Below are 72,089 nucleotides of genomic sequence, written 5' to 3' on the forward strand. Positions count from 1 at the left end.
ACCAGAAATGGTGGCAGATCCCTGTTCTGACGATAACTAGCTGTGTGACACTAACAAGTTAGTTTAGCTCACTGAGTCTGTTTTCCACAGGTAGAGAGGTAAAAAAAGGCCTACCTAACATGATTGTTGATAGGATTGGAAATGGCAGAATGGCATTTTGGCAGAACAATGCCATTGTTGTACATCAAGCCTGGACTCGATGTCAGGCTCCCAATAAAGGAGGGTCAATGAGCAAAAGTACTATCCCCATTTCCAAATGGAAAATCTCAGCCTCAGAGGAGCCAAGGCACAGGACCGGGGCTACACGTCCATTTGCTATCAAAGACAGATCTCGACACTGGGTTTTTATCCCAAATGCCACACGTCTGGCTCATTTGAGGATCCGGGTGGGAGTGTGGAGAGGACCAAGTCCAAGGGGACTCTGTAAGGAATTCCATTTCGTTGCCTTCATTGAGGACCAGACTGTGTGCAGCTACTCTGCGTAAAGACATGTGGCAGGTACCAAAGAACAGGACAAAGGCGACCCAGCTCTGTCCTCAAGGGCAGTGGTGTGGCCAGTGAAATGGAGCGGGTAGGAAGTCTGTGAAGGGAGTCCTTTCCTTTCTCCTTCCATCCGGGAAATGGGTTTAGCTAAGCCAGTGACGCTTAGCCGTGGCTCTACATTGTCATCACCTGGGAAGCTTTAAAATGCTGCCACCTGATCCCCGAGCTTCTGAGTAAAGTGCTTAGGGGTGCAGCCTGGGCATTAGTGAATGGGCAGCCAGGGTGAGAACCCTCAAGTTAGGCAACGACGAAGTTCTTGGGCCAACTGGGACATGCGGGAGGAAAGAGGAGGAGGGAGGAGGGAGATTGAGGGGGTGCGTTTTGTGTCAGGGAAATCAATGGAGCAACAAGGAGAATGCCCAGAACTGTGATCTCTACAGCCCCAGACACAAGACACAGGCACTCATGACAGGAGCAGGATGGAGCCCCTCCCTCCCAGTGGGCCGCCGCAGATGAGACAGGCCAAGAGCTCAGACCTCATCAGGATGAAAATGCTTCCATCAGCCTGAGACTCCACCTTCATCACAGGAACTGTTCACTGGGATACATGGAAAAGAAAGGTGTGACTACAGGTACAGACTGGCCTTCCTGACCGTGGGAGACAAGAAGCATGGCCGCCTGGAAACGGTCTGTTGCATCTCCAAACACAAAGTCAGATAAATAATATGCATTACTATTTTATTAGCAACTCTTAAAAGCCCCTGCAGTGGTGTGAGTTACAGCAGATACAACTAGTTTTATATGTTTATTTTATGTGTTTAGCACTTAATTCATACTAGCTTGCATTACAAGACACTCAGCTGTAACACATTTTTACTATGTTATGTTCTTCCACATTAATCAGGCTTTATCGATTACTCACAACTGGGACTTCTAGAGAGCAGTCGTCTTGTGTCCAATAATTCCCCCCATTTTTCAGTGTTATCTGTCCATCTTTGTTATCGTAGGGTTTGGTTTCCATGTTGCATTCTCTTTCCACTGTTTCTTCTATGGTTTCTCATATTGTTCTACCATTTTGCACTTAAAATATTAAGATTTAAGATTATTTGAGTGGGGAAAATAGAAAACAATTTTTATAACTACATACTTTTATGCACTGTATTAAGTACAAAATTGGTGGTATGTTGAACATTACTTGGAGAAATTCTGAACCTAGCTTTTCAAAGACTGAACAAAAACTCAGAAACATGCACAGAGGTTCTCATCAAGTTACCACCTAGGTCTGACCTGGGTGCTCCAGGAAGCAGATGGTGGAACTGGGAGTTAGCAGATGCAGAGCTGGAGTTAGGAGTGAGAGGTTTACTGGGGGACACTAACTATGAAAGATAAAGAGGGAGGAGGCAGGACTGGACAGGGAAAGCCTTCAGAGTGCCATGCAGATCTGATCCTGCGAAAAGAGAGAGAGGAGAAAGAAAAATAGGGCAGGGAACGTCTCAGACCACAGTGCACATTATTCAAGATCTTGGGCAACCTGGGGAGTGGAGCAAAGTTGCCTGTTTGAGGACTTGCGCACTGGGCAGAAATGGTGGGCGTCACTGCCTCCACCGCACTCAGTCATTGGCTCAGGAGCTGCCTGGGAAAAGCACGAAGCTGGCTCAAATGCTGCAGCTGGAGGCGATCTGCTCATGGCATTCTCCCAGCAGAAAGCACTTCACAAGTTCTTGCTTGCTTCTCTGCAGCTGCTATGCCGCTGACATCTCCTGACAATGTAAACCTTTATAAATGAAAAGGCACAGCTTCATTAAGGTTACTAAATGCTTGTCTCTTCTTGGCCTGGAGTGATCAAATGAACGCCATGCCCAGCTGAACCGTGGAGGAAATGCAATTAAACATTTTATATGAGGATACAATTGACTGACAGTCAGGGGTAGAACCATGGGTTAACTTTTTTTCTTTCTGCTTTTCTCTATATTCCAAGTTTTAGACAATGATAACTTATTTTCTTTTTGATTGGAAAAAATGTATAATGAATATCCTGCAATCAGTCTCCATAAGCGTACCTTTTTGATCCAAGATGGTAATACACAAGGTGATGGTCCGACAATAGGTTCAAAGTTAAGAGAACATGGTAATAGACCAAGCTGGGGGCTCAGACAGATCTGAGCTTGAATCCCGGTCCTGTGACTACTACTCTGTACACTGGGCAGGCTCTTACCCTCCCTTCGCCTCAGTTCCCTCACCTGGAAAGGAAGACACGTCTCGACTTCTCAGCATTGCTTTATTAGAAGATGCAGAGTGTGTAAGCCCTCAAGCCACAGACCAACCCTTAGTGTTACTGGTTCAAGTTTCCTGTGTCCAATGTTTCAAAGTCCAATATCCAAAACATCCGAGTTTGGAATAACGAAACATTTATTGAGAGGGAAGGCTCTTGCTCAAGAAGACGGGGAGCCTTAAAGCTTCTGCAAATCCATCTTAAGAGCCTCCCAAATTCAGGCATCTTTTATGTCAAGGGAAGGAAGGAAGGGCAGGGTAAGAGGGGGTTGAGAACTACAGACAACTAGGCACTGACAGGCATTATGGGGACAGAGCCCCAGAGAGCAGTTTCCAGGCTCTCGGCCTCACGTGGAGGGGTGCTGGCTCAGGTAGCAGATGGCCTTCAGCTGTGGCTAGTTGACGTCAGCTGTAACCAGTGAGCCATTGGCCACTAATATAACTGCCATGGCTTTGCTGGCAGAAAATGGGGGCTAGCAAGAAGATGGTGGCTGAGCCTGCAAGCGTGGATTGCAGAGAAGCGGATTGCTAGCAAGTGTGATTGTTTGGCAGACACAAGTGGATGGCGGGTTGCGGATAATGTGGCTCCTGCCTCCTGTGTCTCCAACCCAGCCGCCAGCGAGACTATAGTGGTATGACTCCCCTACCTATGACTCCGTGGGTGTTCCTTTTTGGCCTCACCATGTCCTACGTTCTTATGTGGGGAGCGGGACTAGAGACCCCGCAGGCCGCCCTGCACGACAGGCATCCAAAGAAGAGCAAGAAATCTCTAAATCTCTTTGCTCCTGGTCTGTTGACCCCTGCTGATCTGAGTCAGCTCTTGAAGCTCCTGTAAATCTTTGATAAACAGTCATTATTTTGTGCATATTTCTCAACCTCTTCAGAAGAGGCATCTTCTGACAAGGGGCTGTTTTTGCAAAATACCGAAGCCTCAAGCAAAATTTCTCTAGTTAATTAGCGTTATCTATAGCTGGAGCTATTAGCCTGAAGGCCATGGGAGAAATGCAGGCTGGGATTAAGCTAGAGTCAGAGGACATTTCACTGGTTACCAATCTATTTTGATACTCCTACAAAACTGCTGGAAGTTCCTAAAACTCAAACCCACATTCAAAGGACAAAGAGTGGCCTTGCTAAGGACTTTCAAAATAATGTCCTAGAAAAGTCCCAAAAATGCATTCTAAAAAGCTCCTTAGTAGCAATTCCACTTCTATGTATACACCCAAAAATATTGAAAGCAGGGACTTGAAGAGATGCGTGTACACCCACATCCATTGCAGCATTATCACAATAGACAAAAAGTGGAAACATCCATGGACAAACAACACGTGGTGTGTACATACTGTGGAATATTCTTCAGCGTTGAAAAGAAAATTCGCATATATGCTACAACATGGAAGAACCCTGAAGACACACTAAGCGAGTAAGTCACACAAAAGGACGAATATTGTATGATTCCACTATATGAGGTGCTTAGACTAGTCAAATTCATAGATATAGAAAGTAGAAGTTACCAGGGGCTGGGGGGGGGGGGTGGCGAAGGATGGGGAGTTACCGTTTAATGGATGATAAAAAAGTGCTGGAGGTGATGGTGATGGTTGCACAACAATGTGAATGTACTTAATGTCACTGAACTGGACATTTAAAAAAATTAAAATGGTAAATTTCATGTTATGTATATTTTACCAAAATAATTAAAATATTTTTTTAAAAACTCCTTGGCGATGCAGTATTACCACTTTGTAGGCAGCAAAGCTGAGCTACCTACAGGTGTTCCCTACATAAAGAAGCAACATAGAGCTTGTACAATTCATTGCATTTTTCATAACTTTTCATTATAAAAATAACCACATTATGTAAAATTTTGAAAATAAAGAAAAAACTCATAACTCCATTTTGTTTTTTTCTTTACAGGATTTTTTTGTTTTTTAAACCTAGTTATAATCATAGTGTTGGGACATTGTGGGGTCTGAAGACAAATCCCAAAAATGACTTCTGGAAACCCCTTTGGCAATGCACAGAGTTAAGATGGAAACTATGATTTCTCTTGGGACACTCAGCCATACTTCCCCCAGGGTGGGAAGCGTCATACCTCTGGTACATGCAAAGGTAGAGCTGGTAGGGGACGGGGAGGCAGCCCCAGGCCCTGTAGCTGAGAGCAATCTGGTTTATGATTGAGACACTCTGCAGGAAGCCCAGGACCTAGTGCTCTGGGAAAAAATGAGGTGAAACTGTATTCCCCTATTCAGTTTGACTCCCAAGGACAGCATACTGAAAGTTTGGGGCTGAAGACACCCAGTGTTGAGTCTTAGTGCAACCTTAAGCAAGTGACTTCCTTTCTCTGAGTCTCAATTTCCTTAGCTTTAAAATGGGAATAATATTACCTACCTCTTTATGGTGTTATGACGCCTGAGAGAAAATCCATGTAAAGTGCTTGGCACAGATACACAGCCCTCCTAAAGCCCCAGAAGCAACTTGATTGGTCCAACCAACAAATACTGAACACCAAGCAACCAACAAATACTGAACACCTTTCCACTGTGGACTTGGAGTTACTCATGTGAGTAACTCACCGAAATTATTTTAACATTACAAATACTTGACTTTAAAAAAGGTTTACATATGTATTTCCCCAAACCAGAGTATCAGTCATTCCTCAACAAATAAACTGACCTGGTTAGAAGAACAGATTCTGAAAATAGCTTCAGTGGCCTCTTGACACAAAAATTTGTTGAACAGAATCACATGTACCATTTTGATTAGAAATTTATTTTTAGTCTCCAATTCTATCAAAGAAAATGGGTATATTGTGGGAACACTACTTGCTGTAACATATGAATCCCAGAATGTCAGTGACTGAACACAATAGAAATTTATTTCTCATTATAGTTAATTTCAGGGTTGCTGGTGGACAGGTAGCTTTTCTCCATGTGGTGATTCAGGGACTCAAGTTCCTTCCATCTTGCTGCTCTCCCATCCCATCTCCTGGGGCCTCTTTACAGTGAGCAGAAAGATAACAAAACTGCGGAGAAGCTTCATTGCTTCTTAAAAGTTGACCCAGGAGCAGCACACAGCACTTTCACTCTCCTGTCACTGATGAGAATGCATCACATGACCACAGTGGAGGCAAGACTGGGAGAAAATATTTGCGAAAAAATATATTTGACCAAGTTCTACAAAGTTCTTGTGTCTAGAATATATAAAATATATGTGTGTATATATATTTAATAAGAATATATTATATGTACTATCCAGGATATATAGCTAGAATTTAAACCCAGAATATATAAACACTATATAAAGAAGTCTTATAACTCAATAAGACAAACAATTGAGTTAGAAATTGGGCAAAAGATTTGAACAGACACCTCATCAAAGAAGATATACAGATGGCAAATAAGTACATAAAAAGATGCTCGACATCACTGGTCAGTAGGGAAATTCAAATTAAAACTACAATTACTAGGTCCGTTGCACACCACTAGAATAGCTAAAATTTGAAAGACTGAGTGTCCCAAATGTTGGCAAGGATATGGAGCAATTGGAACTCACATACACTTCTGGTGAAGACATAAAAAGATTTCCTTTCTGGAAAGCAGTTTGCAAGTTTTCTTATATATAAGATGTTAAATTTTTTTAGTTATATATACTACTGGTCTCAACTATTTTAGAATATATATTTTTTGGAAATACATGGAACATTTAAGAAATTTAATTACATTCATGTCTCAACAAATATCGAAAGATTGGTATCCTATAGACTACTTTTTCTTACCACAATACAATAAAATTTGAAGTCAATTACAAACAGAAAACTAGAAAAAAAAATCCCAAGTGTCTGGAAATTAAGAAGCACATTTTAAAAAGTCATGGGTTAAATAATAAATCAGGAGAAATTTAGAAATATTTAGAATTCTACAATAACAACAGTACTATACGTTAAAATGTAGAGTTTACCTAAAGCATTATTATGCTAATGAGAAATTTATACTTTTATATGTTTCTATTATATAAGTTAAAAAATAGATAGAAAAGCTAATAGTAGGACAAGCCCAAAGAAAGTTGTAAGGAAGGAAATGATAAAAATAAAAGCACAGAATAATGAAATAGAAAATAAATATACATAAAAGGATCAACAAAACCAAAATTTGGTTCTTTAAAAGATTAATACTACTAACAAAACTATGGCAAGATTGATCTAGAAAAAATAACAAAAGGCATAAAATTAGGAATGAAAAATCATATTAACCTGAAGATGCCACATAGACTGAATAGAAAATATTATAAACAACTTTATGCTAATGAATTTGGAAACTTAGAAAAACATGGACAAATTCCTAGAAAAATATGCTGACTCAAGAAGAAATTTAAAATCTGAACAGTCCTACCACCATTAAAGAAATTGAATCAGTGGTTTAAAATCTTGCTACAAACACCAGGTCCAGGTGCTTTTACTACCCTGTTTCCCCAAAAATAAGACCTAGCCAGACCATCATCTCTAATGCGTCTTTTGAAGCAAAAATTAATATAAGACCCGATATTATATTATATTATATTACATATTATATTATATTATATCGGGTCTTCTAGCAAAATAAGACCGGGTCTTCTATTAATTTTTGCTCCAAAAGACGCATTAGAGCTGATGGTCCGGCTAGGTCTTATTTTCAGGGAAACACGGTAGTAAGTTCTACCAATCATTCAAGAAACAAATAACTCCAATATTACATAAACTCAAACGCTCCCCAATTCATTATATGAGGCAAGCATAAAATTAATAGCAAAAATGACAAAGGCATTTATGAGACAATTTCACTAACGAACATAAGTGCAAAACTCTTTTTAAAAATTAGCAAACTAGGGGCGGCTGATTAGCTCAGTTGGTTAGAACACGATGCTCATAACACCAGGGTTGCAGTTTGATCCCCGCATGGGCCACTGTGAGCTGCACCCTCCACAACCAGATTGAAACAACTACTTGACTTGGAGCTGATGGGTCCTGGAAAAACACACTTAAAATAAATAAAAGTTAAAAAAAAAATTAGCAAACTAATTCTAGCAATGTATAAAAGAATCATGACCAAATTGAGTTTATCACAGGAACACAAGATTGTTTTAATGTTAGAAAACCAGTTAATGTAACTCACACTGATTAAAAGAGAAATATCACATGCTCATCTCAGTAAATGAAAAAATTTTTGATAAACTTAAATATCCATTCACGATAAAAATAAATATAAAAAGAAATCCTTAGAAAGCTAGATGTAGAATTTCTGTAACCTCCTAAAGTGTATCTACAAAAACTTAACAGCAGAAGTTTAATGGTGAAACCTTGAATGTTTTTCCTTTGAGATAAAAAAGAGCACCCACTTATAACATTTACATTCAATACTGTATTGAAGAAAGAGAAGAGAAATAAACGTATAAGGATTGGAAACAAGAAATAAAACTTTCATTTTGCATATATATTATCAACTACATGGAAAACAAAAATCTATAGAGAAATTATTAGTTTTAATAAGAGAGTTTAGCAAGGTTGCTGAATTTAAAAATCAATATACAAGTCAATGAATTTCTACAATCAGCAACAAATTAAAAAGTAATTTTTAAAAAGAAATCACGCCAAAAATTGTAAAGTGAAATGAATAAATCTATAAAACAAAAGCTATGTAAGTGCTTTATGGAGAAAATTTTAAAACGCTTGAAAAACATTAAAGAAGATCTAAATAAATGGGGAGGATCATGGATACCTTTTAATTTTAATACACTACATTTCTTCTAAAATATTCAAAATTAACTCTTTGAAAAGACATATAAAAACAATTTTAATTTTTAGTGTTTTTACTATATCCGTTCAACTATTGCTGGCCCATCTACAGAGTAACCAGACAGAAACAATTATGACTAAATTCAGTCATGTTTACTATCTTGCCAATTTCGGTAGTAGGAATTACATATCTGTGCACATATTTTTACAGATATTTATTTACACATTTTTTTGTTGTCATTGCAAGGGTACATTAGTCAAGGCAGAGGGATGGGGCGTATTTAACACTTTGTTAGGTTGATTCATAACTTTCAAAAAATTTGTACAGATGGTAATATGGGCATCCTTTTGTATTTCCGTCATGGGCTCCTTCTGCGTCGGGGCCAGCCTGATGAGAGGTATTTCATATGTTGAAGCCCTCACTCCCAATATAACTGTATTTGGAGATAGAACCTTTAAGGAGAGAATTAAAATTAAATGAGGTCCTAAGGGTAGGGCCCTAATCCAATAGGACTGGTGACTTTATAAAAAGCGGAAGAGACGTCAGAGTGCTCTCTCTGTCCACACTCACACAAAGAAAAGGCCATGTGAGCATACAGCAAGAGGGCGCCCTTTCCAGGCTGAGGAGAGGATCCTCACCAGGAACCACCTTGAGCTTGGACTGTCAGCCTCCAGAACTGTGAGAAATTACGTTTCCAAACCACCCAGTCTGTGGTAGTTTGCTGATGGCAGCCCGAGCAGACTAATACAGTCAGCCAGACAGTCACCAAGTCCTGTTGATACTTCCTTTACAATTCTCCTTGCAACCATTGCTTCTTTCCTTACCCTTCCCACTACCGATATGGCTCAAGATACTGTTCCCAGATGAATGCAGAGGACTCCCTTACCTCCTCTGGCTTTGTACTTTCTGATTTGCTTCTCATATTCCCAGCCACTGGTTTTTACCTTACCCCATCCTGACTATCATCTCAAACATCTGCGACACTTGAATCTCACAACTGACATTCTCCTCTCGTACCAGCCCTCAGCTCCCTTTCTAGAACTCTCTGCTCTGAACCTCTCAGACGCAAGTTCTCTGACCTCTCCAGGTGAACTACGGTTTCTCTGATATAACTGCAGAAAGAAATCCAGTTCGGAGAGGCACTCAAATGGTGGATGTGAAGACAGCCTCTTTCTACCTCTCCTGCCTCTCATCGCTGTCTTTCCTTAGCTCTATATTCCCAGGCTTTTACTGCAGGCAGCATCTTCCGCATGGAGGAAGAGAGCACTGCCGGCAGCCTGAAGCCTAAATCATCCCAGTTTATCAGACTTCATGGGAAAACAAAGTTTCTTCCTCCCGGCATCCATATGTCAGATTCCAGGAAGGACTGTAACTGGTCTTTCTTGGGTCAAGTGCCTGCTCACGAGTCAGTCACTCTGGCCAAGGCGAAAGGGGATTCTATTAGGCCAGGGCTAAGGCACAATATGGTAGTTTGCAAGAGAAGCCCCTATTACCAGAAAAGGAAAGACATGTTGAACATATCAAAGCAAATGCCTCCTCTCCCAGGTGCCACCTGCTCTGCTGCAGCCCAGCACACAGGGCACCTTCCCCAGGGTCACCCTCCCTGATTTTGCGGCATCCCAGCAAGAGTGAATGGAACAGCACCTCCCCAGATAGAGCCCAGCATCCATCCCAAGCTGCCCCACACCTCCAGGGCCACAGGTAATCTATCCCAATAGATACTCCAGCAGAGAAGCATCTGAGCACTTCTTGGAACAATGGTGGTATTTTTTTTTTTCTACAATGATTCACACCAACCTGGCTGTGGGGTTTTACAAAGAAAGGAAAAAAGTCATTGATACCTCTGATGCAGAACTCTAAGTCCTTCCAGAACAAGCTGAGCCTCCAGTTGACAGGAAGGATTTGGTTTGCCACACAAACGGGGAAAGTCTCCTGGCTTTACAAGGTAGGCTCATGCTGGATTAGAGCACAAAAACCTACAGAAGCTGTAACCAGGGAGATTCCTTGGGTATGGTAAGCCAATGCTGGCAATGGGGAAGTGACCTGGGCACACAGGGACATTGTCGGTGGGTTGTAAACTAGTACAAGCCTTTCCAAGAGCAACTTGGCATTCGTGTCTTTAAAATGCCAATACCCTTTGACACATAAACTTCATTTCCAAGAATCTATTCCAAGAACACAATACAAAATGCTGAAGACACTTTACGCAAAAAAGATGCTCACTGCGGTTTTATTTGTTACAGTGACAGTTCAGAAAGAACAAAGAAATGGTGAGATACATTAAGCCCTCCCCATGGGATATTTTTCAGCAATTAAAAATGATGTCTAGTCAGTTCACAGAAGACAAAATAGAAGTGGCTTTGAAAGGTTATTCAGCCTTTCCAACGAGAAAAATTTGTATTAAAACAAAATTGGAATACTATTTTTACCTTTCTGTTTGTCAAAAATCAAAGACATTGTTAACACTGTATTAGCGATGGTATAGGGAAACAGGTAATTTTATATATTATTGGGTAGGGTTTAAACGGGTACAACTCCTGCAGACGGCAGTCTGATGGTATCTATCAAAATGTAAAGTGTACATTTTAAAGTGCATCTGCCAACCTAGCAACATTATCATGGCCAGTAAATTATCCTACAGTTATTACTGACACATGTGCGTGAACACGTTTTTGTTTTGTTTTTTCTTAATTATCAGGTGTACAAAACAACGTAATAGACATTTATACCCCTCGCAAAGTGATACTCCCCCTCCGCCAATCTACTACCCCTCTGACATCGTATACAGCTGTTCCAGTTCCACTGACTCTAAGGAAACCTGTTTCTTGAAAGACTGTCTATAGGAATAAATGAAAGGAACAGTCTTCCAGAGGAAACTGGAAAATACATTATGGTATATCCATGCAATATATACTGTTAGCTGTTAAAAAGAAGGAGCATGTCAAAACCAGATGTGTGCTTGTGGGATGATTGCCAAGATATAGTAAGTGGAAAAGACAAGAAAGCAAGGTGAGAAATAATATGGCTGGTTTTCTACTATTTGCATAGAAAAGCTTATTTATGTTAAATAGGCACTTCTCTGAATACCTAAGAAAATGGTGACAACCGTTCCTCTGGGGAGGGTGACTAGGGTTCAAGGGTGGGAATACCACCCTTTACTGTACACACTGCACTATTCGAATTTTTTAAAATCATGAGTATGTATTTCCTTTTCAAAAAAACATCTAAATGAAATACATGGGCTATAAAAAGGATATCTATATATGTTTATAGTCATATAAATACCTATATTATACTGTTAAGTGAAAAAAGATAATTTAAAAATTATTCATAATTGTATATTCACAATTATGTGAAAGGAGAGAAAAAAATGTTTAGAGAAAAAAAAATTGGGAAACAAATGAAGAAATGTACCAAAATGTTAACCGTGGGACTAAGAGTGATTTATCTTTTGACTTTTTCTGTAGTTTCCAAGATGTCTTTAATAATCACATTTTACTCTTATGATAGAAAAAATAAACTTAAAAAATTTATGTTAAATTAAAATATAGTATCCATCTATCTTTATAGTCCAAATGCAGAAGGAGACAAGAAGTTAACACACCACTGAAGTTCTTTTCAGCTCCATGATTCTGCATTAATGAAGTTTGTTATGGTTTCTTGACTCCTTTTTACTTTTTCCGGCTTGGCAACTGCTGCCAATAAAGACAAGACACAGTTCATAAATCAGCCAAAAGAAAAATATATTTATAATACCCAATACCAATGAATATGCAGTTGGATGAGCTTTATCAGACATTACTGCATTGCAAATTGATACCACCTTTTTGGAAAGCCATTTGGCAATATAAATCTGAAGCTATAAAAAGTGTTTATGCCCTATGACCTAGTTATTTGACTTCTGGAATCCTAAGGGAAAAACCTGAAATACTGGAGAACTTTATGTACAAAAGTCTTAATTAAGAGTGGTATGCAACCATAAAAATTTACAATTATGAATAGCATGTAGCAACTTGGGAAAATGTTTACGACACAGTGTAAAGTAAAAGAAAAAGAATACAGAATGGTGTGTATCCCACAGTTACAACCACTTAATAAAATGTTGTGAAAAAATCCTGGAAGGAAGTACACCAACATGTTCACAGCACTTGTGTTCAGGTGGTAGGATCTTAGGGGAGTTTTTTGGTTTTTCTTATTCTTTTCTTATTTCCAAAATATTTATAATGTATTCTTTAAAAAAATAATAATATGTTTATAAATATTTGAAAATTTGAAGTCTGGGCTGTTCCAAAGGAAATAATTACTGTCTGTATCACTATGTCTCTATTTCCCTTTAGTGAAAATAAAGCCCCATCCCATGTAATAACAACAGTCACGGATATTTATTGAGCAATCATTTTCTGCCAAGCTCTTATTTTAGTTCGATGAATCCAATGAAGTAAAAATTCTTATTAACATTTTGCAGATGGGGAAAACGTAGGCTCGGACAGTCTCAATGACACAACTAAGAGGTGATGTTACCAGTTCCTCGTCCACGTGCCGACACTTCAAAAGCCAATATGCAAAATATCAGAGTTTGGAGCAGGGCAAGGTTTATTGACAGAGATGGTGCAAGCTAGACAAGCATGGGGGCGGCTTAGGGCTTCCACAAATCCTTGTTAAGAAAACCCAGAATTCAGGCTCCTTTTAGGTCAAGGGAAGGGGGAATGAGCAGGGTGGAAGGTAACTGACAACCATAGGCATCTTGGCGCCAACAGGGATCCGAGGAAGAATCCAAAATCTCTAAATCTCTTTGTTCCTGGTCTGTTGACCCCTGCGGATCTGGTCTCGAGGCTACTGCAAATCTTTGATAAACAATCATTATTTTTGTACATATTTCCCCATCTCTTCAGGAGAGGTACCTTCCGCAAGGAGCTGCTCTTCCAAAGCCTAAAGCAGAATTCCTCTACCGATTAGCATTATCTATAGCAAGAGCTATTTGCCCGAAGGCATCTGAAAAATGCAGGCTAGCATTAAGGTACAGTGATAGCATCAGGAGTCAAACCCAGGTCCTTCTCGCTTCAAACCCAGTTCTTTCCACTATTATCACAAAACTTCCCATGACAAGGAAAACCCACACACTCTGAGCCTAAGACACCTGGCACCATTCCTGGCACTGCCACTGTCAAAAAAAAAAGAAGCATCTGGCCAGCAGGTGAATGCGATAGGAAGTGGGCACCCAGGGCTGTCCTGGCTGGGTGGGGTCAGCTCTGTGTACACTCACACCTGAGGCCCTGGGCTGGACGAGCTGGCACTGTGCACAGAGACGGCCATGTGGCCTGGCCTATGGCCAGTACAGATGTCACATCCTCCTGCCAGCACTGACAGAGCTGGTGTTACCCTGCCAAAAGGCCTTAAGAAAAGCTGTTCAAGCTCTCTTTAAGGAATCCTGGTTCTGGCGATGTGGGGAGATGACACTTCCTCCTCTATGGGAGAAAATTCCAATGCCACCGGGCTTGGCAAGAGAAAGTGACGGAGCCCCAGAACCATAGGGCCCCAAACCCAGAGCTAAGGCTGAAGCTCTGTGCTGAGAGCTCCCAGAAGCTGAGCCAACAGTACAAGCAAGGACGCAGACTCTCGGAAAAGCAGGAAGTCCAGGTAAGCCTGGAGGTGACCAAGCCAGAGATACTCAGGTCACAGGCCAAGTGAGACCTGAGCACAGACCTGAGACGTGGACACAGCTGAGTAGAAGACAAACCAGCTCAGAAGAGAGTTGTAGGATCTAAAGCGTTGGGGACCCTCATGCACGCTAGTAGGAGTATGGATGGACTCAAGCCTTTAGAAAAGAGTTTGGCATTATCTAGTGTGCTATGTATTATACACGTGTGCTATGACCCAGGAAGTACTTCTACTTGTCATAACTTTACCTAGAGAAAATCTCCCAACATGCGGTCCCCAGAATATTCATGGAAGCGTTGTTCATAAAAATTGCAAATAGCCCAAACGCCCAGGGACATGAGAATGCATTAAAAATATATGTACACTATGAAAATGAATAAGCTACAACTTCACGAATGAATCCCATAAACACAATGTTGAATGAATAAAGCAAATCACAATATAATATATACAGAGTGATTTCATTTAATAGAAATCCCAAAAACTCTCCAGACTAAACAATGTATTGATTAGGGACCAGAGCCTATCTGGTGAAACTATACAAGTGAGAGAATGACAAACACGAAACTTAGGATGATAATCTGCAAGGGGTGAGGGAGAAAAGGGCGGAATTTGAAGGGAGTACACGGAGGGGTTAGAAAGTATTGGAAACACTGCCCTAAATTATGTGCTGAGTACAAGGGTATTATTAATCTGTAAACTGACCCCATGCGTTATATACACTCATGAGTGTATATATAAAATATTTTAAATTAAAAAAAAAAACCTTAATTAAAATCTGAGTGGGGAGCCGCTGCTTGCTCAGTGGAGGCAGCCCAGCACTTGGCAGCCTGCCCAGCTCTGACCAGGCCCCACTGATTGTGAATGCCCCAAGAAGAGGGGTGGGGTACAGGCTCTGGTCAGCCTCCAGAAAGGGAGTGTAGAGGAGGAAATGCAGGACTGAAGTCAGAAGGATGAGTTCAAATCCCACCTTTGCCATTGACTGACCGAATGACCCTGGGCAAGTAATTTAAATTCTCTGAAATGAAACGCCATCTGTAAAATGAGCATAAACTAAGCCTCTAGGCTTTTATCTCTGAATCCTTAGCACCTGGCACAGAGGAATAAATATACAAAGCTGAGGCCCAGAGGGTCCATGTGATTTGTCTAAAATCACATCTAGTTGCAAGTAGGGCTGGGATTGGGACCAAGGATTCCTGAAACCTTGTCTTTTCTTCTATACCATGCTGCCTTCGTAGAGCTGGTATTTAATGGACTTCTGTTTCTGGCAACAGGGCAGACAAGACACTCTGAACTACTTCCTGATGAAACATTAAAAACGCTGGAGAAAAATGTTTTCCATCCTGTAAAGACACCAAGTAAGCTGGCAAAAAGGGTTAAAAAGGCCAAAAAAGAAGGGAAAGCAGGAAGCCGGAGAGGATGTGGAAGTTGGCTTTCTCCCTGAGGAAATATGCCAAAGCCAAGTGGTCATGAGCTTTAGTTTAGTGCATGAGAAAGGAGACAAGCCCAAGCCCAGTCGAGGCGGAGATGCTAATGGAGGACTTCCTGTAAAGCTGGGCCACATCTCCAGGACAAGAGAGGGCTAGAAATAAACTCAGGCTCCCCACAGAGGAGCAAAGAAAATTGCCCATGGTAAACATTGGAAGTGGGTGGAAAGAAAAAACACTTTTACCCTGAGAATTCTTTAACCACAAGCCAGCTCTTATATTTAAATTCATAGGTAGCGGGCAAAAAAAAAAAAAGGCTTTTAGGGGGCAAGAAAGCTAGCCATAAGAGTAAGTGGAGGCAGAACACTCCAGGTAGGCAGAGGCAATAGCCAACTTAAAGGCCCTATGGCACAGTCATGCCTGGCATGTTCCAGGAACACGAGAAGGCCTAAGGGGCTAGAGTGGAGAGAGCCGAGGAGAAGGATGAAGCTGAGGGGATGAAGTCACAGAAATAACAGAAGACCAGGTTGGGCAAGGCCTGGTGTGCTCTGGTAAAACCTTGCACTCTTCCTCTGAAATGCAGAGCCATGGGAGGAGTTTGACTAGAGAAGATGACCTAACTGGCAAAAAGGGTTAAAAAGGATCCCTAGTAAAGAGATCCCCCTGTAGTGATGGTTGCACAACAACGTGAAAGCCACTGAACTGTACGCATTAAAATGATAAGTTTTATGTTACATATAGTTTACCACAATTTTTAAAAGAATGATCACCCTGGCTGCTGTGCTAAGAATACGTGGAATGGAAGCTGGAAAAACAAACAGGAAGGCATTCCAGTAATCTTGGTGGAAAATGATGGTGGATCCAGCAAGGATGGTAGCAGGATAAGGGATGAGGTTATATTTTAGATGTGTTGGAAAGAAGAGCCAAATAGTTTCCTGTCATTTGATGTAAGGGATCAAAAAAGGGAAGATCGTGATGACTCTGAGATTTCTGGCCTGAGCGACTGGAGGGACAAAATTGCCATTGACTATATAGGGAACAGATTTAGAGGAGAACAAAAGAAGTTTGGGAATTGCTGACTTAGAGACGTCAGTTACACATTCAAGTGGAAATGTCAAGTATTGGTGAAGATATGGAGCAACTGGAACTTGCACACACTCCTAGGGGGGTGAAAACTGGAATGACCTTGGAAAACCCTTTGGCAGTATCTGTAAAGCTAAATATATACATTATCTATGACCCTGCAATTCCATTCTAGGTATATGTCTAATAGCAATCTGTATTGCTATTAGAAAGAGAGTTGAAAGCAGAATTCTTCATAATAACCCCAAAATGGACATAACCCATCAACAACAGATTAGATAAATGGTGATATGGTCACATGACATATTGTCCAACAATGCAAATGTGCAAGCTACTGCTGCTATACAGTAATATGGATGGATCTCACGTTATAGAACATAATCTTCACAGAGAGTAAGTCGGACAGAAAAAGGATATATAAGTCATGGGGCCAATTTAAAGTTCGAAAACAGATAAAACTGGTGTTCAAGCAAAAACTTGTACATGAATGTTCGTGGCAGCACTATTCTTGGCAGCCAAAAGGCGGCAACAACCCAAATGTCCATCAACTGGTGGATGGGTAAAGAAATGTGGTACAGCCACTGGACTTTTTCTCAGCCATAAAAAGAATGAAGTTTAAATATATGGTGATGGAAGGAGAGCTGACTCTGGGTAGTAAGCACAAAATGTGATATACAGATGATGTATTATAGCATTGTACACTTGAAACCTATGCAATTTACTAACCATTGTCACTCCAATAAAATTTAAAAAAAAATAGAATAAAGTACTGACACATGTTCATATGGACGAACCTTGGAAACGTTATGCTAAGTGAAATAAGCCAGTCACAAAAGGCAACACATTGTATTATGCCATTTACATGAAATGTCCAAAATAGGCAAGTCCACAGAAACAAAAGGCAGAGTAATGGCTGCCAGGGACGGATGAAAATGTGGAATGAGAAAGTCAGTGCGAATGAGTACAGGGTTGCCTTCTGAAGTGATGAAAAAGTTCTGGAACTAAGTAATGGTGATGGTTGCACAACACTGCATGTACTAAACGCCACTGAATTGTATGCTTTCAGTGGTCAAAACAGGAAATTTTATTGTATATGTATTTTACTACAATAAAGCTAAAAATATAAAACTAATCTATGGTGTTATAAATCAGGATAGTGGTTACCTTGGAGTGTAGAGAGAGATCAGTGACTGAGAGGTGGGCAGAGCTTCTGGGGTGCTGGTAATATTCCTTTTTTTTAACCTGGATGGTAGTTACATGAGGGTGTTTGTTTTGTAAAGATTCGTTGAGCTAGAAGAGACAACAATAGACAATTCTTTCATGGAATTTTGTTGCAAAATGGAGCTGAGAAAGTGGGCAGGAGCTAGAGGTGGAAGTGAAATGCAGGGAGGGTTCTTTTCAGATGGGAGAAATGATAGTGGCTTTTTTGCAAGGGAGAATGATCTAGTAGAGAGTGGAAAACAGATGGTGTCAGAAAAGTAGGAGAGAATTTCTTCAGTGGTCCTCGAGTAAGGGAGAGATTGAATGCATGGTTAGGGGATCTGTAGTTAGCCCATCTGATAAGGAGTGGGAAGCTGATCACATGGGTGCTGGTGGGTGGGTAGCTAATGGATAGTCTGTGGAAGTTCACTCCTGGTTGGTTTACTACCAGGTTTTTTTGCCCCCAATTTACCGATGAATAATCTGAGACTTGAAGAAAAGAGGATTGCTCACACTCACACAGCTGGAGCCAGGAGTGGAACCTAGGTGTCCTGGACTCCAGGGCCACAATGCCAAGCTGCCCAAGTGCCTCAAGGTCACCTCTGCACTGAGTAAAGGAGCACTTTCTATCGTTTGCCCTGAAACTATTTCTCAAACTTTTAGGCATAGCCCTCTAGGCTTCTCAAGATTCTGAGATTTGAGGAACAAGTCTGTTCTCATTTTACCGCCTTATCACATGAAGGATACACCTTATCACATGAAGGACTGTAATTACATTCCTCCACAGACTCCATCTTTCCAGGCTGAAGAATCCTAATGGGGGAGCTTGCCCTGATGGTAAAAGCCCTTCATCTCTCCATTGTCTGGCCCTTTTCCAGTTCTATTACGTCTTTCTTGGAATGCAGAGGCCACAGTAACACAAACCACAGTGGCTTCCATTTTGAAAAGTCTTTTGCAGGGACAAGGGCCTCATTTATATATTCACACTGATGGTCAGCAAGGCTGCAGCTTGCCCAAGGTCACACAGAGTGAAAACAATAGAGCCCAGCAGAGGAGAATTCCAGTCGCTGTGATCTCTGCCCCACACCCAACTGACTGCCTGCATGCAGGGCTCCAGATGGGCACATGTATTCGTCAGGGTGCATTCAGCAGCAAGCAACAGGGAAGAAGTCATGTCAAACTGTCTTAAACCAATGAGGAGGACCCATCGAAGGACATAACTGGAAGTCCTGAAGCAGGCAGGCTTCCAGATTGGAGATAAGGGTTCAATGGTGTCCTCATGGTCCCAATTTCATTCTGTCTTGCCATTCACAATGGCTGTAGTGGGTTGAATGTTGAATGGCAGTCCTCCCGCCACGGTCCCCCTAAAAAAGATCCGTCTCCTTCCTAACCCCTGGAAACTGTGAATGTGACCTTATTTGGAAAAAGGGTCTTTGCAGATGTAATTAAGGATCTTGCGATCTTGAGATCATCCTAAATTGTCCGTGTGGACCCTAAATCCAATGACAAGTATTCCTATAAAAGACAGAAGAGGAGACAGCCACGGAGAGACAAGTCTTGTGAAGACGAGGCAGTGATTAGGGGAAGCAGCTATAATCCAAGCCAAGGACTGCCAGCAGTCACCAGAAGTTCAGAGTCAAGGAACAGAATCTCCCGTAGAGCCTTGGGAGGGAGAATCTCCCATAGAGCCCTGCTGATAACTTGGTTTGGAACTTCTGCACTCCAGAACTGTGAGAAAACTAATTTCTGTTGTCTTAAGCCACCAAGTTCATAGTAATTTGTTAGGCAGACCTAGGAGACTAATACAGAGGACAAGAAATACAATTATTAGGTCAACTTAGGCCTGAACCCCATCCCCTGTCCCTATGTCCAGGGTGGGGCTAGCTTTTCGCAAGGTCCACAAGCTGTACAAGAAAGGGGTGGTCATTAAGAGGAGGGAAATGGATGTCGGAGAGGCAATCAGAGCGTCCACCGCAGACACCCTGTTCTAGAAAGGTACCGTATCCTGAGCATCTGCTCTCTGAGAGAGGAGAGCAAAGGGAAGACAGAGGCTACCTGAAAGGTGGGACCCTCACATGTCCAAGGTGCAGAGCTACACGGCCCTGGTGCGCCCTCCAAACCCTGAGAACAAAGTTGAATATCTGGAACATGGAACACCTTGAAACAGTAGATGTGAAAGTTCTTATGAACTCGAAAGATTCACACTTAAACGACCATTCCATCCACCTGGTTGCCCAAGCCACGATGGACCTCCAGTTCATCCCAGACTCCTTCCTCTCCTTCACCCTTCCCTATAGGCATGCTGTCCCCACTCTTGCCAGCTCTACCTTCTATACATAGTTCCAGCCTGTCTGTCTCCCTCCATCTCCTGTGCTATTACCCTAGTTTAGCTCACCATCCTCTCTGACTAGATTACAATCCCCACACCAGCCTTCCTGGCTTCAGGCTCAGCTTCTTCCCACCACTCTCCACCAGGAAATAGAAGGATCTTCTGAAAATGAAAATCTGTCCGTGTCACGTTCCTGCTAAAAACTCTTCAAGCCCCTTCATAGCTTTTGAGGTCCCTTGCTTACCTGACCTCCTCCCTCACCTGGTCCCGCACCAGTTCCCCAAATGTGCAAGTCCTCTCACACCTGGAGGCCTTTGCACCCACAGCGCCCTCGGCCTGGATGATCCTCCACCACCCCTTTCCTAGCCAAGTCCTGCAGGACTCAGCTACAAGGCAGTGTCCTCTGAGGGGTTTCCTTGACTTCTCACCCCTCCTTCGCGGTTCCCACTGCACCCTGGGCTTATGGAGTTCTCCTGTGGGGCTCCTCTTGTCTGCCATCACCTTCCCCCTAGACTCGGAGCTCCCTGAAAGCAGGAACCAGGTTCTCCACCTCTCCATGCTGAGTACACAGTTTATAGAAGATATTCAGAAACAAATTGATAAAGAAAGATCAAACCTACACTGGATTCCCCTGCTTTTTCTAAAACAAAATTCATCCTCTACTTTTGTTAAATCTAGAGGTCCTGCCCCAGTAGAGAGAGCATACTAGCCCAAAAGCTTGGCATCAAATGACTTGGGTCACATCTTATCTTTGTGAACTTTGGCCAGTTATCTTACCTCCCTGGGCCTCCATGTCTTTCTATACAATTAGAATTATAAGCCTTACTTCATAAGAAAAACCACTTAACATATCACCTGGCAGAGACGTGCAACACAACGTATTTTACTTTCCTTTGCTCATATGCACACTTTGGTTGAAGTCAGCAAGCATCTATTAAACACTTACTGCGCCAGACTCTGGGGTAGGTATTGACTGGTAACAATGATGACCCTTATCCTAGATTTCACAGTAACCTTTTCTGAGAAAATTCATCTGTAAAATCAAAAGTAAATCCTACTCACGAATTCACAGGCGAATTTGCCAACCAGCAGGAAGCCCATTAACAGGAAGGCCACCCTGAGCCAGCTCAGCTTCTCCTCCAGGGGCCCTCACTCTTTCCTGGGCTCACACAGGAGACAGCAGTCAATAGGTCTTTACTGCCACCTGCTGGAGGAACAGAATAAGGCCACAGGCAGCAGCCAGAAATTCAGGCGCCTGCTGAGTTGCCAAACACATGGCCCTAACTTATATCTGCCACATTTGTTCAACAGCTAATGAGAAGTTGTCAGAGGAAATTGCTTTTGAAATCAAAATCACCTCATCAGAAAAAAGAAAAAGAAAAAAGAAAAAGGAAAACTAACTGTACCTTGCAATGGTCAGAAAGTGGAAGCGGGCCTCCTGGGAATGACCGGAGAACCCTGTAAGGTGGATAGAAATACCACCTTCTGAAACCACGGCTGTGTTTTAGTTCCCAGGCCATCATCAAATAAAATTCTGGTAGAATTCTCCAAATCTTGGTACCCTGGAACCGAACTGAACATAAACACCTGTAGGATCTCACTCAGTCCCGGAACAGCTCAGTAGAAACTGCCGGAAGCAGGGAGGCCTTTCTTTCCAAAGGCCTTGGCTTTGCAGCCAGACTCGCTAAATCAACAAAGCGGGAGCCAGCCTTGCCGCATGCCTTCCTGCTAAACCCTCCAACGTCTCCCTGGCCTGCCACACTCACACACATGTGCGTACACACACACACACACAGTCCTCTAGCTTCAGCATTCTGTTACTTGGGAGGGAATCTGCTCTGGGAGAACTGGGAGGCAGAATCCATATGGGCTACAGCCAGGATTTGGGGTGCTTTTTTTATTTTTTCTCTGTTCTCCAGATTCCAACCATCCTGTGAAAGTTGGGCCCAAGAAAGCAAACTCCGGAACACCAAGGGCAGTGCAGTTGCCAAGACATTTATTAGCCAATGAGTGTGCTTCCGTCTCCCTGGAATACAGGCTCAGATTTCCTCAGGGCAGCAGAGCTTTGCTGAGTCCAGCCAGTTGCTTCTGGGCATAAAGAGTGGTTTTTCCAGCCTCTACAGTGAACCCACCAGCCACTCAGGCACCTGAGAGCAAAACTTGGGGAAGCATCACCTACCATATCCTCCTAGGGTCTCAGGATGACCAAACCAGTCCCCACTGTAAACACAGCATCAAACTCATTTAGGGGTGGGGTAAAAGGGCTCATTTCTCCCAGAATTTCCCAAAGGGAAGAAAGGTATAACAGACAGAAACACTCTGGAACCATCGAAAATACACAAAATTACCTAGACAAATTGTGAATGGCACGATTCTGCTTGTTCAGCCACAGTACAAAAATTGCAAGTGTTTCATCCAGATAGAAAATAAAAACAAAGAAAACATAGTCAGCACTCTGATATTAATCAACCCATGATAATACTTTAAGTACATCACCTTTACCTAGCTGATGATGTCTGGCCCCCAGCCTCCAGCAGTAACTTGTTCTCATCCAGGATTCTGTTAACTTCCCATCTCTTGTATCTTGGGGGTTCAAGAAACAAGTGTCATTTTCCCTGACCATCCCAATTTCTGACCCTGAGCTTCCTTCCGGGACTTCTGGGGTTCTCCTCACTTCCTCATGCAGCACCAAAACAAGTGGGGGGTGGGCATCAGGTCATCCAATGTCCGTCTTCCAAAAGTCCGCCCTGTGCCATGATCCCTCTGAGTCCATCAGGTTTTCTGCAGGCTCAGGCAAGGGCATCTTTCACAAGATGGTCTTGACTACCTAGAAGCACCAACATCTATCACTCTCTGAGGACTTGACTTCCCAGGGATAAACCAGGAAGCAGGGCTCACATTCCATCTGCTCTTAGCACACCCCGATCTCTCACGTCTCCGAATTTATCTTCTCACAAAACAAAGATTTCAATTTTTTTTTTTGAGGGGGCCTGGGGAAAATTCTTGCCCTATTTCTTCAAGAAACATAATCTGTTGGTTCAAAATCCCCTTGCCTCCTTATCCCCACTCCCCCAAAAAAATCTCTTTTTGTGAAACAAAAGCTAGAAATATTTCTTGGCTGTTTTTAACCTTTCCTTTGACCCTTAGGCATCCCACTAAGACAAAGAGCAGAGGACCAACTGCCTGTTCTCTCGGAGAGAGGGCATGAGAGAAACCAGTGCGTATCTCAAATGTCATCCAGCCACCCTTGATAAACACATTTTTACTCTCCTTTCGGTCACACAAGATTTTTGCGGTGGTCAGTTGTGATTTCTTTCTTGGTAAATGATATTAGTCGAAAGTAATGTCAGAGTAAGTTTCTCTTTTGTTCCTTCCTTAGTACCTGTATTTCTCCAGCAGCCTCTGTCCACATCTTTTCCTCCATTCCCTCCTTTTTTCTCCCATCACTGCTACTTCCAAGCCTGGCTCACACAGTCGGGGAAGCTGGCCAGAAGCCACCACTGCCCACCCCGTCAAGAGAAACAAGTAGCGCCAAAGGCAGCAGCTCAGGAGGCCACGCACATCCCTAACACGGTGTTCGCCTGCAATGCCCATGTCCCTTATCCCTGCACCTGGCCCATGTGATCCCTTTCTCACTCCCACATCCAAAAATACCTTTCTTAGCTACCATTTGACTTGGCTTCTATCAATGATGGCCACTCCTTCTTCCTTAAAACTCTCTTCTTAGATCCCTCTCCTGGTTGTCGTCCTCCACTGCCACAGCCTGCCCTTGGGATCTGACCCTTCCATCTATCCTTTGATTGCTAATGCTCCCCAAGTTTCTGTCCTCGGTCCTCTTCTCACTTTACATGCCCTCAGTGAACAATCTCAACCTCTCTCAATTTTGCAAGTCCTACCAAAATCTCAAAAATTCCCGAAACCGTCCTTTTCCCTCCTCCCTCCTCTTCCTCCTCCTCTCCCTTTCTGATTCCAGACACATATATGTCTGGTGACTGTTGAGTCTAGAAAACAATAAGCCAGGAGAGGATAGATGGCTAATGTCCTACATTTGAAAAGAATGTCAGGATCACAGAGCGGACCAGGACCAGATGGATAGATTTCAATTTAATACAAGGGAGAATGTTCTAACCAATAGCACTAGCCAGCTATGGATGGGTCCTTTTTGAGGCTGTGAGCTCCCTGTGACTGGAAGTGGGCTGAGAGGATTCCTGCACATAGTACAAAGCCCAAACAAGCAATATCCGTGTTCTCTCCCTATTCTGACATTAATACTTCCCAGCTAGGCATTCAGAGATTTGGATATACAGAAGGATTTTGCTTTTGTTACTTCATTCTGTTGAGTACCTAAAATTGAATTCTTCATTATAGGACACTGGTTAGGAATCACTGTGATAGTTCCTTTTCATTCAATTTTTTTAAAAAAATAACCATGATGTATTGTTTATCAAATAAATTATCTGTATGACAAATTCATTTGTCATACACACACTCTAGTTTTTAGAGAACAAAATGTACTTGGTCATTGGTTGAAGACTTTAGATTAAAGCACGGTTGCAAAGTTCACTGTTTCTATGCATTTCTCTCTGTTCTGTTCCTATACATTGTTTTTAAAAAACAGTTAATAGAAAAGCAATCCTAACTAAATACTAACCTGGTTCAGCACAAAGACTTTTTAAAGGTTCTTCAAATGCCTTATTCTTTCATCACCAGCCTGGGATGTTATCAGTCAACCCCAAATACAGCCAAGGCAAATACTACACCATTACCGAATTGAATTTGCGCCAATATTTACTGTACAATTTCATGCTGGGCTCCATCCACGCTGTGCAACAGGGCTGCTGAGGAGTGAGATGGGGCCCTGCGCTGCTCAGAGTTCTCACCCTCAGGAGGGAGGCAGACCAGGAAGTCCGTGATTGCAGCAGAGTGATGCAAATGTTGTGACCTTGTCACTTATCTTGTCGGAGAGCAGGGAAGACTCGGCAGAGGAGGCAACTCTGTCTCTGAATAACATCGTGTCTTTATTTTAAATACCTAATTGCAAAATCTATTATTAAAATAACAAAAATATATAGAAGCAAAATGGCCTACACCTCCACCATTTCATCAATTTGTTTCCATTTGTTTATATTACTCCTTATCACTTGCATCTGTAATTCTTTCATATTTGCAATATGATCAGAGTCTATTTTCCAGTCTATTTTCTCACTTATTATACCATGAGTATTTTTCCACTGCATTACCTTTTTCCTTACTCCCAGCTCACCCCTTTGAGATAACCAATGTTCACGGGGCGGGGAGTTCTCCTTCTACATCTTTCTCTGTGCTTGATCCATCCTATGAGGGGCACCAGAATAATACCTAAATCAGAACAATTGGCTAAACCCCCCCCTTTTCTTGTTATCCTGACATACCCAATGTTCTAATGTCTTTATTTTTAACTCTAAGAAAATAGTTTTCTATGTCCTTGCTCCAGCAGACCCTATTTCCCTCCCACCTACTTGGCTGGAAATAACCAGGCAAAACCGGAACGATGAACTTCTAAAAAGCAGAGTCCCAGATTCACAAAGGCTCCGAGGGTCACAGTAGCAACATCTTGTGAACATCCTGTCCTGCTACGTAAGCTCAGGACACATACAGACTCTCCCCACCTTGTGACTCTTGCTTTTCCTCAGTTTCAGCTTACACACATGAGCCATCCTCCTCAAGCCCCCAACATTTCTTGGCTCAGTTTCTCAAGTTCACCTTATCACACCAGACATACTCATTTTCATGCCAGTCTTGTCAGCTATGGCGGTAGGAGGAGGAGAGAAAGAGCAGGGTGGTGATAGATGGTCTACAGCTGTCCCTTCAGCAAGGACAGTGAAAGGAACGTTCCCTTTCCCCAGGACAGCCTGGCCATGAGGTCCCGCACAACCAAAGCCACTGCCTTCCTTGTTCACACACTTTGTAGGGCGTCTGGAAAAACAGTTTCAAGGATTAAATGTTCACTTGACTGCTATGGAATTGACTCAGATTTCGGATCTGAAACTTCTTCTTGATTCCAGCTTCCAGAAGGAGGCAGGAAGGTAAGAAGCAATCCCTCGGCCTACCGAAAAGGTCAGGGTGACTTAGTTTGATGCGTCACAAACCTGCCCAGGCAGAGCCCCTAGAACCCACCTCTGGGCTATCACACAGGTGGGGCCAACCAAGAGAGAATTCAGAGGCACGTGTGGGTTTAGGATCCAGTTCTGCCATTTCCTGGCTCTGTGATCTTGGAGAGGTCAACATTTGGAGTCTTATTTTCCTCATCTCTATAATGAGGTAAATTAAAAAAAAAAAAAAACACAAAAAACGGTGACTTCATATAAGTAATTGTAACGATTAAAACATTAAATGGAAAATAGTTTTAAAATCCTTTCACGCCAATTGAGGGTTAGACAATTGCTGGTTTAATTAATCTGCCCTTTAGTTTTCCGGCCTACAGAAAGTACGTACGTTCACTACGTACATCGTCAATTGTCCATCAACAGGAAGAGACATCAGCCACAAAGTCACCAATGGCTCTTGGATTTCAATCCATGGCTACTAGTGCCAGATCTACAGAAGCAGAACTGCAAAAGTGTTTCCTTTCGCAGGGTAGTTTAAATCTCTAGTACTCCAGTCCTTAAAAATGTTAAGTCAGGGACTCTGAATGAAGGAGTCAGGCTTTGCTCAGAAGTATCTAATTAAATGGGGGGCGGGGAAGTAGACCAAAGCACATTGATTTTTTTCTACCTTTATTTATAAAGAGCATTCAAGTCCTCCTCCTGACACAGACCCAAACATTCACATGTCCAAGAAGGAGCTCATTAAAAACAACAACACAATTAGGGGACAGCGGGACCTTATTTAACATCAGTCTGTGTGCCCGACCCGGGGATCACTGGGAATGTTTCCTCAGATATGACATCTCACCTCACAGAAAGGAACAGCGACCTTGATCTGGAGGCCCACCCACCTGCCAGGCAAAAAAAAGCTGCACTCAGTCTTCAGCATCATCAAACTGTCCCGTTTCAAAGACCATCTTGGAATAGTGGGGTATCAGTGGAGGTGGATGGTGCCAACTGGGGTCATAGATCATATCTCCTTGTGGGGTGCAGTACACCCGAGGTTTCACCTCTTGAGAAATGCAGCCCTGGATGTCGTCAGCATCTGCAGGCAGTTTCAAAAGACAGATTAATGGAAGGAGGGAAGGTGAAAACAAATAGCCAACAAATGTCTCGGGGACAGACACTGCACTTTGTTTAAAAACACACACACACACAGGACACTGAGTCCTCCTTTCCTGAAGAATTGCAAGCATGTTTTCCGAGGCAACCCATATCTGTGCTGCTCAGCCAAACGTTCTCAGTGCAAAGGAAGCAGCTGGATAACAGAGCACTTCTGTCTGCAGCTTCTCAATTTACACAGAGATATTTGGAGAGAGTAACACTATGCCAGTGTTAAAACTGATACATTACGGAGTCAAATGCAAAATTTCCATGTTTTTTTTTTCTTTTTTCTTTTTTCTCAATCTGAAAGAGAAGCTGTCACAGACATCACAGATCTCTAACAGGTATCAGGCGAGACTCACAGCTGTGGGTCCCTCTTCCAAAGTGTCTGCCTTTAGGGGTAATCTGGGAGGAGAGTCTCGAACCTTGGCCTGGGACCCAGAAATTCCATACCTACCATACGGATTCCCTTGATCTGTTTTCAATTCCAAGTCCCAATCCTCATGAAAGAGATCATCAGCCTGTTCCTTGGGCGGACAGCCGGACACCCCTTCTGACAGCTCCCAGGCATTGGGTTCCCCCTCAGAATCGCCATCCACAGCAAAGCCGCCTTCTTCAGGACGGGTGCCCTCACCATCAGCAGGACTATCATTAGGGACGCTCCGCGCTTCACTGGCTAAGAAATCGACAGAAGGAAGAAGGTCTTAAAACAACCGACAAACCAGAGAGGGCCTACTTGTGTGCTTGGAAAATGTTGGGCAGACTTCCTAAGAGGCCAGCAGTAACACAAGTGTACCAGACTTCTTTAGCTACCTGAGCACTTCAAAAAATAAAGTTTCATTGACACTTTTAGAAGTAGGGTTGATCGATTATTTGCAATAAGACGTTTTGCCTTGAAAAAGACCATTAATTACCCCGTCATGTAATTCACACAGGGAGCCAGGCACAGTTTACATTTTCAGGTCATTTATATGTCATTGAGGCAAATGAGAAACTTTCATAATACAGGTGAATTGAATTTTTGCTCTTCTGTTCCTCCTTTCATCCTCAAAGAGCATGTTACAGGTGAGCACAGGACAAGGGGGGGAGTGGGAGAAAAACAGGGAGAAGATCAGAACCCATCTAGTCAGATTGGATAGCCACCATGGCTGCTCCTCCTGAAATCTGGAAGGGCTGGAAGGTACATTTTCAAAAGGGTCTCAAAATAACGGAAGACAAGTGTGGGAAGGACAATGGACCTCCAAGCATATACGTATATCATGCAGGGACTCTGGTCCCGCTCCCCACACAAGAATGCAGGATATGGTGAGGCCAAAAAGGCATACCAACAGAGCCATAGATAGGGGAGTCATACCACTATATTCTCGCTGGCGGCCGGGTGAGACACAGGAAGCAGGAGCCACACAATCCACCATCCGCACTTGCTAACCCCACTTGCTATCCACAATCCGCAGTCTGCTTCTCTGCCAACCAACCAACCCCACTTGCTGGCATAGCCATAGCAGTTATATTTGTGGCTAATGGCTAACCGGTAACAGCTGATGGCCATCTACTACCCGAGCCAGCACCTTTCCACAAGAGGTCGAAAGCCTGGAAACTGCTCTCTGGGATTCTGTCCCCACAAAGTGCTACGGTGATGCCAGGTCAGAGTTGGGAAATGAATCAGCCTAAAAACAGCCATGCTCTTAACACGGTTTGATGACAGCTATAAGCAATAAAGAAATAGTTCAGGGCAGGGGCTCTGGAGCCAAACTGCCTGAGTCCAAATCCCACTTCTGCCAATTACTACATGTGTGACGGAGCTGAAATGTACTTGACCGATTCCTCAATAGCTTGAACACAGAATTACCCCACAACCCACTCCTAAATGTATACCCAAAAGAATTGGAAACAGGTGTTCAAACAAAACTTGTACAAAAATGTTCACAGCAGCACTATTCACAATCACCAAAAGATGAAAACCACCCAAATGCCGATGAACCGATGAATGGGTAATAAGCAAAATGTGATATATACATGACAGAATTATTCAGCCATAAAAAAGGAATGAAGTATAGGCATGCTTCGTTTTATTGCACTTCACAGATGTTGTGGGGTTTTCTTTTGCAAACTGAAGGCAAGACCCTCCATCAGCAAAAAGGTTATGACTTGCTTTATTGGGATACTTGCTTTATTATGGTGGCCTGGAACCGAACCCACAATATCTGCAGGGTATGCCTGCATTGATACATGCTACATGAACGAACCTTGAAAATATACTGAGTGAAAGAAGCCAGACACAGAAGGCCACATGGCGTATGATTCCATTTATATGCAACTCACATTTGCCTGTCCAGCATAGGTAAACCCATAGAGACAGAAAGCAGAGTAGTGGTCACCAGGGCCACAAGGAAGTGGGGAATGGAGTGTGACTACTTACAGGGCACAAGGGTTCCTTTTGGGGTGATGAAAATGTTCTGGAACTAAATAAAAGTGGTGGTGGTTATACAGCACAATTGTAACTGTGCTAAATGCCACTGAACTGTATGCTTTAAAATCATTAAGTGGCAAATTGTATGTGTCTTTTACCACAAATTTTTTTGAAATTTACTCAGTGCCTTAGTTTCCACATCTGTAAAATGGAGGCAGTATTGTTGAGTTTGTTTGTTTTTTTTAAAAAAAAAAAAAAAGGAAAATAAACACTTAGAATTGTGCCTGGCACAGAGTGAGTACTCAGTAAGTGTTAGTTGTCATGACTATACTTACGTGCTTGGTGCTTTCTCTAGGCCAGTACTACCCAACAGAACTTTCTATCATCTCTGCTGTCTGGCAGGCTAGCATTAGCCATGTGTAACTGCCGAGCATTTGACGTATGGCTACTGCAACAGGATCTGAATTGTTTCATTTCATTTTATTGTAATTAACTTAAATTTAAATAGCACCAGTAGCTAGTGGCAATTACAGTTCTACATCTTCTCACCAAATCCTCAGAACAAAATCCTCTCACCAAATCCTCTCACCAAATCCTTCTCACCAATTACCTCTGAGAGGTAATATGATTATCCCCATTTTAAAGAAAGGATTAAGTGATTCATCTAAGACCACAAGATTCGAGCCCAGGACTTTGACGTGGAGCTGACAGTGAAAACAATTTTGCCTGGCTCCAAAGCTTATATTCTTCCCGCTGTCCTAAGCTGTCTTTCTCCATAGACAGGACGGGTTTGGACCTAAGGTCAGGACTTCCCTTAGGGATGCTCCAGTAGGGCTTCCAAACAAGGGCACTGTTGAAACCCTAGGCAGAAAAGGCAATGCGGCAGCGAAGAGGAGGACTCGCTAGAAGAGAAGGTGACAAGACACATAGGAACTGTCCCTGTCGCTCCCTCAGTCTCTTCCGGCATCCACCCCAGTCTCTGCCATCTACTTGCCTAGTCCATCTGGGGCCTTCTCAATCTCGCTGTCCTGACCGGAGTGGTCGTCTGGGGCAAAGCGAACCTGCGGGAAGAAAAAACAATTACCCAGGACTTGGATGTCTGGGGTAGTCCAGTATTAAGCTCTAGGTTCTCAGACGCAACCCCACCCTTCCATACTCCCCCTATTTGAGTGGGGCTGGGACCCTGCAACCCGTATTTGTGCTTTGTCCTATGAAGTCAGCGAAGCTAGCGGGAGAAGGGCCTTGGCTCCCTCCTGTTCCTGCAGGCATTACCCCAGCGACACTTCACCCTGGCAGCTGGCGCGTCTTCCCATAGCGGCTGCTGAACCCAGCTTACAGTTTGCCAAAGCTTGCAGGGCCAGCCTCATCATCCAGCCCTCTCTTCAGAGGTCTGACGCCCAGGCTCTCAGGACCCCTCCTCCAGGCTCAGAGCTTGGACAGCGCCCTCTCCTCAGAGAGTGGAATTTCAGCTCCCCAAAGCCGCTCCTCTAAGCATGTAAATTTGAACCATTCCAACCTCATCCCTTGGTTCCTTAGGGTTGGTAGCTGTTTCTTGCCCGTTCCTACTCCATGTTCACTTTTTAACTTGTCAGTTACTTAACAACTTCTTAGCTAGCTAACAGCTCTTTCTGTCCAATTCTGTCTCCTGGCTGATACACTGGGAGGAACAGAGGTTTAGTTCCTCTGCGACGATGAGGGAAATCTTCTTCCCCCACAGCGAACCATATGCTTCCCTGCTCTCATCACTCAAAAGTTCCTGAAATCCTATCACCTGTAAGACCTCTTCCTAAACGGAACAAGGAATGTCCACAGCCTGCATGAAAAGACCTGATTTCAATTCCAGCTCTGCCATTCATTCAGGGTGTGACCTTGAACTTCAACCACTGTGTCTGGGTTTCCCTCTCTGGAAATTGAGAATGACTGTTTTGACCTTGCAGGGGGCTTATGATGAGATAACATTTATGAAAACATTAGCACCATTGAATTTAAATCCACCTTCTTTGTTGCTACATCTATACTGCACTTGGCACCGGCCCCAGTTAGCTTATGGTTTAGTCATACCTGGATTTTTTTTTCTAACTTTTATTTATGTAAGGGTGTTTTTCCAGGACCCATCAGCTCCAAGTCAAGTAGTTGTTTCAATCTAGTTGTGGAGGGTGCAGCTCACAGTGGCCCAGGTGGGGATCGAACCAGCAACCTTGTTGTTAAGAGCATCGCACTCTAACCGACTGAGCTAACAGGCTGCCCCCAAGTCATACCTGCATTTAAAGTGTCGATTCCACCTCCTGTAGTCAGTGACAAGCGCTGGTCACTACTGCAGGACCTCTCACTTTGACCACTGCCTGAGACCTCTAACTGTCTCCCCACTCTCCCACCCTGCCCAGCCTTCCAGTGTTAATCACTGCTCGCCTCAAAAACCTTCAGCTCCACTGCAGGAGTACAGAATTAGCCATGGCATTCACACATCCCCCTCACAAGCCATCATCAACCTGTTGAGCATCTTTCTCTCTCCAAGCTCTGAGGCCCAAGTCCCCAAGCATTTGCCATGCACTCCCACATCTCCGGGCCTCTGCAAGCACCACCACCCTCTCACCTTGGAGAGGTAGTGCACATACTTTTCTGCTATGCCCTGACAAAACGAGGCTCATCCTATCTGCACGCCAAAGTAACTTTCTTTGTAAGTCTATCACTCCATTTTTTCCTTCTTACTTTGGTTAGGTAGTATCTTTGGTGCTTCAACAAGCACGCCATTCCTCCAGCCAAAAAGCATGTCTACCGTGCCAGGCACTACGCTAGGTGCCCTGTCAACAGCAGTGAACAGAAGGTTCCTACCCTCGACGAGCTCACCATCTAACAGATTACTGACTGAAAATAAGGGCAGGTGGTGACTGTAACAATGGTCTTTAAAAAACCAGGAGCCTTCTGGAGCGCAAATGAAAACAAGTTTCTGGAAAACCTGCGTCAAACCCGGCCTTTGGGTTTCATTAACTAGAAAAGGAGCGCGCATGAGACATCATCGGGTGCTCAGGGTCAGCTGAACATCCTCACCAGTAGACACAGGTCCTTCAGGGAAAGTCGCTCTCCTCGCGCGCCCTCCCCTGGCCCCTGTCCAGGCCCCCAGCTCTCGGTCATCAGCATCACCTCCCATTTGGCAAGTACGCAGAGGCGACCCCGGGGACCCGCAGCCTTCCTTCCCCGGCCGGCGCGTCCACCCACGCCTTCGAGGTGCCCCGCCCCGCATCCCCACACCCCGCGGCCCCTCGGCCCAGCGGTTTCCAGCTAGAGCACGCGCCCAAACGGCGCTCTGCGTTCACGGGGCGGCCCCAAGCGGGCCCGAGGCGCTTCCCCGGCTCCGCGGCGCCTGCAGCTTCCCGACCCGGCCGCAGGTGGTGGCTGCGCCGGGCCCCAGCGCGGCGCTCACCCCTGAGCTGGGGAACGCCTTCCGCGCGTACGGCAACGGCGGACCCCGAGGCAACTCCGCGGTCCCCAACGCCTGGGCCCCGGCGGTCTGAGGGTCCATGCCCGGCCGCTGCTCGGTGCCCTGGACGCTGATCGGCCACGTGACGCGCCCGCCTGGCTGCCAGCCCGAGGATACGCCACAGAGGGGCCAATCAGCCGGGGGGGTGCTCCTGCACGAGGGGGGGGCGGGACTAGGGGGGTCACGAGGAAGCCGGGGGCGGGGCGCCGCAAGAGGGGCGGGGCGCGCCCGACAGCGAAAGCCCACCTACTGGTCCAAAATCTGATTTTTGTAGCACCAGCTAGTGCAGGCAAGGCGGGACTAGCTTGGTCTGGAATGTCAAGTGTTATCCCTTCGCAGCTTAAAAACCTCCAATTCCTGTTACCCGAGTCTACATGATAGTGTATAAAGCTCAGCTCTCAAAACTTTTAGTGCAATTGTAGCTCACCAACCACATTTCACTCTTGATCTCACAAACTTCCCTAGAACTCAGGCTGGAATTGGACTATAACTCACCCACAGATGAATGAGACAACTCAGTAGCCCAGTGATTCTCCCCCTTAAGTTAACGATAGTTCTTAGTGAATCCATTAGAAACCAGGACATAGGAACAAAATTTCTACAATGTGCTGGACACTGTATGTTATGGCAGTCATTAATAACCCTAGGCGTTCCGAGTCTCGCGGTGGTCCGACCTGAAAAAAGCTCCTTTGTGGAGGTGGCAGAAGACAGGCAGAGACTGCCTTCACTGCCTTTCCCCACACTTCCTGAACGTGCTCACCTTCACATTTAAGTAGCAGAAAAGCTGGAGGAAGCTGGGAGTCCTTTGCTCACCAGGCCACCTTATGACAATCTATGGGAGATTAGAGAGCCTACCTAGTCCTTCATCTCCTTCCAAGAATGTATATTTTGTAAACTGCATAACGCATTTGAAAAATTTTAGTGTAACAATACATGTGTTTTCTTTTTCACAACGTATAGACTTTCCTACAGAGAAGAGAATGTGATCAATTGATGTGTGCTGTTCTGACCCATGAGTCAGTTTCACCAAATCTAATTGGACCTATCTAGGTCAACAATGTCCAACAGAATCTTCTGTGATGGCGGGAATAAAAGTTCTATTTTTCTGTGCTGTCCAATATGGTAAACATGTGGCCAGTATAAATGAAAAATCAAGCTAATTTTAGTAAGTTTAAATGGCCATACATAACTAGAAACTACCATACTAACAGTACAGCTCTAGGTGAACTAGCTAGATGCCTTTTCATAACCTGCAACAGTGAGAACCAGATACAGATGGGACCCAGGGGACCCACCTTCATAGCCTTGCTATAAGAAGCCAACCACCATCCTTCCCTCTCCTCTTGTATGCAACATGTATCTCTTTCCTAAAATAAAAATGCCATGTAAGGGTTTAGCATGTTAAACTTCCTGGGACTTAAAGGAGAGGGAAAAGAGGAAATTATTTTTATTTTAAATCAAATAATGGGATGGATGGTTTGTTCAGTGGTTAGAGCACAGTGCTCATAACACCAAGGTTGCCGGTTCAATTCCTACATGGGATGGTGGGCTGCGCCCTCTGCAACTAAGATTGAAAACGATGACTGGACTTGGAGCTGATGGGCCCTGGAGAAACACACTATTCCCCAATATTCCCACCCCCCAAAAAAAAAACTCTTATAAATTAGTAAGAAACAAGTTTTAAAAAAATCAAAACATGAAAAGAGAACCAGGAAAACCACATTAATTTCATTAATGCCAAAGAAATACACATTAAAACAATGATGTATCACTTTTAACCTATTAAAATGGCATAAATAAAAAATATAATATCCGGGGCAGCCGGATGGCTGTTGGTTAGAGCATGAGCTCTCACCAAGGTTGCCGGTTGGATTCCCACATGGGCCAGTGGGCTGCGCACCCCCCACAACTAGATTGAAAAACAGCAACTAGACTTGGAGTTGAGTTGCGCCCTCCACAACTAGACTGAAGGACAATGACTTGACTTGGAGCTGATGGGTCCTGGGAAAAAAACACTGTTCCCCAATACTCCCCAATAAAAATTTAAAAAAAAATGTGTGTGTGTGTGTGTGTGTGTGTGTGTAAAGTATCCACCGCAGGTAAAGGTGTTGACATTTTCATACATTTCTTGAAAGTCTTTTTATACATTACAAATTGGCAATATATATATTCTTTTAAAAAGTTATATCCTTTAATCCAACAATTTTGTCAGATGTCAGTCTCCTACAGAAATAACCAGGGATGTGAACAAAGATTTACAAAAATCATTAACAGCATTTATAGTAAGAAAAAATTAGAAATAACAAGGTCCAACCAATAACAAGGTCCAACCACAGAATGTTATGAATTTTACAGGGAATGTTCTAAATTCATTAAATGTGTTTAAGGCTTTAATGACATGGAAAAATAACATAATATTAGGTTGGTGCAAAAGTAACTGTAGTTTAAAAAGTTGGAAAATTGCAAAAACCGCAATTACTTTTGCACCAACCTAATATTAAGCGAAACATCAATAAACTGTACTGAATGCTTCTCCCAGTGACATTATAACATTATGTTAAAGGATATAAAATTCAAATAACTGCCTCCCCTACTCCCAGAATGCCCTTCTGTGCTTCAAGCCATCCTCCATCATGGGCTCTGAAGCCTTTCTCTAATATGCTCCCTATCCCTGCCCTTCTTTTGTTGGCAGTCCTGCCCACTATAAACACTACTTTGCAGATCAGTCCCAGAGATAGAAGATACCTGTATAACATCTTGATCTTCTTAAAGAACTTTTTCCCCAATACCCAGCATCCTTCTCTGCTCCTTCAACCAGCTTTAGAGACATTCAGCTCTGTTCCTCTAACCCCTACCTCCATCCAAAAAAGCTTCCCTTCCTTCCTGCTTATGATGGGCACTCAATGAATGAATGAGTAAATGTTCTAACAGGATAAATCCAATTCTGATAAAGGAAATCAAATTACTGAGTTTAACTCCAGATGATATTACAGGATGCTTTTATTTTCTTCTCCTTATTCTACTCCCACCATATTTTCTACAACAAATGCATACCATGCATACTTTTATAATAAGGGAAGAATAAACTAACAGAACTGTACTTTCTCCTCCATTTTAACTGGCCCCTAGGTCTAGAAATATTCATCCTTAACCCGGGGATAATAAAAGAAACTTCAGTTGTATGATTTCCACATTATTTTGAACAACATTCAGGATCTATAGTAGATCCAGCCCCAACAAGTAGCCTCTGGCCACTGAACAGCAATTCTCTTCTGGAATTAAAAAATAATGCATTAACAAAATTAAAGCATGTCTCAAAATCAGAGAGCCTTCTTGTCTGCCATCTCTAAGCAAATTGTAGATGAACTCCTAACACCAATCTACCCAGAAGGCTTACAACACTATTTCACAAAGTTGGCTTGTTCTTCCTCTTTTCACAAATGGCCGGCTTGATGCATAGCATGTTTAGCTACAAACACCTCTGCTGACTCTCCCTGCAACATTTTCATGGCTCGCCAGTAGATTTGTCCGCAGTTCTCAGGTCTACCAAGAGGGTGGTTCAATTCTTCTTTTATATAATCCATCCAAAGATCTTTAAAGGGAACAAAAAAATTACTGTGGACATATAATATATAACTGACAAGGCTTTATTAAGTAAGATTAATTATTTAATATCGATTTAACACAAGATTTCTAAGGAACTTATTTCCACAGAAAACTGTGAAACAATACCGCTCTCAGCTTCCTTACACTGGAGTATATCAAAATGAGTTCACCGTAACCTTGTTACCATGCTTAACAAAATTTGCTTGGGTTAGTAAAAATGCCATTTTCATTCATTTCATCAGATCTGTTTTTTAAATGAGTTTAACAAATACATGTCAGTTTTTGAGTGCCTAAGTAAACAGATTTTACATGACATACCTACGCCCAGAAGTATGTTTTACAAGGCCTATAAATGTGGACAATGTGACAATAGCCAATGACAACTAATGTCAATTAACGTCCCACTATCCTTTGCTGTAATTCCCACTCCTCTTTGTTCTGACCTACATTATTAACCTTTCCCTGACAAATACCATATTTTTTAGAGAACCAAATCAAGCAAATCTTTCTCTAACCCAGCGTTCTTAATAGAAGACCCATGGACTCTTGAGCTTATGAACTTGAAATTATAAGCAAAATTACATCTGCAAGTATTTATTTATGCACAAAGTAAGGGAAGAGGTAGGAGGATACAAATTTTATTCTCAAAAAGGGCCATGACCCAGTAAAGAAACGCTGTTCTAACCGTACTGAAAAGTTCCAGACCACACATGCAAACAGACTTATATGTCTATAACTGAAGTTTACTTACCAGAATCTGTAGATCCAAACTCTCTCAAAGCCCTCTCATAATATTCTCTTAAGTTTGCCATCTTGCAGGATTCCTAACAAAAATAATCAGACAATCTTAAGCCTAATTTATAATGTCATAAATTCATTTCAACCACACTGTTAACAGCTATCATCTATTAGGTATTTTAAGGAGAGGAGGGTTGTGGCTTAAGATGAACACAGCCTGGCTTTCAACTTACCCAGAGAGAAGTCATATGCATTTACTTCCAGAGTGAAGTAAGTGTCAAACAGTGATAAAAAGCACTTTGCTACAGTAGCATGGAAAAAGCCTAATAAATTCTTGGAGGAACATGGGCAGCTTCACGGGAAAGTATGTTTGAAAGCTCTGAGGGTGAAGTAGGATTGAAATAAATAAATGCGGAAGATTCTACTCCCTATGGCTAGAGATTTCTTCCTTTTGAGTTATCTGGGCTCTGGCACATATTAGCTATGTCCACCTTAGAACATTTTGTATCAAGGCAAAGTTTATAAATACTAGTTATACGACCTTCAGCAAATTTTTTAAACCCTCTGACCTTCTAAGTGTCCTTACTCATAACACAAGGATGACATCTCAGAGTAACTACAAGGATTAAATTAAAATGCTGATTAATTATGCACCTAGGCAATAACAGCTGGTATTAACTTTACAATCAATGAATGTTCATTCTTTACCTCTACTTCCATTTAAATGTATTCTTTTGTTTCCTTTTCAAGGCAGACTAACATCTTCAGTTTAAAATTACTTTTATATAGTCAAATAACCGTTTCCTCATTCAAATTTTTCTTCACTAAGACTATTATTTCATAGAAGTGAATTTAACCTCATAGCTTACATATGCATGAAAACCAGAATCACACCTTGTTAAGACTCATAATGCCCATTGTACTACAAATTCCTTTCTACCCAGTATTCCCTTTGGTCTTATAACCCTCACACCCCTGAAAAGGTACAATGACCTCCTTTATAAGATAAGGATGCCAAGGCTTAGAATGAAGTCAGTTACCCAAGACACATAACTATTATGTTATCGATCCAAAGCCTGGCTATTAATTATTATGTTATACTATCTCTTACACTTTAGGACAAGAACAGACAATTTACCCACTCAATGATCAAAACTATGAAAATAAGAGTTGAACTGCTCTTGTTTTTCAAAATTCAAAGAAATAAACAGCAATCAAAACACCAAAATAGGCCGGCCCGGTGGCTCAGGCGGTTAGAGCTCCAAGCTCCTAACTCCGAAGGCTGCCAGTTCGATTCCCACATGGGCCAGTGGGCTCTCAACCACAAGGTTGCCAGTTCAATTCCTCAAGTCCCGCAAGGGATGGTGGGCAGAGCCCCCTGCAACTAAGATTGAACACGGCACCTCGAGCTAAGCTGCCGCTGAGCTCCCAGATGGCTCAGTTGGTTGGAGCACGTCCTCTCAACCACAAGGCTGCCAGTTCAACTCACGCAAGGGATGGTGGGCAGCGCCCCCTGCAACTAGCAACGGCAACTGGACCTGGAGCTGAGCTGCACCCGACACAACTAAGACTGAAAGGACAACAACTTGAAGCTGAACGGCACCCTCCACAACTAAGATTGAAAGGACAACAACTTGACTTGGAAAAAGTCTTGGAAGTACACACTGTTCCCCAATAAAGTCCTGTTCTCCTTCCCCAATAAAATCTTTTTAAAAAAACAAGAAAACACCAAAATAAAGGAGAAAAAGCAAAACTGAATACTTGGAGGTGGGAGGAAATAAGTATACTGATATGTCTGCTGATTATCACTATAAATAAGTATAATTATTTTGGAAAACTATCTGGTAATATATAAACTATAAAAAAGACTAGTATCTCCAGTCCTAGAAATTTATCTCAAGAAAATAATTTAAAAAAAAAGCAATACTATATAAACAAAATGCTTACAGCACTCTTTGTTTTCTATCTGGAAACAACCTATATGTAACAGAATGGTTAAGAAAATTATGGGTTTAAGACTAATACTACAACCATTAAAAACAATAACCATGTAAAAACACAGGAATGTGTTTACAAAATGTTAGGTGAAAGAGAGAGAAAGAGACTCTCCATATGGCACAGAAGTCGGAAATAAAACAGTACAAAACCATGTGTATATAAGTAAACAAAACTATAAAAATAAAAATAAATATGGTTGGTTGTGTTACTGTGGTGGGATTACAGATCATTTGGATTTTCGGGTTATTATTTTAACTGAGACTTTCCTGTATTTTTCCTCACTCACGTGTTCAGTTAAAAACCCCAGAAACAGTTACTGCCTGCCTACTCTTTACCTCACAGCCCAACACAGGACACAAACAGGATGCTGTGGAGACAGAGAGGCAGCACTTCCTATAAGAGGTGACATCTAAGTTTTCTATTTTCCAGACATGTACTTTCTCTTCTTCACATGATTACCATTCCTAAACCATCTCTATGGAAAAAAGGGTTGAACAAAGGGAGCAGAAATATATAGTTTTATAATGAGAGCTTTTTAAATATCAAAATGCTGCAACTGATTAGTAAGCACTAATCCATTTTCTCAGACAAGAAATGTATATACAGAACACTTACTTGCTCCTTTTCAAACTGGATTATTTTCCTGAAAAAGTCAACTGAAAATGGACGGCTTTCCTGTAAACTAAAAGGAGGGGAGAACTGTTATCTTTCCCAATGACAGAGCCTCTTACATCTCATGAATACAAATGCCTGTGTCAGAGCCTCCACAACACTTGGTTTAATGAAGACCTGGCCACAATTCAATACAAGGACTGGACTTGACCACCAGTCACTCTCAACGCTTTCAATCTCCAATGACTTTCTCTTCACCACCAAATTCTTTCCTATCCAGTTTTCTTCCTGTTCTCTTCTTTCTCACTTTCAGAGTTTTAAGTTCCCTCTACTATTTACATCTCAAGGTCTTCTGAAGGAAAACAATAATTCCACTTCTAAGAATATATTCTAAGGAACAATTTCCAACATAGTCAAATAATAATTGTGCAGAAATGTTCATCAAAGTAGTATTACTGTGCCAAAAAAATCATGGCACATCCACAGAGTGGTATTATCATACAGCTATTTTTAATAAATGATATTTATAAAGAAATATCACTGATAGGGAAAAGGCCAGTCTAATGTTCACCAATAAAAATGGTATAGAAAATGTGATTATATTGAAACCTATGTAACTTTACTAACAACTGTCAGCCCAATAAACATTAAAAAAAGATGCCCCCCCAAAAAAATGTGATTATAGTAAAATCTCAAATACGTGAAAAACAAATTTTAAAATGATATATTAACATGGTTTTTCCTCTTGATGAGATTACAATAAATTATTAGTTATCTCTTCAATAAAATTTTTCCACAATGAGTATGAACTGCTTTTACTGTTCCAAAAAGAAAACTTTTTGAAAAAGTCTCTTGGATTACTTCCTCAGATACTGTCTGTGAGACATATAAAACCTGGGTATCAGGGGCTAAGTATGGAGTGCAGAGACAGGACCAGCTATGAACATTTGGGAGTACCTTTTAAACACAGCTCTGGCCTTTTTGTAGCCACCACTTCGATAGGCCCAATCCAGGTACTTATCCTTCAGGGTGACTGAGTCGGCACCAATGACAGCTAAGATAGCTTTCTACAACGTAAAAGGAAAACGATACGAACTGCGTGAGGAAATTTATAAATATCAAAACAAATTTTCCCAGCACCATCCCAGGCTACTCAATTATTAGGTTGGTGCAAAAGTAACTGCAGTGTTTGCAATTATTTTTAACCTTTTAAACTGCAATTACTTTTGCACCAACCTAGTAATAGTGCGTTAGGAACAGCTGCTATAGAAAGAATTCTAAAGTTAGCCAATTAGTGAAACCTATCTGCTCATTCCCCACACACGAGACTTAGAACACTGGGCCTATACCTTATAGATGGCTTCAGTGTCTTCTTGGCTTTTGGCACCTTCACTCCACTCTGCCCAAGAAATCCACAATGGCAGACAAACCTGCTTACAATAAAAAAAGTTACAAAATGAGAGCTTAGCACTGTGCTCTGAAAACTATCACTATCAAGACAGGTTCCTCCTAAGATAATATGTAAAACATTAATTCACTTGCAGCCTGTCCTCACTGTGACAGAATCCTCAGTGCCCACAGGAATGGCATGCCGGAACAAGGCCAGCCATCTGACCTCGTCACCCAAAGCAATACTCTCCTGCTAATTCTATTAGGTTGGTGCAAAAGTATTTGTGGTTTTTGCAATTATTTTTAACCTTTTAAACCGCAATTACTTTTGCACCAACCCAATAGTTCCCTTCTACTGGAGAATGCTGGCTATAGTTATTACCATCAATAAGCTATTAGTTAATTAAGTAATTAACAGCACATAGCTAGTCAGACCCATAGCAACCCAGATCATGTCTGTGCTCTCTAGGACCCACAACACAAGTTCTAATTAATCTAGGCTGAAATAGCTGATCTTCACTCACGTCTCAGAGGCACACACAAATGAGCAGTAAAACACTGAAGATTTTTTTTCCCATTTTAACTTCTGTAATACTGTTTTCCTACTAATATAAAAAAAGATTCACTGCAAAGATTTAAGGTTTAGGCTTTTAAACTTTAAGGTTTAGAAATATATGTGTGTTTTAAAATCAGGCTTAAATTCAGCTTTAGAAGCCAACTGAGAACAATATTCTATTAATATTTCTCACTGCTAAGATACCTAGATGGAACATAAAGTTTATACAACTTAGTCAATTTTCAAATAAAGAATCAGAAATAGGCCATTAAATGGAAGTTCTTCTACTCTTGAGCCTTGAACCATCATCACGAATGCACTCTGGGGCCAGCTCGCATCACACAAGGACACCCCAAATGAGCTTTGGCTGAAGTCTTAAAACGTTTGCCAAACAAAATGAAATATAAAAGACCCAACTCACAGACCTGGGGCTTCAGGTGCACAAAGGCTTCTTGAAAAAGTCTGGCTACGTCAGGGCTCTTTGAGTCTATCAGCACCTGCAGCTGCATCTGCCACATCATTACGGAGTCCCTAAACAATTCAGTGCCGGCTACCGCCACCTGCAGAGCTTCCTTCAAGAAGTCATGGTGCAGCAACAACTCAATCTAGGTAAGACAAAGGATCACTGAAACATTAACTACTGAAAGCGAAATGCCCTATGTAATACAGAACAAATACAGAGCTCATATGAGGCAACAACTTCAAATGCCTTTCCACTAAGCCTTTAACATGGCTGCCAAACAGGCACAACATGAACAATTGGAATTGTTCAGGCTACAAAACAAAGGGGGAGCAGGGGAAGAGGTAAACATTAGAGAACCTAAATAATACAGATTGAAAGTTAAGTTTTTAATAAAATAGTTCACTATAATAAAACCCACACCCACCAAACAGAATATAAAAATCAGTAAAGATGAAACCAGTATATCTGGGGTGGTAAAGAAATAAGTTAATTCATTCAAACACAATTGGGCACACTATAAACTGATGCAATTTTTCTGAAATATAATCTGACACTATGTAACAAGAGTAATAAAAGTGCTTCTATCTTAAACTTGGGAATTTTATTTTAACAAATATGACCCAACAAGTACATAAACAGAAGGAAATCTTACCTGTTCAAAATACTTTTATACACACTTTTATGGGAAAAAACATAAAGCCAATTCAATTTTACAAAACTGTGAAAAAGAATAAATGGCGGTATAAAATCGGTGATTCAGCAAGCATTTTTGTTGTACACTATACACAGCAGATTAAAAAATGAGGACAACAGGTACATTCTCTAGCACCCAGAGCCTCCAATATGCTATCAGAGTACAAAGTACAAGCACCCAACAGGCTCTATGGCAGTGAGAAGAAAGGACTCCCAGAAAGGAAGCACCATTTAAACTAAGACTTAAGGAAGATCACGCATTAGTCAGGCGGAAGCAGAAATCCACAGGAAAAGAGAAGGCTCGCCAAACAGCATGCACAAAAAGCTGAAGGTGAGTGAGAGCTTGGATGTGAAAGGAAATCCAAGTTCACAATGGTTGGAGGGGTAAGATGTAAACTGGAGAGAACCGGCACATGAGGCTTGAAATACAGGCAGGAGCCAAATTAATGAGACTGAGTAGCTTTATACAAAGGACAGTGGGAAGCCACAGATTAATCCGATAATCAATTTTAAAAGATCATTCTGCGGAGAATAATCTGGAGAAAAGATGGATGTAGAAATCAGCAGTTTTTTAAGTTTAGCCGCAATATGTTGAGGGACTCTTCATTAAAGTCAAGGTCACCAAATGAGTGATGGAAGTCCTCCAAGGATAGCCTGAGAGACTTGGAGAGCAGAGGATGTTTGAAATGGCCAGAGCAGCAAATGGCAAAATAAGCAATAATGGAAAAAGAGCAGGACCGCCAAGGCAATACTCTGAAATCAAAGCCCATCTGGATGCACAGGACGTAACTGTCTTGCTGACATTCAACAACTCCAATGGGGGCAGCTGAACTCATCCAGATCTGGGATTTTTGCCAGACAATGCTATAATGGGAGAAGGTACAATACAATAGACTAGTATACAGTATGGATATTATGCACGTATATAGGAAAAAGTACTTTTTAAATATTAATATAAAGAAAATACAAAATAGCACAAAATTAGTTGTAATTATATAAAAATTGCATGATATGAATCAGGAGTCACACAAATTAAAGGCACTCGACAAATATAAAGATTTTGATACTTTTTTTATCCTATGAAAAAAGTATTTAAGTATACTAACACATCCATTATCTCAGGTAATGCTCTCAACAACTCTGTGAGGTAGCAAAAACAAGGATCACTATCAGTATTTTAAAATCAAGTAAACAAACTCAGAAAAGTTAAGTGACTCGCCCAAGTCACCTAGCTATTAAATGGCAAACCCCATCTAGAGCTATGTACCTACTCCCACATCACATTACTCTGGTCTCTATGACAGTCCTTATCCACCCCAGGGGGTAAGGATGGGTTAACACGCCTCTTACTAGAATGTCAGCTTCTGAGACACAGGGAACACATCTAACCTGGTTTTGTTGTACCAATGGTTAATCTGGGCCAGACATTTAGATTGAAACTTCAGGAAAAGGATGTTCAGTAAAAGATGGATGGGTGGAGAAACAAAATAAGCCCAAATTGTGACTCCTTGTTTGAGTGTTTTCTGCTAAATAATATTCCTCCTTTTACTGGTACAGATTTCGTTTTTGGCATATACCAAATACTGAGAGCCAAATGTAACTACTCGCTACATCTACCACAGCAAACTTACAAATGGGCTTAGTCACGTAACTATATATATTAAAAGAGATGACACCAGCACGAAGCAACCGGAATTAAGTACATGTAATAGGCAGTGAATGTGTTCGTGTCCTTACCCACTGCTTGTATTGGCATTCTGGTAGAACCTTGAGTTCATGTGCCTTCCTGAATGCAGTCATGGTTTTTTCCAGCCTCTGAAATCAGAAAAATCCCTCAGTTCATTACAAAGATCCCAGCAGAGGTGTTTGGCCTGACAGGAACGAAAGCAGTTCTGCATCCTTCTGAGGGCTGAGAGCAGGGACTGAGGTGGTTTCACTTATGATTAGAGTGAGACAGCTGCACCAAACACAGCCCAGTAAGAGAGCACCTCCTAACATGGAGGCCAGTACAAGGGCAAAGCAGACTCAGACCTTCCGGATGACAGGTCACTCACAAGGAGAAAGAGCAGTTAAGTACTAAGTTCTTGGAAACTGTCCCAGGCCCCAAGAGTCTGTCCTTCTCTCAGAAGACAATCCCTTTCTAGTTACCCACTACACCCACGGCATGTAAGTCCTTACCTTCGCTCTGAGGGACGGGCTATTTGTCTTCTTACTAAACCTTTCCAAGCAAAAGTTGATGTAACACTTCCACATGGCCTCTGAAAAAGTCAGAAAGATTACAACGATCAGATCACCAATTCTCTCAGTTTACCAATCATATATCCTTTCTCTGAAGGAAAAATTCCTCTGAAGAAGAGTTTAAATTAGTCTGGTTTAAAAAAAAAAAAGTTATTCTGATTACAGCCAAACATCTTCAGTACTGGGGAAAAACAACTGAGTAATGACATAAATATAAAAATTAAAAGCCTTATCCATGTTACACATCCCTTCTACCTTAATACTCCAATATTCCAAAATTTAAAGGTAAATTTATATCAAAAATAATTAAGGAATTATAATTAAACAACCTTCTGCGTTATCACTTCCTGAGAATCATTTCCCCCAAATAAATGAATACAAATACCACTACTATCAAGGAAGATCATAAAAGCTCATCTTTCACCACTAGAGAAAGAACAAGTTGGAAAGCCAGGTACACTGTAAACTACCGCAGAAGTTTCCTGAAATTGATTTTGGTCATGGGAACAGGAGTTTCAGTTTCACATTCATGAATACCATCACTTCTCCAGCACACCATGGGTGGTGAAGTTTACCTGTAGGGAGAGTCTTTACTGCTTCTTCATATACAGCACTGCACCGCTCCTCCTTCCGGCCCATCTCTACCACTTTGGCATGTTTCGTGGCCGGCTGCTCTTCTCCTGGCTGCGCTTGGATCTCTAATTCTCTCCGTGCCACATAATCCCAAGTGAGAGGGTCATCTGTGTGCAGAGCTTGGAGGCTGAAAAATACAGTTTACTGGTATCAGCCCTATGACATGAGACTGACTCAGAATACCAAAGAGACAGTTCCCTAGCTCTAAAAGGGTACCCAGGACATTCTTTTAACAACCCCAGTACTGGAAGAGTTATTTCCCAATAGGCTCTTCAGGTATCTACAGTCACTATTTAAATTTTGTCAGTGGATCAGAGTTGTCACACATTTATTAGGTTCCAAAATGTTGCAGACATTATTCACAAAGTTGACTTTCAAGTTAGCTCTCAAAAGTAAATCGTCCTCAAGCCCTGGAGAACCTTATTCTGTAATAGAGGCAAAGTACAACCTAATCCTCTACCAAAATCCTGAAAATATCCAGAGCAAACTGATCCAAGTTCTATTTTATCTCCTATGAAAGTAAGAGGTGCTACCTACGAGTGAAGTACCCACGAGGAAGGCTACAAATAATTCTCAAACCATATAATCAGACATTAAAGAATAAATACACCTACAGCATTCACTATGAACATTCCAAAGTACATTCATGAGTGCAACTCTCATTTTATGGACAAAAGACATGCCAGGAAAGCAGAAATATAGATTTTTCTATAAACTATAGGATTTATTTGTTATTGAATAATGGAAAATATTTCCCAAGGGAAGCCAATAAGTGAGTCAAAAAACTTCTCTAGGAATAGATTTTTTGTATCATTTACTATGACACAATGGTCCTAAAACTTAGCTTTCTGCCAAAGATTTAGTGTGGTATCTTCTATCCCACTTTCTAAATAATCAACCTCAAACCCTTATCACAAGATCAGAAACAGACTACTTTCCACTATTTTACTTACTCTTCATAAATTTCTCTTTGCAGATCTTTGGCAAAGTCGAATAGCTGTGCAATTGAAAGCAGTGACACATGAAACTCTGCACCTAAAATTTAAAAAGTGGGGGAGGGAAGTAAGACTCTAAAAGGATCACTTTACTCTAAAAGTACCACCTTCTTGATGTACTGAACTTAAGTTTTTTGTTTTTTTGTTTTTAATTGGAAGACAGGACAAAATAGGGAAGAAAAAAAAACACCCATAGTTCCATTACACAAGCAAAGCCATATTATTAATAATAATAATATTATTATTATTATTTTGGAGTATTCGTAACTTTTATTCTAACTTTTATTCTATACTTCCTAAGGGCATAAAGGGATGTATTAAATCATCTATTTCTTTTCCACTCCCCACATGAATTAAGTACTCAATAAAAACTTACTGAAATGTTGAAGAATATCCTAAGGAGAAATATGTCTTTTCTGAAAGAAATAGGACACTATTCCTACCATCACGGTTTTATACACATTCTAACAGAATTTCTAACAGAAATTTTTCAAAATTATTTAAAGGTATTCCTCATTATAAATAATTTCACTTTCTCACCATAAATAAACTTTCAAAAGATACCTACCTTTAATTATGCTTACAGAATTTTTGTAGATGATCCGTGCCAATTCGCCTGTAAGGATTTCTTCAGGATAATCAAGGTGTCCCTAAAGAATATCATATTAAATATCACTTAACAGGTAGTGCCAGTAAGTAGAAAAAGCACTAGAATCAAAACGAACAGTCCTAGGCTACCTGTGCCACATGACCTCTGGCAAATCACATCTCTCTCTAGGCCAGTTCCCTCATTTGTAAAATGTGTAGCTTGAACAAGACCACTGATCTTCGAACTGTATTCTCTCAGGCCCCTAGAGTGGTGGCAAGAGCACAAGGCTTAAGGCCTTACTCTGCATCTGGACCAGAACAGGTCAGGTTCTACATGCCCTGTTTACCCTTCTGTGTAAGACTTTAATTGGATATAAAAGGCCAGAGCTGGAAATCACAATAACAGATGATAGCAAAGTTCCTTTTACAGCTCTAACATTCTAAAATATCTTTAAAATTATTGTCACGTAAAAATCTTACATAAAAAAGGAGGCTAGAAACCACATATTTCACAACTTTCATCGAGTTCCTTCAACCCATTATGTCATTTAATAAAATCATAAAGTATTAGAGACTAGCATTTGGCCATTCCATCAGTAATGATTTTGAGGACGACATCAACTAATCCAAATGTCTATTCTTAAAGCACAAAATTCCATTTTCATTACTAAGCCCATTTAATTAAGTCAACCCTAGACTCACCTTAAAAGTTTCAAAATATGACATTAAATTGGAAAGAAAAATATATTGTACGGACAGCTGGATGGCTCAGGTGGTTAGAGCGAGAGCTCTGAACAACAGGGTTGCCGGTTCGATTCCCACATGGGCCAGTGAGCTGCGTCCTCCACAAATAAATTGAAGACAACGAGCTGCCGCTAAGCTGCAGGAGGGGCAGCTGGATGGCTCAGTTGGTTAGAGTGCAAGCTCTTAACAACAAGGTTGCCGGTTCAATTCCCGCATGGGATGGTGGGCTGTGCCCTCTGTAACTAAAGATTGAAAATGGAGACTGGACTTGGAGCTGAGCTGCGCCCTCCACAACTAGATTGAAGTACAATGACTTGACGTGGAGCTGATGGGCCCTGGAAAAGCACACTGTTCCCCAACATTCCCCAATAAAATAAAATAAAAAAACATTTAAAGAAATACATTGCAAAGATTTTCTCTTACTCCTAAGCAGGCTCAAAACACTATACATTTTTAACAAGTGACAATACATTAGGATCTTACCACATCCATTTTGGCTTTTTCAAATTCTTGCCTTTCCTTCCTCAATTTCTCAGCATGCATCAGCTCCATCCTGAAGTACTATAGAAGGAAAATAATGAACTGAAAATCTTTGGAGATAATTTTTTAAATTAGAAATACACAAGATGCCATTTTTTACCCATAAATATCAGATCTGAGAAAGTTTGGGGGGAGTAGTATATTTGTTATAAAATTAGCTGACATTGATAAGGAGGGAGAAATTTGTGACCATGTAAACAGTTCTGTATTTTGATTGCTGTAGTGGTTACACAAACCTACACGTGAAAAAAGTGACACTGAACAATTTGCACATTATACCAATGCCAATTTCCTGGCTTTAATATTATAACTTTATAAAATGTGACCATCAGAAACAGTAAATACTACACCAGACCTCACTGTATCATCTTAGTAACTTCCTGAGAATCTATAACTATTTTGGAAAAAAAAAATCAATGGTAACAATGTAATATCAAGCTATATAAACAGAAACGAATGCATGATGAATATCTACTGTAAAGTTAGGCTTACCCACAATTTTTATAACTACTTTGAATTCTATTACAAGACATATTAAAATGCCAAGTTAAAAAAGAAAGGTGAGGGGCGGCCGCTTAGTTCAGTTGGTTAGAGTATGGTATTCTTAACAACAAGATTGCCGTTTGATCCCCGCATGGGCCACTGTGAGCTGCGCCCTTCACAATTAGCTTGAAACTACTTGACTTGGAGCTAATGGGTCTTGGAAAAACACACTTAAATAAATAAAAGTTTAAAAAAATAAAAAAGTTTATACCCTTTAAACCAGGAATATTGATTCTAGGAATCTATCGTAAGGAGATAATCCTAAATACCTAAAAGTTTCTCACACAAAGATGTAAGAGCAAATACTGGAAACAATCTAAGCGCCCCACAATAGTAAGATAGGTTATAAAAGAAGGAGACTGCTAATGCAGTCATAAAATAGTTAACAATAATTTAGTAATGATGCACTAGAATTCTAATGTTATTCTACCTTGTTTTTAAAGCTGGCTACAAACTTTTATATATAACACAATTACCACTATGTGAAAAATGTACACAGAAGAAAAAATGAACCATTTTGTTAATAGCATTTGTCCTTAAACATTTTTCCTTCTTTTTTCTCCAAGACTTTCTACAAATAGGTACTACTTTTACAGTGTTAAATAAAAACCAGTATTTAGTTGTTTTTTTAAGGCAACTAACTATTAGAACAGTTAATGTACATTAGAGGTTCTCACAATGTAACTTGGGGATACCTGGGTGTTCCCACCACCCTTTCAAAATTATTTTCATAATAATACTAATATGTTATCTGCCTTTCATTCTTATTATGTCAAGAGTTTAAGGTTTTTCAGAGCGATATGATGGGTGCTATCACCCACAATGAATGCAAAAGCAGATTTGAGAACCCTGCTGTCCCTTATTAAGTCAGATGTTCAAAAGATTAGCACATATGGATGATGTGATTCAGAATTGCATAACTGAAATCTATGTAATTCTACTAACAATTGTCACCCCAATAAATTAAAAAAAAAAAAAAAAAAAAAAAAAAGATTAGCACAAATGTATAATAATGCAATTTTTCTCTTTAAACTTTGTTTTAGAGTTATTTTCATTTAAAAATAAGTAATCTACGTTACATGTAAAGTTTATTTTTAAATGATTATTTTTAGATTTCTTGGCTTTAATTTTCAATAAAATTAAAAACTGATAAATATAACCCACATAAACAAAAAATCTGAAGATCGTAAGGAGGTCCTAAGACCAGAAAATATGAACACCACCAATATATATACTATTATAACATTAAACTACATTCATGATGTGTTAGGTAAAAATACAGAACACAGGAATATGTAGCAAAATCCCATTTTTCAGAAATAAAACCTGGTTTAAAAATCTATAATATTCATAAAAGTATGGGTGATAAGATTATGAGTACTTTTTCTGTTACTTTTTCATTAAACTATTTTCTCTAAACTATTTGTAATAAATTCTAATAACTTTTGATAAGAATAAGCAATAAATCTATTTCCATTTTGGAAAATACAACATAGGCATTTATGAAAAAGCCTCCAAAAACCATAAATAACACCATACAATAACAAGAGGATGCAAGACTACAATATTAAACATCATTAAATTACTACAAGACCAAAAATACAGTTGGGACGAATACAAAACCCATTTGCATGAAGATCCGTATCTTTTCCCCCCTTAGCACCCAGGCTTTTTCCAGAATTTATTTTTGTAATCAAATGTATGGCCATCATTTCTCTAATACACCCCTTCAAGCAGAAATAAATCCACCAAGAGAGGAAGGAAGTATCCATTTCAAGAAAAAGAAACAAAGAGAAGGAGAAGAAAGTGGAAAAAAGGGGAAGAGAAGACAAAGGGGGTAAAAGGAGAGAGGAAAAAGAAAAGAGGGAGGGAGGGAAAGAAAGGGAAAAAAAAGAAAGAGGGAGAAGAAAAAAGTATAAGAACAAAGGTATAAAGATGGCTAAACCCTGGCCCCCAACAAAAAAAAAGGTAGGGTCCAGTTCCCTATCCCTCCGAACCATAATGGACAGGTAGGAGTTCCAATTTGTCACTATGAACCTGGAAGATGTACAAGGTCAAAGCTGACTTACTACTGGCCTAGAAATACCCTCCTGGGCCCCTTTCCCCAGCAGTTCCCCTACTTATCCCTAGCCTCCATAAATCGAAGTCTTTTTTAACTTGAATATATGTCTCCAGAGGACCAAACTGAGACATCACTCTCTCATGTTACGTGCACACCCACTCACTTCTTTTTTCTTCTTCTAAAGGGACAATTTTATTTTTATTTTACACACTCACTTCTTGATAAAGTTTCGGGCATTGTGGATGAAAGCGCAGAGCTCGAAGAAATAGTTGTCTTGCACTTTCTGAAGACAAGCGATCTTCCATTTCCCATTTGGCAGCCATAATCCACAAAGCTATAAAGGAGGAACATGAGGCTTCATTTCAATAAATTAATCAAGTCAGACAAAAAAGACTAATGCTCCCATTTCAATGATCAAAGAATTTTTTTTGTAATCCTACCAAAAGAGGAAGTGGATGAGGGAGTTTCTAATGATTATCTGTATTGTTGCTTTGTCTAAGATTAAAAAAGAGTATTCGGAAGCAAACAGGTAAATGTTAATATCTAAAAGTACTTATGTACCTATTACTATATTTCATCAGATGTAAGGTCAACATCATTGTTAAGTCACATACAAATTTTAAGTGTTCAAATGCTGGAAAAATTGTGCATCTTAGAATCAATGAAATAAAATTATTTTGCTCTTTTCTCTATTTAAAATAGTCTAATTTTTTTAATGCCTCATAATTTTCAAAATATTTTTTATACTTGTTGGGAACAAAGGCTTTAAAAGAAATTTTTTTTGTCCTTTGACAGGGGAAATTAACCTTGAGGTAGCATTCTAACGATTTCCCTAGCAACAATGGTCAGCTATATTACCAGCCAAGACTGCTTTTGGTAAAAATGACCCATGGTTTGGTAATCACATCTGGACTAGGAGGGCTGTAAATAGTAGAGAGCCATCGCTTTGGGCTTTCTTGAGCACGTGCCTCCTGAAATTGAGAACGGTCCTTTCTAGGATCCCTGTTAACTACACCCATCTGTGGGTCTTCTAAGCCAGAGTGGCTCCTCTACCCCCTCATGTGGTCTCATCCCCTCACACCTAAACTGTCATTAGCCTCTGAACTGCTAAGAGTACTCTACTGAAGAAACACACCCAATGCTGTCCTGTATCTTTCTGAACAAACTGGTGCCAAATGTAGCCTATTTGAGTCTTGTGTAGTGTAAAATGTCTCATTGAGCTTAATACTTGAGAATAGGCAATGGAATACCTCCACTGTAAGATAATGTACCACTCAGACAGTATCACAAGAGAAGTCTTTCTCTTACAAAACATGAGTTCCTACCGTCAGTCACTCTTGTAAAATCTGTATTAATCTTTTCCCCTTATGTTTTTAAAATCCCTTAAATATGACTGCCTCTAAACAAAATGTCCCTCAAAGGACCAAAAAGGTTTTTTTACCAGCAACTAAAAAGAAATGTAGTCTTTCTTGCACACATAATAACTGACACAGTAACTAGTACACAGCAGGCAAAGATGAATTAAGATGTAGAAATTCAGGAACGAAAACTGCGAAGGCTAAGTTCTTAAGATAATTTCTTTTAGGTTTATCAAGCAAAATAAATTCCAAACTCCAAAATAGCTTGAGTCTACATAAAAGGTAAAAAAAAGACCTGACAAGGATTTCACCATACCTGGCTTGTTTGAATGAATGGCCAACATGGCAGAGAATACCTTGCTAAGTTGAGCTTTGGTAGCCTGTAAAAGAGAAAGAAAAATTCTACTTCCTACACAGCGAAATCATTGTCATTAATCTCTTAAATGATCTATCCTACATCCTTACCAACTGTAAAATCCAATGGGGCAAGATCTGCTATTGCTAGGGACATAGAAAGAAATACGTACATGCTCATAGTTTTCTTCTACCTAAACCATCCTACATAAACATGCTAAATATTAAAAAAAAATTTTAACTTTAATGAACAAATACACATAAAGATCATTTTCTTTTCAACTGACTTGAAAGCCATTTAGTCATTCAGCTAGTCTAATGTTGTTACACTGAAGTTCAGCCTTGTTGGGTTCTTTTCCCATTTGTTAACCCTACACCTTCAGAGAAAACATGGGGTTCAGTAATCAAGTGTGGGGCTTAGAAAGTCAACTAACCAAAAAAAGGAAAGAGAAAGCAAGACACGGCTGCCCAAATACTCACCCATTTCTTACAAAAGACAACATAGGATAGCCAAAGTTGAACATCATCCTGCAAGAAAAGCAATGTAGTAAGCTGCCCAAATTTGAATTGTATACATAATACACCTTTGAAACAGAGGCAGATTTCAGAAAATCCAATGTGTTACAACATCCCTCAGCCTATCAGGTTCTTCCTCATCATGGCCTGCGATCTCTTAACTATAACTCAATCTGTTCCCCCACTCCCACCTACTATGCTCCAAGACAAAATCTGTGGTCTATCCAATTTGTTCAATGGCGTTTTTAAATGATCTCAATAAAGGGCAGCAACCCAAAATGTGTCATTCCCAGGAACCCAAACTACTTCCCATATCAGACTGTCCCAGCACCGAACTTGAAGAAAATCAAGTCATTAAGGTACTGTCCCTACTCTAACCATTTATCTTCCACCTCCAAATCTTTGGTGTACTTTACTTAGAGATATATCCAACCAAATCCCAATTTTTTTATCCTTAATTATGTATTAAATCCACTCTTTTCAACAACATCCTCAAAGAATAATGAGATCAATTTTCTTAATGGTTTGATAACTGGTTTCAAGTAATGATACTGATTCGATCATTAAGAGTAAGTACTGAGATATACCCAAGATAAGAATATACAACAAAACATTTGAATATCCAAGTCATAATATGCATAATACATATCTTCAGTTAATGATTCTCTGATCACTTACTTTCCACTTTGCTGAAGCACGTCGGAAGACACCTTGTACCCGGTGTACAATAGAATTCTCAATCTCATCCTTCTTAAATGAATACCCAATGCGCTAAAAAGGAATATAAACATACAAAGCCTCAGCTTAATCACATTTATCCAAAGAAGCATTCCTACTAGGTCATTAAACAGAACTGATAAAGCAATTCCTCTCTAAAGAATTACAAATATCCATTATAAGCACATCATCCCACAATTTATCAATGCCAACTGCTTCCCAAACACAAGTTCTAGATATAGAACCACACTACTTAATTCTACATTTTTTCTAACTTCCAGAAAATCATCTACGTACAGTTCTTCTTCTCTGGATCAGCTCCAAAAGATTAATTTCATACTATGGAAGAAAAACATACCAAAAAAAAAAAAAAAGACAAGAAAAATTATAACCTTTTAAATATGTAGGAAATGCATTTAAAATCATAAAGCAAATAAAAATCAAGAATATAAAACAAGATAATTTGCTATCAAAAAGCATAATTTACAGTAAATGTCTAGCACTCACTGAAAATTCACCTTATATCTGTAAAATTCACAAATATATACATCAGCAATACACACACATAAACATCTTAGATACAAACTTATGATGTATAATACCAATCTAACTTTCTAGTCTACATGTGTATTCAAACTTTTAGTAAATTAACCATTCAAAATTTTTAGCTAATGCACAAGTAAATAAAGCAGATAATAGATCTGTACTAGCTGACACAGGGTGCCTAATTGGCTTTCCCTTCCTTCCTCTCTAAAGAACCACTTAGAACCTCTAAGGCTCTCTAAAACCCACTACTATGTAATTCCTCTCTAAACCTCAGCATAGACTATTAGAGATAGAAAGCTCAGGACCTCACAAGACTGCATGCTTCATTTTAAAACTACCTCATTAAATATTTCAAGCACATAGAACACTCATGAAGCTAGCTCCCACACTGCTACATCAAAGCCTACATTTACTTTACTTGCTTAAAGCTTTGTTAGAAAGTGTTTGAAATACAAGTGAAGCCCCCTATTGCCATATCTGATTCCACTCTTCTCCCTCCCCAGAGGAAATGACTATCTTGACTATATCACTCTCAAGCATGACTTTTAACTTTATTACAATGCTGCTTGAATGCTTCTAAACTTTATATTATAAATGGCATCATATTGTACCCATCACTCCATATTTTTATTCAACATTATGACTTCAGATATATCCGTTAGCACACGAAAATTCAAGTCCATTCATTTTAACTGCTGTATATTTCACTGAATGAATGTGCAAGTTACCTATTCTTTCTCCTGCTGATATTTGTTTCCAATTTTCCTATTACAAAAAGCTGCAATTAATATTCTTGTACTTTTCTTGTGGACATAGCCAGGAATTTTTCCAAGGTATATACAGACTTCCACCACTAATATGTAAGTTCCTGAAGGAATGATTTTTGTCTGTTTAATTTATTGGTGTACCCCCATCAGAATGAATCAGTACCATGTACATAGTAGGTACTCAATATTTACTGTATGACTGAATGAAATTGCTGGGTCACAGAGTATATGTATTTTTAACTTTATGGGATATTACCAAATTACTCTGCAAAGTGGTTGTACCAATTATATACTGATAATGTCAACCTTTAAAACATCTGTTAATATATGATGGATATAAAGTAGCTCTGCATCCTGGTTTTACTCTGTATTTACCTGATTACTAATGAGGCCAACATCTTTTCATAAGTTTATCAACAAATAATGTTTTCCCTTTGTGATTTACATGTTCACATTTTTCCAGTTGTTTTCATTTTCTTGATTTGCAGTTCTTTATATAATCTAGAGCCTAATTACATGTGTCCCAAATATTTTGTTTGTTTGTTTCAGGTATACAAAACAATAGTCATTTATACCCCTCACAAAGTGATAACCCCCTTCCCCAATTTTCTCCCATCTTGTGATTTGTCCTGTTACATTATTCATGATGTCTTGTCTGTACAGAAATTTTTACTTTTAACATAGTCAAATCAATCTTCATTTCATGGTTTGTGCTTTCACAGTCTCATTGATTTTAAGTAATCTCTCCCTATCTGAAGTCATTCTTTCATATTTTTTTATAGAAGATTTAAAGTTTTCCCCCCACCTTCAGCCTTTCGATTCAGCAGGAATTTTTCTGCGTTATGTGAGAAAGGGATCTAATTTTATTTTTATAATATGGATAACCAGGACCTCACTGATTTAAAATGCCACTTATGTCTCACAGCAAGTTTACGTGGTTGAATGCAGGCAGGGGAATACATACGTAAGAGTATGTGCATGTACATGTTTTTAATCTTATTTCAGTTATGCTCTCTAAAACTAAACAAATCAATCTAATCTGCACGTGGCTCCTAAATATTTGAAGAGGGAAATTATTTGCCACTTCTTAAGTCTCCTTACGGTTAAATATCCCTATTTCCTTTAATGATTCCTCTTAGAACAAGGTTTCCGTGCTGGCTGCCTCCCAACCAACCTCTCCAAGTCCTTAAAATGTAGTCTTGAGCCTAACACAGTGCTCTAGACATGGTCTAGTAAGTGCAAAACTGTTTTCAAACCAACATCTGAGGGCCTACTGATTGCCATGTCCTCTCCTCAGCTAACTTATCTAACACCCTACTTTAGTTAATATAGTCAATTAGATTATATTTTTGACATATGTTCTCAGCTCATTTTGAAATAGCAATCTACTATGAGCCCTAGGACCTCTTCCAAATACAAGATTCTTAGCTAGGTCTCATATATTGTTTGTTGATTTTTTTTTTTTAATCTAAGCTCAGAAACTTTAGTCTTATAACATTTCATCTTGTTATTGGGTTCTTTCTGAATCCTCATTTTGTCATCCAATATGTTAGCTATTCCTCCCCCACCTGAAAACTGGTCTAGCATGTGTATTTTATCTTCACTGAAATGATCCATTCAATAAAGGACTGAAGAATCTTGTAGCACACCTCTAAGTTGACAGACTTACAGACACGTAAGTATTAACTTTCCAACCAGCTACTATCATCAAACTCACTTTCCTTTATTTTTCCCCCAGGAGAGGTAGTCTATCAAATCTCTTGCTAAAAGCCTGATACACTGTGTCTTTGGCAGTCTCTGATCCATTAACCCCATAAAAGAAAAAAAAAGTTCAGTTTGCCAAGGACTAAAGACTTAGTGGAGCAATGCTACTCCCAAATCATCTCTGTACTTGTTCAAAAATGACCTGTGTAATCATTAGTTCTAGGGTATTGTAGAAAATTGACATCAAGATCGCCGTTCTATAATTGATTTAAAATTTCTGAGATTAAAAGGTAATAAAATTACTCACTTACTTGAACATAATTGATAAAGTCTTCCTTACAAAGAGCTCTTCGCTGTATTCTGTATTCTAGATCCGAGGCCTTCTTAATGATAGCCCTGAGGAGAAAGCCACTTAAAATGTAACACTTAAGAAAGAGCAAAAGTTAAATAACTTTAGGGTTTTTGTTAAGTTTCTTTATTTTTAATATATTTAAAACAGATATTTACCAAAACATATAATTCCCAAATTACTATCTTTCATAAGCAAGTATTCTTTTATATAATTACTTCTGTGTCCTTAAAGGCATCAGGATGTATTTTAAAACTTTCATAAAAATCATCTTAATCAATTGCCAGGACCACTAACATTCGCACCAGCAAAGCAAATATATTAAGTACTTTATATTATTTATATATGGTATTAGTAAAGATTTCTTTTCCTCCAAATTCGGGTCATTTAGGCTTTAATAATAATCAAATCTCTTTCCTAAGTTCCTCTCCCGAGTTTTCACCATGCAGATTAAAAAAAAAAAACCTAGACTGTTTTTACTTAGAAAAGTTTATTACTACTACAAAGGACTTAAGGGAGAAGAGTCACTCATTGTATTTAGCTAAGGAATGAACACACAACATATACATATTAGGAGAATCTAACGCAAGTTGTGCAAGACCAACAACTGTCTCTAGTTAATGATAACATTTACTGAGCACCTAGTAAGAGTCCACACTGTTGTGTTCTGTTTCATTAACAAAGGTTTACTTTAAGGCTCCCATAGTTACTTTATTACATTCACAGTCATTGAAAATTAAGAAAGAGAAAACCATAAAAAATTATTCGACTTAATTTTAGCAAATTACTGAATGCCAACTTTATGCCAGACGTTGTTGGCTAAGCTCTGGGGTGAAAGTGCGAAATTGAATTAAATGATTCCCCATCTTTTAAGTCTTGTTATAAAGATTTATCTACCCCTCCTGGGCGCCCAGGGCCCTCTCTTCGCATCTCTAGACAGTACGCTCTACTATAATCAACTTACAGTACACCGCACTATAATCAAAATGTTTAATTAGTCTGTCTCTCCCATCATAAACAAGGCAGTTAGCTCTTGAGGGGCAGAAATCCCGGTTTTATCATCCTTACTGCCCCAAGACCTGGCCCCTTGAAGAGCTGTCAGTATTTTTGGTGAATAAATGGACGGATCACCTTGCAATAAATGCAAAATTAATTTTGGACATCATCAAAATCTGAAAATGGGCTTCCGCCATGTTAGGAAAAAAGAAACACAACTCAAGGGCTCGCCATCCCTATCCCAGCCGCACACGCCGCAACTCCCGTCAGCCCGCCCCAGCTCTTCCTCAGCAATCTCACTTAATTTCCGCATGACTGAACAGTCCAATGCGCTCCAGCTGTTCCAATTCAGGAAGTCGATCTTCTATGCGTTCCTGAATGATCTCCGCCATGAGGTCAGAACTGCAGAACCCAACCGAGAGAACCTCTTAACCGCCAACACGCGCCGAAGGGTCCCACCATCTATTCCCAAGACCCAGCGCTTACGCTCGCACGTGCTGACGTAACGTGCGCCTTAGGTCCCGCCTTTTCCGCTTCCGCCGCCCCCGCTGTTGGAGAAGGCCTTCTGGTTCTTGCGGCCGCTGTCACCTCCCTGTGGCTGACTGTGGGGTTGCAACGAAGGTCCCTCCCTCGCCGGAGGATCCCAGTGGACTGGGGTGGTGGGGCGGGGCTAAGGCCGAGCTACGATAGCGGAGCTACGACGGGGCGGAAAAGCGTCGTCGGGTCTGTAGGGGTTACGTGAAAGTGGCATGAAATGCATGTTTTGCAGAATATTGTCTCCTTTTATTCTGCTCCCATCCCACATCCTCGCTTTGCAACACCAAGAACCAAAAAAAAAATTTAAAAAGCAAATAGAAGGCTAGAGGATATCCTATAATTATAGTAAACATTTCAAAAAGTCAGTAACGAAAATCGTAGGGGGCGCTAAAACTGACCAGGCGGTCCAAAACACGAGGTCTTTGCTTTCGGCTAGATTTGGTATTTTTTCACGTGCCAATTAGAATCTCTAATTGGCTGATTAATTTTTAAATGGGGAGACATTTAAATAATTATGCTGGCTTTGAAGACATCTTTCAAAACACAAGGGCCCTGGGTGGATATCAGAAACTATATTGAAAAGTTTGTGAGTTACGGAAGTAAATCAATAGATACAGACCCTCCTTAAACCACTGCCCGAGCAACTTAGCATTTCTAAGAGAACCATCAGACAACCCAGCTTGGAAGCGACATTATTGGTGCAATTAGTAAACCTAAAATGATAACTACATGGCTCAGTTATTTTTAAGTCCTGAAAGAAGGTAAAAAAAAAAAAAAAAAAAACAAAGCAGGAGTTCTTGCTAGACCTGTTTATTTCAACATTCGCATTAGCACCTTGTTCGTCTGTGTGATTTATGGAAGGGTAGTAGGCTTTAGCAATTAAATACATTCCACCTCTGTGCCTTTTCCTTTCTTTTTTTTCCCTTTCACATTTTACCCCACTGGTCTCAGAACTGAGGCAACGGTTGGCTTTAGCTTCATCATTTCCTGATTCCCTCAACTTTAAGACACGAGGAAAGTGGAAAGAAATCATTTGTTTGTAATAGGAAAATCTCTGGGGCCTGTGTTAACAGTAAACGTGGGGATACTGAAACAGGGCCTGGTTGTCACACCCATAATAGAGGCGTGTCAGCGTCAGGGACTTCACCTTTCCTTGACCTAACAATAGATCATCCCACTGTGGGCTTGAGGTCGGAATGTCCCCTGTCCCACCCAGTTCCCTGTTTTAGAAAATTACCCTGAAACTTGTGGTTAATACCCTTAGGCTTATAGATCCCACTACTATGTGGGCTACTCCCATCATTGTTCCTGGGTTGAGACCCCACCAGAGAATCACATTGCCAGAGGGAAGGCTCCATGCAGAACCCGGGAACCTTCAGTAGCCTCTGGAGGAACACCTAGATTTTCCCTGAAATAACCCCAAGCCAGTCTGAGACTGTTAAGGCAGGTTTTGAAGGTGTTAACCCGTTGCTTTCTCAGACCACCAGTGCTCTGATAATAGACACGTATTCTGTGACCTAACTCTTGTGTTGGTCTATTGGCTGAAAGGCGCAGGCAGCAGCAGCCTCAGATTCATTTGGCCTCCGGTTTCAATGCCACTAGATAGTAAGCTCCATATGGGCAGGGAATTTTTATTTTGTTCACTAGATACCTAGGAGCTTAGAACAGTGCCTAGAATATAATAAGCACTCAGTAAATAAATGCATGACAGAATAACAAAAGGCACTTAATAAATTTCTTTAGGTGCAAGGGAGTCAACGTGCTCTGAGAAATTGTAATATTTCATTTAAAGGCAAATTTGATAGATAACTACGCTTTTTAAATCAACACAACTATAAGTACTCTCATCCCTTATTTTCAAATTTAGCTTTTATGTTTATCTTGCTCTAAAAACTATCATCATGATAATGGCAAAAGCTTCTTTTGTCTCTTCTACAACTCATAATAATACCTATTACTTATCTTGGACTTACTATGTGCCCAGATACCATGTGCACTGTTTTAAGTTCTTTACATATTAACTAAGCTCCTATCACAAATATTTTAAAATATCAACCCAAGAAGGAGCTCTTGAAGAGGTAAAAAGCACCTACTAGAGAAAGCCCAGTACAGCAGAAGAAACTATGTTTGAATAATGCCCACTGGGTCTCAGAATCTTTAGCTTAAGCACACCTTCTAGTTAAGGAACCATGCGGCCAGAGAAAAAGTACTCTTGAGTCTGGAGCTCTCGTAAAGCTTGACATTCCTTTTAGTCTTTTATTTGATCTTTAAAATTTACCATAGATAGCAGATTAATAAGCAAGTCCTGACTGGGAGGGGCACAAGGGGGCATTCTGGGTGCTGGAAATGTTCTATCCTTGATCTGGCTTGTGGATGTCCACATGTGTAAAAATCCATCCATTGAGGTATACACTTAAGATTTATGCACATTACTTTAAAAGTTATTAAAGTTATACTATAAAGTTATACTTTAAAATTAAAAAATTAATGAAGGACCAGACCCTCTCTTTGAGATATCATTCTCTTCAAGAGCTTTATGTGTGGCAGTGTCAAAATATTGAAACACAAAAGCTTTCCCCCTCCAAAAGAATTTTGCATTCTAGCTCACACTGTATTAGTATTCGTTTTAGTATAAATTATTGTTATTTTTTTCCAGGTTGTCAAGTAAGATGAATCTCAGAAAGATGTACTCTGCTCACTCCATGTTGGAGAAACACTTGGCTCCATTGTGGTACTCATGAGCCAGTTGGAAAATAGCGAAGAGGAGTCTCAGACAATTTCTAGGATCCAGAGACAATCTCTTTGGGAGTCTGACAGATGAACAGTAGCCAGATGTTTGCCAGTAAGTTAAAACTTCTATTCTTGCCTTCAAAGTACTTAAATGTAAACTTCAAAATAACTTGACCTTTTCCTTCGAATATTCATTGTCATTTACGAAGATTAAGTTCACAGATAGTTCAGTGGTTTGGTTAAACACAGCAGATAACGAAATACTCATCTATTATTATCATTATTATCATTATCATTATCATTATTATTTGGTAAAGGGAAGTACCTAATTTCAATGAGAATTCACCTGGAATCCCATCCCCCTATGTTGTTGAAGTCCCCTGCCTGCTTCTCCCACACAGAGCTTTCTGGTAGACTTCAAAGTCAGAGCAGAAGTGATAGACACACACTGGTCTTTGATGCCTAAGAACGTCGGAGCCCACTGTTTGATGCGAAAGCAAAGCATCTGCACTTTTCAAACCTTTCATGTTATCTCACATTGCTAGCAACAAAAGCTGAAAAGTTTGAGGTGACACATATTACACACATTAAAATATTTGGAACCAGGAACTTTTCATTTCTTTTTCTATTATATATAGCTTCTTTTCCTTTGCAAACCAAACTGCATAGTAAATTACTTCTGGCACGCAGCCTTGTCGGTTTGCCAAATTTCAACTGGAGCAAGTTTTTACAGCCAGGCTAATAAGCCCTGAAAATTAGGAGGTAAGTATAATGAAAATAATGACATAGTCTTTAACTGCAGGAGCATAGAATGACAATGTGAGATTCTAAGAGATTCTACTTTAAAAATTGTTTTTTATTCTAATGAAATCTTTAAAAACTCTTTTAGGTTATTCCAGTTCAAACATACGTACATGGAAAGAGTTTCTTTTAATTGGTGAAAAGCATTTTTGTGGTTTTTTTCCTGGGGCTTAAGTTATTGCTTTTTGCAAACTCGAAAAAAAAAAAAAGAAAAGAAAAGAAAAAAGAAAAGAAAACCAACCTACTATTAAAACAAACTGACATCTTGAAAAAACATGTTCTGAAATGATTGGCTTCCAGGATGGGGCCTGGCAATTGTTTGTGTATGAATACATTCCATCAAAGCCATAGCTGATTAGCTACATCAACTTTTTCTCAGTTTGCCCCCCAATCCAGATAGAAACCCAATCCCTGCTTAAGTATCCTTCAGGTCTTTATTGAACTAAGCTTCAAAAAATTGAAAATGAATATCACATTTAATTTCCATCACCGAAACAGGTAGTATCTGTTGTGAGGTAATATCCATTTCTCTAAATTTAATTCTCACATCCCTTCCTATTCACAATTTACAAGTGACAAGGAAAATTCTTTTTCTCCTTCTCTTTCTGCCCTCCAATTAGACCTGGATTGATTAGCCTCAGCACCACATGCTCAGTCCCAAATTGTTTGAGCAAAGAAGAGGTTTGGCGTTGTGAGGTGTGTGTGTGTGTGTGTGAGTGTGTGTGTGTGTATTTAACTATACAAAAATAATATGGCCTTCCTCCAGAAATGCCAGCTTTCTTATAGCCCTCAACCATTCCATGCTATTTTACACACACTCTTCCCTGTGCTTGGAATGTCTTTTGTCCCCTTATCCATTTGGCAAATTCAGTTCATAAAAAAAAAAAAAAGAAAGAAAGAAAAGAAGAAGAAGCCTGCTCTTAATACCCCACCATCCCATCATTATCACCAATGTGTGTACTTACATGCATTTATATAAAAGGCTCAGTCTTTGAGTCTCTTTTTTTCCCCTTTCACTGATTTTTTAGGTGATCTTATCCAGGTCCATAAAATTAAACTACATCTATCAGCATTGTCCAATAGAACTTCTGTGATGATAGAAATGTTTTATATCTGCACTGTCCAACACAGTAGCCACAACCCTAGGTGGCTGTTGAGTACCGAAATGCAACCAAAGCAAGCGAGAAACTGAATTTTTAATTTCATTTAATTGATTTAACTTTAAAGTGCCACGTGTAGCTAGTGGCAGCCACATTGGACAGCACAGATCTATGACTTCCAAGTTTATAGCTCCAATCCATAACTGCTCCCATGCCAGTGTATCCAATTGCCTCATCGACATCTCCACTTAGAGCTCTTTCGGGCATTCCAAAATTAGTATGTCCAAAATCAAGCTGCTGCTGTTCCCCCTCAGAATCTGCTGTTGCTATAATCTTCTCCATCTTGGTTAATGGCAACTTTATTCTTCCAGTTTCTCAGGCCAAAAGCCTGGGAGTTGTCCCTGACTCCACATCTAATTCATCAATAATCCTCTCTGTTCTACAAAATATAGCCAGGATATGACCTCTCCCTGTCATTACTATCATCTTCATGCAAGCCACCATTACCTTTCACCTGGATGATTGCTGTAGCCTCCAACTAGTCTCCTTGCTTTCACCCTGGCCTTCTTGAGTCTATTCTTAACAGGAGTCTATTCCTAACAGGTGTCCATTCTTAACAGCAGCCAAAGTTAGTTAAAATATAATTCAGACCACATCACACCTCTGCTCAAAGCCCTGCAGTGGCTTCTGGACTCAGAGTAAAAACTAAAATCCTTCACTTGCTTACAAAGTCCTATACAACCAATGCCCTGCTACGCCCTTCCCTCTCTGAACTTTTTTCCACGCTCCTCCCTAGTTTTCTCCACTCCAGATAAATTTAGCTCCTTGTTACCCCCTCAACCTGGCAATGCAGGGCCTTTGCATTGGCTATTCTCTTTGCCTGGGATTCTCTTCCCCAGATAAATTCATGGCTCATTCCCTCACCTCCTTCAGATCTTTCTCAAATGTTACTCTCTCAGGTAGGCCTTTCAAGTTTAAAATTGTAGGTTCCCTACCCTCAACAATCCTTATTCTACCCTCTTGCTTTTGTTTTTCTCCATATCACTGACCACCATCTAACATATCAGAGTGGTGTTTATTATTTGTCTTTCCCCACACATACACTGAAACATAAACTCCACTGAGTTGAAATCGTCTGCTGCTCAACCTCCAGAGTTAGGCACACAGTAAGTGTTCATTATATATTTGTTGAGTAAATGAATGAATATTTATATAGCTGTACTACTTAGTTTGTATTGTAACATTTCTTTAATCTATATGTCTATCCTTCATAATACTGTGACTTCCATGAGAAAGAGAGAGAGAGAGAGAAAGAGAGAGAGAACTAATATTTTATTTATTTTTGAAGTCCCTAGAACCTAGTATTAAAAAACATTAGGTACTCAATAAATAGTCACTGAAAAGAAACAACTCTACATGATGCATACCACCTGTTATAAGAGTCACTCACAGTGTTTAATATGCTCAAAAGCCTCCCTTAGAGGAAACTGATCTACCCACAGCTACTTTTTTCTTACCACCTGACCCTAGGCAGTTTGCCACTACTGATCAGACCACTAAGTTTTTTGTTTGTTTGTTTTTTGAGATTTTATTGGGGAAGGGGAACAGGACTTTATTGGGGAACAGTGTGTACTTCCAGGACTTTTTTCCAAGTCAAGTTGTTGTCCTTTCAGTCTTAGTTGTGGAGGGCGCAGCTCAGCTCCAGGTCCAGTTGCCGTTGCTAGTTGCAGGGGGCACAGCCCACCATCCCCTGTGGGAGTCGAACTGACAACCTTGTGGTTGAGAGCCCACTGGCCCATGTGGAAATCGAACTGGCAGCCTTAGAAGTTAGGAGCATGAAGCTCTAACCACCTGAGCCACCGGGCCGGCCCCCAGACCACTAAGTTTTTGACTCAAGGACAACCAATCCATGGGCTGGCCAGAAACCTGTAATGCACCCTGGCATAAAAAGATGAGCTGACGTAATTTCAGTCTCCTTCTTTGGACTCTGAATCAGAAGGAAAAAGACAATTACATGATGGGAACCTATGAGTTAAAACCAGAGAACCTATGGGTTAAAGACAAAAGCTTAACGAGCTTGACAAACCAAATGTGTAAAGAAGCAGAAACTATGAGTAAGTAGAAACTATGAAATATAGAAAAGACATACAGAGTAAAGGGGTTAGAGGAGCAACGCAGTACCTAAGAGAAAATGGAGAGTTGCTGAATCACATTAATAAAAGTATCCTGGAGTGAGGATCCACAAACTCCCGGCAATTGAAGTCCCATTTTGGACTGTTTTGAATCCAGTTCTCTTGAAGTTCTGTGCCCCTTCTTGCTGTGTCAATTTACAATAAAGCCCAATTGCTTGGTTCCTTAAGAGATCGTCTCTGTTCTTTACAACCCTCAATCCTAACTACAATACCATTCTTGGTTCATATAGTTGCTATCACATGTAGAAGAGTGAGGGTATTGCATTTTCATATTTTCTACCAAATGAAACATTTGAGCTGTTCTTCAAAGACGTCGACCGTTGACCCTTGGAGCTTTGAACATTTATTAGGAAGCACAAGAAGAAATGTTCTCTTCTGAGCCATTTGGTTTTTCTTAAAGTCATACTCCTATGGCCAGCTAGAATTCACTTACAGTGTGAATGTACCTTGCTTAAACAAATTTGAAACTCTGGATTTACAGCAATAGATTATTTGGTCACTTTTAACAATCTTTCATTTATTTATTTTATTACAAAAGTAATATACTGTTAGAAATTCAAATGCCATATTCTTTTAAATAGTGAGGATTTATGAGACACAAGAGAGCCACAAACCTCAAGTTCCCCTGCTCTATTTCGTTGAATAACATCGGCTTGGGTAAACACAAAGCACCTAAGGAAAAGGGCTTTCTGCTTCAAAGACTTGGTCACAATCTTTCTCTTTTTCTTTCTCCATTAGTAGCCCTCCCCTAAAAGTCCCCACAGCTGCCACTACCACAGAGGAAGCCAGCAATTTTAAAATGCACTCGCTCCTTTGCTTGAAGAGCAGTGGGCCATAACGATTAAGACCACCAACTTTATTTTGAGTATATTTTGGCAGTATCTACCAAATTTTACACATACACACCTTAAGGCCCAGCAATTGTGACATACACAAACCTATCCTACAGAAACACTCCCAAAAGCGCACAAACATATATGTATAAGGATGGTCAGTGAAGCAATGTTTGTAATAGCAAAACATTGGAAAGATCCTAAATTGCCTATCAGGGAAGTGGTTAAATAAATTATAGTACACCCATACAATGATATAATATGTAACTATTAAAGAGAGTGAAGACTGTGTGTATGTAATGAGATGGAAATAGGCTGATTATATGTTGTTAAATCTAAAAAAAGCAAGATGCAGAACAGTAGTTATTGTATAATTTTAAATGTGTGTTTGTGTTATGAGCAAAAAAAAAAAAGCTTGGAGGATTGCCCACCCAACCAATGGAATAGGGACTTTATACCTTCCTATATTGTTGAATAATACAACAAAGGCATTATTTTTGTAATTTCTGTTTAAATAAAACATTTTAATGGAGAGAAAAGAAAAACAAAAGAAGATGCTTCAGAATCAAACTCTGGTTCAAATCCCAGCTGCATCACTTTTTAGGATGGGATATTAGAATAAAAAATTTGCTGTATCTTAACTTCTGATTGACACTTCACAACAACTGTTGGAAACACCTCAGCTTTTATTAAACACATCGTTGTTTTTAAACACCAGGGAAGATTCTGCCTTAAGGGACATGTGATCTGTTTTTCATGCGAAGAATACTTTTTGTAAAGTAATTTCACTCCCTAACTTATCTTAATAAGATACCCATAATAAATATGGCATATTCTGTCTCTGGCAAATTCTGCTCCCTTTGCTCCCCATCTCACCCGAAGCCTCCATAACCTGGGAGCTGTCCAGGTACAAATTAACATTTAAAAAGACCTCAAGTTGTTCACACAAGCAACCCTATTATTGCTCTCTCCTTTATAGCCTTGGTCTGCTCAAAAATCCACATTCAGATTGGATCACATTCACTCCAGCCCTTCAGCACACAGGTATTGTGGGCGAGAGGCCGCTGTTGGCTACAAACCCCTTTATTCATCCTAAAATAACTTCATTCATAAGGTTCATTGAACAACTAGTTTGTGCCCATCACGGGCTCGAACAAAGCACTTTTACCTACCTTGTCAGTCAGTAATCCTTACAGCAACTCTGTGGATGAGTGAAGAAGCTTCATTTAACAGATTAGCAAACCGAGGTTCCAAATGGTGAAGTGACTTGCCCAAGATCACATAGCTAGTAAGTGGGCGAGCCTGCTGGGAAAGCTAGGCTTTGGGGTTACTAAAGGTCACTAACGGTTCTTTTTCTTTTTAAAAGTAACTGGTTTTAAAAACCAAATAGTTCAAATATATGGTGATGGAAGGAAAACTGACTCTGGGTGGTGAACACACAATGGGATTTATAGATGATGTATTACAGAATTGGACACCTGAAATCTATGTAATTTTACTAACAATTGTCACCCCAATAAATTAAAAAAACAAAACCAAATAGTACTCTAAAACTTGTAAAGGACAACAGCGTTCCCCTGCCCCATCCGTCCCGTTTCTCTTCTGTTATAACTTTCTTTTGCAACCACCGGGAACTTTTTAAGCTGTGGCTACCGGTTTACCACATTTCTAAATAACACGTACAACCGTGTTGTACGTGATTGCACTGATTGAACCCTGACAAAACCAAAACGCCACTCTACCGATAACTCTCTCTGTTGTTCTTTTCTACCTCATTCAACGGGGTCGCCCTCCCTGCCCAGGTGGAAAACTCGGTCGGGTGCCCTCTCGGCTCTCTCTTAAGTCTGCAGCACGACTGCTGCAGTAACTCGCCTGGCAGGGCTGAGAGCGCATCACGCCGGGACCCGGCATCCCCGCCTGGCCCGGCCGCGGCTCTCGGCCTCGACTCAACCCCAGACCGCTCGCGGGCTGCAGGTCCGGGTCCAGGCCAAGGTCAGGGTCTAAGAGCGCGGATCCAGCGCCGCGAGGGCCGGGTCGCGGGGAGAGGGTTGGGGTCTGAGGCGAGGGCCGGAGTCGCCGGCAAGGATAGGAGTTGAGTCGAGGACTGGAACGAGACAAGGGCCGGAGGCGGGGAGTGGCGGGCTACGGCCAGGCTTGAGGCGAGGACCTGGGTCGGGGGTAACCGGCCGGGGTCCCGACCGTTGTGAGGCGGGTGAGGGGGAGCGTTAGGCGCATCCTGCTGTAGCCCAGAGGCGGGGGCCCCAGGGCCGTCAGAGGACCCGAGGGGTCGCCCCGGGCAGCGGTGCCCTGTGGAAATGCCCTGCTGGCCCTCTACAGGGCAGCTGCAGCTCCCGTGGAGAGGGCGCCGACCTCGTCTGCAGCCTGGTCCCCGCCCGCGGCAGCTCGGCACCTGCAGCCCTAACCCAACTCCACAGCCTTCTCTTGCCCCCAAGCAAGCCGTCCGCCTCCCGGTCACGGATTCCCTGTGGAAGGCAGGCCAGGGCACCAGGGCTTCAGGTTCCGCTCATGCAACATGGTCCGAAGGCTAGAGGTTGAGAGTAGCATCCCCCCTGTCCCTTCTTCCTCTGGGGATGGGGGACACAATACCGCAACCTTATTCCCAAGAGACAGCTCGTTCCACCAACTTTCCATTCTGACTCCTTTTTATGTCCTTTATCAGGCTGAGGGTGTCCAAGACTTGAGCAGTTTCGGAAGGAAATTTTCTTTGTTTAAAGGGGGACGTGGAGGGGGGCAGGCTGCTTCCCATCAAGTGTAGTGTCCTCTTATTGGCCTTTCCTCAACTCTGTCCTCTCTCACTCATCCTCCCCTATCTTCCCCAAACTGTCATTACAATTGTGAGCTAAATCAATTTTTAATTTACGTTATGAATTTGAAAATGCTTTTCACAGGAAGTCTGTGGAATATACTATGATCGTGTTTCCCTTCTTATCAGACTTTTCCTCTTTTCCCTGGGTTAAAATCATTGTCTCAATTCTTCATTAAGCATTCTCTGTATCTATCATTAATTGTTTCCCAAATCTTCTGCCAAAACGGTAAATCCTCATTCATTCAAACTCATCAAGTAACACATCTATTTTGTTTTTTTCTCAGAAATATTCCTCCCATTCCAATCTTAATTGTTGTTCACTAAGCCAACTGCACAGCTGCTGTTCTGGGATTTCCATTCATCATCATCATCCTGGGAATTTTCCTTACTTCTTTGTGTGAGTCCCTTGTGTCCTGGATTCCATGTCTTGTTTTCCTTCCTCATTTTGGTGTAGCACATCTTCTTTGGTATAGCTTCTTGAGAATGGGTGTAAAGGAGGTAGATTTTTCTTGACATTTTGAATGTCTGAAAATATCTTTATCTGACCTCCTCACTTGACTGATGGGATACTTTGTCTGGGTTTATAATTCTAGGTTGGAATTCATTTGTCCTTAGAACTGTGACTTGTCTTCCACAATATTATTGCTGAGAAGTCTAATAAAATTCTTATTTTTGTACATGACCCGTATACCTTTGTGTACCACCCTATATTTATTATTCTTTCTGGAAGCTTTGGTTATTTTCTATCTTTTATGTTTTGAAAAGACACAATAATATGCCTCCATGTGCACCTTTCATTCATTGTTCCAGACACACAAGGGCCCTTTCAATTTAGAAACTCTTTCCCTTCAGTTCTGGAAAATTTCTTGTATTACTCCTTAGATCTCTCACTGCCACACACACATACTCTGCCCCACTCCATCCTCATACATTTTCTCAAATGTATGAAGAACAACTTTCTCAAATTCTTGTTATTTGTATATTGGAATCTCCAAATAGTTCCAGTATTTTCATCTTTTCTCTTCCACTTCTTAATCTCTTTTTTTCTACTGTTTGCAAATTTCCTCAGCTCTATTTACCAAACTTTTCATTGTCTCTTTGTCAATTTTGCACGCTAAACAATGGTGTGCTAGTCAATGTCTAACAACTAACTCTCCAAAGTGGGGAGGAGAAATTTGATTGGTCATGTTTGCCCATTTCCATAGTGTAAATATTTCTACCATAGCTGATTTCAAGCTACCAACATTAATTACATCAGTGAATGCAGACCTGGGAAGAGATGCACAGTAGATCATTATATTAGTATTTCTATTATATAGGTACAATAAAATAATCTCAAGAGCATAGGTAAAAATAAAAATATAGAAAAATAATTTGGAAGTGATGAGTTTTGAGTATTACTTTTGTTTTTAAAATAACTGTAATTTTATATAATCTAATTTTTAATAATAACTGTTTAATAAATGGCTTGCAAAATTCCTGAAAATTCAACAATTGGTTCTTGCAAGCTGGTATGAGCCAGCTCCTGCAAACTACTGCTTCAAAATAAAAAAGAAAAATCATGGTCTCTAACATAATAAAATTAAATCAGAGTAATCTTCCAAATGCAGTTCTGATCACCATCACTCCCAAGTGAAACTCTTTATTGCTTCTCTGACTACTTAAAACCTCAAAAGTCAAGGCTCAATGCACATTCCACCTTTCTTATTTGGTTATCAAATAAATATTGTTCAGGTCTTTAGAAAGAGGCTGAGAATACAAGGATGAATAATGCACATTTCCTTTCTTTGAGATACAGAGGAGTAGGAGAAACAAAATTTTAAATACATACTACTGAATGTGATAAGTATGGTTAAAAAAAAAAAAGGTACGCACAAAGTACTATAGGAATGCCTAGCAAATTATTAATTCAGCCTGGGGGATCTGCCAAGGAAAAACTCAGCGTGTCTTTCCTTGTCTTTTAGGTCTACTGGTGGGTTGGGTTTTTTATTTTATTAAGCATTATGCACTTTTCTCATCACAAGCCCTAAA

At 40.6% G+C, this 72,089-nt stretch overlaps 2 protein-coding genes across 2 annotated transcripts; both read right to left on the minus strand.

Annotated features, from left to right (window-relative positions):
- Positions 1-26,964: 26,964 nt before the first annotated feature.
- On the minus strand, positions 26,965-33,497 carry COPRS (coordinator of PRMT5 and differentiation stimulator). The gene is made up of 4 exons (XM_033089149.1): positions 33,277-33,497; positions 30,850-30,916; positions 27,903-28,121; positions 26,965-27,386 (listed from the first exon to the last, which is right to left on the minus strand). Exons 1-4 carry the CDS (start codon positions 33,373-33,375, stop codon positions 27,217-27,219), a joined length of 555 nt encoding a protein of 184 aa, XP_032945040.1. The 5' UTR covers positions 33,376-33,497; the 3' UTR covers positions 26,965-27,216.
- Positions 33,498-36,631: 3,134 nt separating this feature from the next.
- Positions 36,632-59,547, minus strand: UTP6 (UTP6 small subunit processome component). Its single transcript, XM_033091350.1, has 19 exons — positions 59,339-59,547; positions 58,005-58,089; positions 54,974-55,015; positions 54,638-54,730; positions 53,924-53,971; positions 53,406-53,469; positions 51,947-52,065; positions 49,070-49,147; positions 47,823-47,904; positions 47,213-47,294; positions 46,202-46,386; positions 45,567-45,646; positions 45,126-45,203; positions 42,658-42,837; positions 41,637-41,717; positions 41,245-41,354; positions 40,291-40,357; positions 37,691-37,763; positions 36,632-36,925 (listed from the first exon to the last, which is right to left on the minus strand). The coding sequence occupies exons 1-19, from the start codon at positions 59,428-59,430 to the stop codon at positions 36,768-36,770; spliced, it is 1,797 nt and encodes a 598-aa protein (XP_032947241.1). The 5' UTR covers positions 59,431-59,547; the 3' UTR covers positions 36,632-36,767.
- Between the last annotated feature and the right edge of the window lie 12,542 nt (positions 59,548-72,089).

This window comes from Rhinolophus ferrumequinum, chromosome 21, assembly GCF_004115265.2.
Source record: "Rhinolophus ferrumequinum isolate MPI-CBG mRhiFer1 chromosome 21, mRhiFer1_v1.p, whole genome shotgun sequence".
Lineage (NCBI taxonomy): Eukaryota > Metazoa > Chordata > Mammalia > Chiroptera > Rhinolophidae > Rhinolophus > Rhinolophus ferrumequinum.

Coding starts and splice junctions, on each gene's coding strand:
- COPRS (XM_033089149.1), bottom strand. CDS start 33,375: ATGGACCCTCAGACCGCCGGGGCCCAGGCGTTGGGGACCGCGGAGTTG. Junction 28,122..30,849: donor GAAGGCCCCAGATGGACTAG/GCAAGTAGATGG, acceptor TCGATTTCTTAG/CCAGTGAAGCGCGGAGCGTC. Junction 27,387..27,902: donor AGATCAAGGGAATCCGTATG/GTAGGTATGGAA, acceptor AACTGCCTGCAG/ATGCTGACGACATCCAGGGC.
- UTP6 (XM_033091350.1), bottom strand. CDS start 59,430: ATGGCGGAGATCATTCAGGAACGCATAGAAGATCGACTTCCTGAATTG. Junction 58,090..59,338: donor TTCAGTCATGCGGAAATTAA/GTGAGATTGCTG, acceptor CTTTCTCCTCAG/GGCTATCATTAAGAAGGCCT. Junction 52,066..53,405: donor CATTCATTCAAACAAGCCAG/GTATGGTGAAAT, acceptor CCTCCTTTATAG/CTTTGTGGATTATGGCTGCC.